A 72,089-nucleotide genomic window follows, 5' to 3' on the forward strand; every position below is an offset into this window, starting at 1 on the left:
TTTAAGGCTATCATGTCCCTTTCTGGATATCTTTCATTCAGTCATAAAAAGTTGAGTGATTTTGTCCTTTCCATTTCCATTTCTTCTCTACACCATGGAGAAAGTAGCTTGCCTCCTCCATTTAGCATACCAGCATTTGAAGATAAAAATAACCAGTATTCATGAATCCTTGATTGCTGCTATGAATATTACTAATAATTCTAATTTTCCCACAGCGCTTCATTCAATCAAAAATAAAATACAATTATTGGATTGGATTATTTAAAGCAGGAGCTAAGTACCCCTGGCAATGGCTGGATGGCACACATCTATCTCAGAGGGTGTAAGTTTCATTTCACAGTTTTCTCACTCCCTTTCCTCCTCAGGAACTGCCTGGTAGATTATAGGTCAAGAAGAAGAAAGGATTTTAGGGGACTTAGGGAATGAATATCTTGAATTCCACTTGATATCGCTTCTCAGATAGGCAATCAAATGCAAATCTCAGGCCTCAAAGAGACCTAAAGAGCATTATTTATTCTCATGTTCTTTAATGGAAGGTCCTTGCAAACACAGTAAAGTGATACTTTGTTTTTGTATCCTTCTCTTGTATGTTCTGTGATACTGGTATGTTCACTGGTATGGTTGCAGGAAATGGTAAAAATATAACAAGGAAAGAAAAGTAGTATCTAAACCCAGATGCCTCTGTCAGTGAAACTTGTACCTCTTTATTTGGTATAATTTAGGAACTAAAAAAAAAAAAAAGAAGAGCATTTTCCAATACATCCTTTAGTAATCTTATGTGGTCACTTAGTGTCTTTTATGCTATATTTCACACAAGTGCACATAATTTATGGCAGTCCTCTCTCCCATCAATTAAATCCCATCGATTTGTTGGTTGATGTCCAGGAAACTAGTTTATAAAATGAAGAAAATGATCTAACTAAATCTAGGTAACATGACGGGCAGTATGAGAGACATGGGCTAATTACCATGCTGTTTATTGATTGCCTGCAATGTGCCAGGCACTATTCTAGCCATTGAAGTTACATTGATGAATAAAACATGCAACAGTATTCTCCTCTTATAGATAATACATTCTTTTTTTAAAAAAATATTTTATTTATTTATTTATGAGAAAGAGAGAGAGAGGCAGAGACACAGGCAGAAGGAGAAGCAGGCTCCATGCGGGGAGCCAATGTGGGACTCAATTACGGGTCTCCACGATTGGGCCCTGGGCTGAAGGCAGTGCTAAACCACTGAGCCACCTGGGCTGCCCTAGATAATCCATCCTAATGCAGGCATGATAGTGCTGGTGGGGATGACTGAGGACAAACCAAATATGCCAAGTAAATTATGTGGCACATTAGAAGAAGATAAATACTATGGAGTGTCGGGAAGTTTCTTATGTTAGCTATATCATAGGGACTTTTGTATGTGAAAGCAAGAGGAAGAGATTTCACTCTTTTAAATGGAATGGTCAGAGACAGAGTCCTTGAGAAATTATGTTTGCACAGTATCTTGAATGAGCAAGCCCTGTGGATTACCTGATGGGAGAGCATCCTAGCAGTAGACACAGCTGTTGCAGACTCTGAGGTAGGAGTGTATTTAGCATGCTTGAGGGAATAGCAAGAGGGCCTGTGATGCTGGAGCAAAGTGAATAAAGAGGAAGAGATGTAGGTCAGAGAGACAATGATGGTGAGAGCGTGTAGGACATGAGAAAAGTCTAAGAACTTGGATTTTTTAAGGGGGCAATGCGAAGCTATTAGAGGGTTTTGAGCAGAGGAATGACAAAAGCGAAGGCTTCCTGGTTTAGAGACTCCCTCTGTACATTCTGTTGAGATTAGATGGTGTGTATTCTTTTGGGGAGGGTTCAGGGAGTATATGGGGACACAGGAGCCTACCTCAGAATGTGTGGGACTCATCCAGGTGAGATGTGGTGGCTTGATGAACATTGCTAGGATTGGTGCTAGTATAAAGTGGCCAGATTCCACACTTCTTTCAAAGATGTGTGAGAGAGACCAATCAGGGATGCCTCCAAGGTTTTTGGTCTAGAAATTGTAAGAATGATGCTGATATTAATGTTAATATGGCATATTTGGAATTCAGTTTTAGGTATAATTTAACAAATATATTAAACATTTAACTATATATGGGGTTTCACATAGGCCATTGTGATATATGATTATGAAATTTAAGTGAGAGGTCTATGCTGGGAATGCAGATGTTGCACAGAGTAGTGCATAGACAGTGTGTTAAATAAGAGAGTGGAAGTGATTCTCAGGAAATTGAAGGCCTGAACTTTGGACACCCAAATGTTTAAGATAATGATAAGATAGTGGGGAGATGAGGATAACCAGAAATCATTATAGAGTAAAGTGCTTCAAGATGCAGAAGGAAAACCATGAGGAGCAGGTAGGTTAATGGAATCCTTTAAAAAGAAGTACTACTCAAATAATAACAGATTTTAAAAGATTGGTGAGTTTTTCACTGACAATTTTACTACTTGAAATTACTACTTCCCATCAGAGATATTCATGAACATTTGGAGGGAAATTAAAACTTCTAACATTTTTTTTCTATGAACTGTAGCTTAGCCCCCAAATTTAAAATCCAATACTTTATTATCATTGCCCAATTTCTCAAAATTTTAATGATTTGTTTGTTGTGGAAGACATTAGGCTGAGTGGGGAAAAGTACATCCTGTTTTAAATGCATTTAATACTTTCTATGCCAAAGTGAGGCTAGTGTTGGAGATGCACACTCTGTGCACATTAATATGAGTCATAGAAACCTGAAAAAAATTTTATGTGCAGTTACAATTTGTCACATAATTATTTTATTGTATTTGGTTACTTCCTAGAAGTTTCAGGAATCTTAGAAGAAGAATTTTTCAAGTTTTACATGTCTCACTCATGTATACATCCCAGTCTGTACTACCCTTTCAACTTCTTCCCTTTCTCCAATTGTATTGGCAACATTTCCATTAGTTTTAGTTACAATAACTTTATAATCTTACAGCTATATGTCTCCCACAAGCATTGTATGTCATTCAAATAATGATACATGTTTTAAATTTGTGATAAATTTTGCCTGAGATGATTTTCTAAAATAAATATATTTTCTGATGCAGGAATTTCCAACAGAGTTTACTGGATGTAAAATGCGGACATCTCAAGTCATCAACTATTTTTACTGCTGATTGTAGTAAACAGTTTCCTTACATTTGTGAAAAGGAGTTCACTGACCCTTTCTTAAAATAATTACTATCATAGAAGTTGTAATATTTTCATTCTTTAACAGCTACTAGGGGGAAAGCTTAGAGTATTTACTCAAATTAGTCCTTTGTGCATGATTTATTAAGGGTTTTCAAACCTTCCTCAGCAAGGTTAAAACATGAAGGTTTTAGGAAATTACACATCCAAAAAATGTATTGTTTTGGAATTCAAGAACTATTAAATCAGAGAAAGTCAAATAAATTGATTTTGATTGAATATAAGATTCTACATTAAAAAAATAATGAGATGATCTTGATACAAATAGGTAATTAATACATTCACATTGTTCAAACTATAAGAGATACAAAATGAACAAATTCTCTTAACCCATTTTGTTCGTTATTCACCTAGTTCCCTTCTCAGAGGCAAACATGTAACTAGTTTAGATTGTATTCCAGAGATATTCTAGGAAAGCACAGCTATATGCATGCTATTTGCCAAACAAAAATGTTACATAACTGCAAACAATAGTATTACTCCTTTACATTTTTGTTTAAAAACATACCCTGCAGTTTGCTCCATATCAATACCAAAAGAGCTGTGTTGCTGTTTGTAAGCAGCTGAAAATGTTACATTAAAAGGATGGATCAAATTTATCTACCAGTTTTATTTCCGATAGATATTTAGGTTTGTCTTAGAATTTTAAAATTGTAGGAAAATGTTGTAACGAATAGCATTTAGTACAGGATCATTTACCACAAAGCATATATATATATACAGTGTAAGTCTCTAGCAGTGCAATTTCTGTGTCAAGGTGTGTATATTGAATTTTAATAAATATTTCAATAGAAGTTGTACATCTATCACCTCCACACAGTAACATTCAAGAATTCCTGGTTCTGTACTCTTTACCAACACAGTATGTTATCAATCTGTTTGATTTTGCCCATAAAATCATCACCAATACATAAGGGGTTATCTTGTGCCATTTAAATGGACAATTTCCTATTATTTGTGAGGCTAGCATCTCTTTCTGGTATTTTTTAAATTAAGCTATCTTCATGTCTTTGTGGATTGATATCACAAACCTAATTTTGAACAAAGAAATCAGACAAAATAATTCATCCTATAAAATTCTATTTATTTATAATATTAAATACCAAGTAAGTCTAATTTCTCCTATTAGAAATCAGGACAAAATTTCCTGCAGTGTGGATTTCTTCCTAAAAGGAATAATATTGGGGAATGAATAGTATTTACCATAGTGCACAGTTATCCTTGGAAAGAAACAACATCCAAGGGGGCATTTCTCAGATGCTGATAATAGTGGGTATAATAATCTGGGTGCTGGTTACATGAGTGGTATATTTATTCCTTCTGCTGTCATGACAAGTGCCATAACCTGAGTGCTTTGAACAACATACATTCATTTTTTTCATAGTTATGGAGGCTAGAAGCTTAAAATCAAGGTACCAGGAACATGATCCATTTGAGATTCTTTATTTCACTTGTTTGAGTAAATCCTTCCTTTCCTCTCCTTAGCTTCTGGTAGTTGTTGGCAGTCCTTGGCATTTCTTGGTTTGTCTCTGTTTACTCCCATCTTTGCTTCTGTTGCCAAGACCAATGTCAGTTGTTTTTACTCCATGTTTTCTTCACAGAGTTTTATGGTTTCAGGTCTTATGTTTATGTCTTTAATATAAAGCTATATTGAGCTAATTTTTGTGACTAGGATAAGATATGGTCCAATTTCACTGTCCTGCTTGTGGTTATTCAGTTTTCCCAATGCCACACATTGAAGAGACCATTCTCTTTCCAATGAGTTTCCTTAGCTTAGTTGTCAATATTAGTTGTCCATGTATGTATGGGTTTATTTCTAGGCTCTTGATTCTGTTCCATTTGTCTATTATTATGCCAGTACTATATTGTTTTAATTATTTTAGTTTTGTAGTATAGTTTAAAATCAGAAATTGAGATACCTTTAGTTTTGTTCTTCAGTCTTGATTGGTTTGTATATTTTAAGTTTTAGTGGTTTCATATAAATTTTGGGATTGCTTTCTCTATTTCTGTGAATAATGCTTTTGGAAGTTTGGATTGCATTGGCTCTATAGTTTTTTTTTTGTTGTTGTTGTTGTTATTGTTCCTATATGTTCCTTTGAAGGAACCCCTATTAGGCTATTGGTGGATTTTTCAGCAAAAACTTTATAGATCAGAAACAAACAGGAAGATATATTCAACATGATGCAGAGAAAATGCCAAATAAGAGCAATCTATCTAGCAAATGTATTCTTCAGAAATAAAAGAGAGATTTTTCCCATACAAACAAAAGCTAAGGGAGTTCATCACCACTATGCCTAACTTGCAGAGAAATAAGACAGAAGATCAGTTTAAAAAAAAAAGAAGTCTTGAACAACATTTTAGACCAATTATATCTAACAGACATATAGAGAACACTCTACCCACAACAGAATAGACATTTTTCTCAATTGCACATAAGACTTTCTCCAGATTAACAAATAAAATCTCAAGGGACTATCCATAGTTGAGAAAATCTTGAAAAAGTAGAACATAATTGAAGGCCTTACATCTCCTTATTTGAAAACTTGTAACAAAGTTACAATTATCAAAATACAGTCCTTCCTGAATTTATGATGTTTATGTCCCAATAAACTGATTGTAATTTGAAAATATTGTAAAACAAAGATATATATAACTACCTACTGAAATCAAAGCTTAGACTGGCTTACCTTAAACATGCTTAGAACATTTACATCAGGCTACAGTTAGGCAAAATCATCTAACACAAATCTTCTATTATAATAAAGTATTGAATAGCTTATGCAATTTATTAAATACTGTACTGAAAGTGAAAAGTAAAAATAGAATGATTGTATGGGTACTGAATAGTTTAAGTGCATCAGTTGTTTTGCCTTTGTGATCACACGTCTTTTTGGGAGATGCGTTCACTACCACTGCCTGGTATTGTGAGAGTATGATACCACATATTGTTAGATCCAAATTCAAAAGTCAAAATATGTTTTTTACTAAATGCATATCACTCTTTTGCCACCATAAAGTCAAAAATCATAATTTGACCCATCATAGGTCAATCTATTTTAAGTTTGGTTCTGTCTGTAGGATGTTACTGGCATACAGACATACAGGGCAATGGAACAGACTAGAGGGACCAGAAATAAACCTTTGCATATATGGTCAACTGATTTTTTTTTTTAAAGATTTTATTTTTTGACAAAGAGTGAGGAAGCAAGTAGGGGCAGAGGTAGGCAGAGGGAGAGAGAAAGAAGCAGGCTCCCCCAGAACAGGGAGCCCAATGCGGGGCTCAATCCCAGGACCCAGAGATCATGACCTGAGACAACTGCTTTGAAAAAACTATTTCCACACAGTTTTGGTAAAATCTTACAATCATTCTTGGGAAGAGTTTAGCAGTTTTGTAAAAAAAAAATATTTTGCACACAATTACCACATAATTCAGCAGTAGCACTCCTGGGAATTTATTGAAGAGAAATGAAAAATTATTTTCACAGAAAAAATATGCTCCTGTAGATAGCACTATCTACAATAGCCAAATTTTGGAAACAGCTCAGTGTCCATCAACTGCTGAATGCATAAGCAAGATGCGGTATACATTGTAATAGTCGACCTGGAAACATGCCCATATATATACATATATTTATTGTCCCAAAGGGACTTTCATTCCCTCAGAAATATGCAAATATGTAACATTTTAGTCAGATATAGTTTAAGCGATTATGTTTGTTTCTTAAACATGTTCTTGTCTAACGGTTCATATCCATCTCTGTGCAACCCATGAATTTAAGATGGCACTCATGACTTTTATCCCATGAGGACACTCTTATGATAATGTGCCAAACCTAAATTATTCAGCTGGGCTTAATCCAAACACATGAAACCTTTCAAAGCATAGAGTTTTCTCCAGGTGGAGGTAGAAGGTGGTTGTCAGAGGGACTGAAACTGCAAGAGGAACTCAATGCACTGCTATGAGGATGCAAGGGCCAGGTCGAAAGAATGCGGGTGGCAAGAATGTGAATAAGTATCTATGGGTAGAGGGTGCTCCCATCTGACAGCAAGGGAAACTGAACCGGACACCTATGGCCACAAGGACCTGGATTCTGCCAACATTCTGAAGGAGCTTGGAAGTACATTCTTCCCTAATCCTAATCCTCAGGCTGACACCCTGAGTCGAGCCTTGTAGGACACTAAGAATTCTGTTGAGCTCAATTGGACCTCTCATCTACAGAACTGTGAGCTAATCAGTGAGTATTGTTGAAACTTGCTAAGTTTGGGTAATACACCAAGAGTTGTTGAGAAAAAAAAAGGGCGGGAGAGATGTGATATATATGAATTGCTCAGCCATAAAAAAGAACAAATTCTTAGCATTTGCAAGGACATGGATGGAGCTAGAGTATCATGCTAAGTGAAATAAGTCAATCACAGAAAGACAAATACCGTATAATTTCACTCCCATGTAGAATTTAAGAAACAAAACAAATGAGCAAAGAGAGAAAGAAGAGAGAGAGAGGCAAACGAAGACAAAGACTCTTATCTATAAAGAACAAACTGATGATGACCAGAGGGTAGGTGCGGGTGATGGGGCGGTCGGGTGAAATAAGTGACAAGGATTACAGAGGACACCTGTTGTGATGAGCATGGGGTGTTACATGGAAGTGTTGAATCACTGTTTTATAGACCTGAATCTGATATTACACCGTATGTTAAGTAACTGGAATTTGAATTAAAACTTTAACAAAAAATAGACAACAAAAGAAAAGTAGAGGCATCTATTATGTGAACACAGACACAAAACCCTCAAGCTAATTCAATTAGCAAACTGAATCAAGCAATACATAATAAAGGGGGCCGAAACCATCACGATGAAGTTGGGTTCGCTCCTCTGAAGGACCAATGTCCTAAGTTGGATTCCGATGAAGCAGCCCCTACAGCACAGTCGCCAAAACCCTTCCACAAGGAAATTTCCAACAGGCCACCTGGGTGGCTAGGCAGTTGAGCGTCTGCGTTCAGTTCAGGTCGTGATCCAGGGGTCCTAGGATTGAGTCCCAGACCGGCTCCCCACATGGAGTGTGCCTCTCCCTCTGTCTCGGCCTCTCTCTTTGTGTCTCTTGATAGAAGCGCGAACTCTTCTCACTGTAGCATTCCAGCTGTTCTCTCTTTAAATCTCCGGCCGAATTCATAGGTTTTCAGGATGATTCAAAGGTTATCTAGGTAATTTGGTGGAGACAGGTGACTTGGGGACCCTACTCTCCTGCCATCTTGCCCCGCCTGCAACTGATTTTTAAGAAGAGTGCCAAGATCATTTGATGGAGGAAAGGGCAGTCTCTTCATCAAGTAGTGCTGTAAAAACTGGCTATTCACATGCAAAAAAAAAAAAAAAGAAAAGAAATTTGACCCTTATCTTCTACCACATAGGAAATGAACTCCAGGGCAGCCCCGGTGGCTTAGCGGTTTAGCACCACCTTCAGCCCAGGGCGTGATCCTGGAGACCTGGGATCAAGTCCCATGTCAGGTTCCCTGCATGGAGCCTGTTTCTCCCTCTGCCTGTGTCTCTGCCTCTCTCTCTCAATCTCTCTCTCCCTCTCTTTCTCTCTCTAATAAATAAATAAAATATTTAAAAAAAAGAAAATGAACTCAAAATGGATCATAGACCCAAATGTAAGACATACCAATATAAAAATCTTAGGAGAAAACATAGAGGAAAATATTCATGACACTGGATTTGGCCATGATTTCTTGTATATGACATCAAAGCATAGACAACAAGTGTTAAAACAAAATAATTGGATTAGATTAAAACTGAAAAATTCTTGCATCAAAAGATACCATCAACAGAATGAGAAGGAAACTTACAGAATGAAGAATGTGGCAGGTTATATACCTGAAAAGAGTTATATCCACATATATGGAGAATTCCTACAACTCAGCAAAAACATGGAAAAAATATCCTCATTAAAAAATGGACAGAGAACTTGAAGAGATATTTCTCAAGGAAATACATCCAAATGTTCAACAGGGATATAAAAAGATGCTCAACATCACTAATCATAGGGGGAAATGAAATTTAAATTCAGTAAAATATCACCTCACACTCATTAGGATGGCTTCAATGAAACAAAGAAAAAAACAAAAACAAAACAAAGAGGCCACAAGAGATGAGGTGGAGAAATGGGAAATTGCAAGAAGGTTGTCAGAAGGTACAAAATCCTATTTTAGGGCAAATAAGTACTAGGGATGTGATGTACAACATGATAACTACAGTAAACTCTGCTCTGTGGTATATTTGAAAGCTGTTAAGAGAGTAGATCTGAACAATTATCATCACAATAAAAAAAATTCATATTGGAGTGCCTGGGAGGTGCAGTTGATTACACATCTGACTCTTGGTTTTGGCTTAGGTGGTGATTGCAGGGTATGAATATTGAGCCCAGAATCGGACTCTGTGCTCGCCACAGAGTCTGCCTAGGTTTCTGTCTCTCCCTCTCCCTCCTCCCACTTCCCCCTGTACATATTTTTTTTCCTCTCTCTCTCAAATAAATAAACTTAAAAATATCCATATTTTAATTTTTCTTTTTTTTGGTATCTATATGAGATGATGGATGTTACCTAAACTTATTGTGGTAATCATTCCACAATATGTGTAATGAATTATTATTCTGTACACTCTAAACTTACAAACTTAAACTCAATTATATCTTAATAAAACTAGAAAATCAAATAAACAAAATGGTAAAATAGGAATAAATTATGTTGCTTCTACCAATGTCAACTTCTTGATTTTATGTCATACATATTTTTATGTAAGTTGTTATGCAAATATGTGAAAAATTATATAAGAGCTAACATTATGGAAACTTGGTGTAGTACACCTGAGATCTCTGTAGTATTTTTGCAAATTCTTGTCAGTCTGTAATTAATTCCAAACAAAAAGGGAAAAATTTAAAAAGACATTTGTAGTGCACATAACAATAACAGCAATAAAAAGATGCCATTAAAAAAAAGATGCCATTAAGATTTTTTTTAAAAAAACTTGTTCATTGGTATAAGAAAAAGGCAACCCAAATGTCCAGAAAATGCTGATTGTATGAATAGGCAATTTCATTGATATAGTGATGTTCACTGCAGCATTATTGATACTGAAAAATGAGACATCTGCGAAATACATGAGACATCTGAGAAAAAAGAAATAAGTGAGGTGTAGTATATTTAATACAGTGAAATTCTAGCCTGAAGTTAAAATGAAGTTCCAGATCCTTTTGTATCAATATTGGTAGAACTTGGAAGACATGGTGATGAATAAAATAACATTGTAGATCATGCACTGCAATACCTTCATTTAGGTATATTTCCATTCTGTATATTGTTCATTCATGATTATGTCATATATAAATATATAGTAGTATATATATAATTGCATTAAATATAAAAGTTGTCAATATGTAGGGAAATACAAAATCACAGACAAGGATACACGTAATGTTTAGGTTGTCCCTCTAGAGGGAATGGAATGGGTATGGGAAGGAATATAAAGTCTTTTCCATTAGATCTGGATCTAAAGTACACAGAAAAATACCAGACATTTTTTGCAAATTTCACAAAAAGAAAAAGGAAAAATAAAAAATTGTCAGAACACGTTTGAGAAAGGACAAAGTAGGAGAATTCATGTTACCTTGCTTGAAGGTGTATATAAAGACACAGTAATCAAGATATTGGTAGAAGAAGATAGATACTCAGATCAAGGGAACAGGGTAAAGAGTTTAGAAATAGATTCACATGTAAATGGTCAATTGATTTTTGACAATAAGTGCCACAATATTTCAACAGAAGAAAGGTGCTTTCAACAAGTGATGCTGGAATAATTAGGAATTCATATGCAAAAACTTAAAAAAAGGAACCTAATCCATACTTTTGGCCATATACAAAAAATAACTTGAAAAGGTGTCTACGGGGAGGGTTAAGGTGGTAGAAGAATAAGGCAACCCTAAGCTTATCTCCTCCCTTGAACATAGCTACATACACATCAAATGTGAACACCCCCCAAAATTGGTTGGAGGTCTTAGAGAGCAAAGCTGTGTGTCTATTTGAGCCAAAGGCAAAAATAATTATCCATGGAGGTAGGAGCTGAGAATTGATTTTGTGGGGAAAGGTACTGTAGAGTGGAGGAAGCCCTAATTAATCACAGAGAGAGGAGTGAGAGAGAATGAGAATGAGAGAGAGAGAGAGAGAGAAAGAGAATGGGGGAAAAAAGAGTGAAAAAAATTGCAGAGGACTGCATAAGAAAACTGTTGCCCAAAACCCTTGACTGGGAAAACTAGAGGGCTTAAATACCACTGGGTTTTGTTTTGTTTTGTTTTGTTTTGTTTTTATAAACAGCAGAACAGAGAGTCTGAAGTTTCAGTGCTCAGCACATTGCCAGGGTTCTCTCTGGTGGTGTTCGTGTGGGGAGGGAGGGTGGAACCCAGGAGCAGACAGCACAGTCGGAGGTTCCCCGGGGTGGCATGGGGTGAAGAAGTTCCCCTGCTTGGAGTGCATTTGGTATAGGTGATGGGCTGCAAACCCTGGTGCCAGCTGTGTGTTGCAATTTACCATAAAGTCTGAACCACTGCACCATCATGGAACTGTTTTTTGGGACAAGCCAGTACCGGTTACAGTTCAGTGAGACCCTCCCCCCCAGAGGATCAGTGAAGTCTGTACTTTGTGTGTGTGTGGGCTCTCTGAAGTATTAGGATTTGAAACTCAGCCGTCGGGATCCCTGGGTGGCGCAGCGGTTTAGCGCCTGCCTTTGGCCCAGGGCGCGATCCTGGAGACCCGGGATCGAATACCACGTCGGGCTCCCGGTGGATGGATCCTGCTTCTCCCTCTGCCTGTGTCTCTGCCTCTCTCTGTGTGACTATCATAAATTAAAAAAAAAAAGAAACTCAGCCATGCCTGAGATAAAACACAAGAGTGCTACCTGGCCCTGCAGCCAGATAGCTTGGGCAAAGACAAGGTAAAGACAGGGATCTGCGAGAAGCTAGGCACACAGGAGATGCGATTGGTTTTTCCTCTGTGAGGGCTTCCTAAAGAGTAGTGGGCATGTACTCCCAGCTCCAGAGAGGAGAGAGTGGGGGAAGTTTTCACCCCTCACCCACGAGCAGCAACTGACCTCAGTGAGAAAAAAACAGCATCACCAAGTGGACACTGGAGGTACTTACACCAAGCCCTGACCCACTGTGCCCGGCAGCCGCCGCTCCACTAGGGCAAGTTCACCTGAGAATCAGAGCAGCATGCACCTCCCTCAGAAGAACAGCACAAGCTTCTCACAAGCACCAGGTCTACTGATCATAGAGTGCGGCAAAGATTCAGCTCTAGGGGAAAGAGAATCTAGCTTCCTCTGTTTTGTTTTTGTTTTTGTTTTTTTTTTTTGTTTTTGTTTGTTTTAATTTTTGGATATAGAAAGTAATTTTTAAATTTTATTTTATTTTTTAAAGTACTTTCATCTTTTAATCTTTTTTCTTTCAAGCTTCTCTTGAAACATACCAATACATGCCTAAGATCTAGCTTCTTTTCTTTTATTATAAAAAAAACTTAATTTAATTTACTTTTACATTTTTTTTTTAACCATAATGACAAGACAAAGGAATTCAGACCAAAAGAAATAATAGGAAGAAATGACAGTCAAGGATCTAGTCAACACAGATATAACTAGAACTTAAAACAACAGTTATAAGGATAATAGCTGGGCTTGAAAAAAAGCATAGAAGACACTGGAGAATCCTTTACTACAGAGAAAAAAGAGCTGAAATCTAGTCAGACCAAATTTAGAAATGCTACAGCTGAAATGCAAACCCAAATGGATGCCATAATAATAAAGATGGATGAAGCAGAGGAACAAATTAGTGATATAGAAGATAAAATTATGGAAAATAATGATGCTGAAAAGAAGAGGGAAACAAAGATAATGGATCATGAAGGTAGATTTAGGAAACTCAGTGACTTATTAAAATGTAGTAACAGTCATATTGTAGGAGTCCCAGAAGATGAAGAGAGAGAAAATGAGCATGTTTACTTAAGCAAACTATAGCTGAAAACTTCTCTAGAGAAGACACAAGCATCAAAATCCAAGAAGTGCAGAGTACTCCCATTAAATTCAAAAAAAGCCAGTGATCATCGAAGCACATCATAGTCAAATTCACAAGATACAGAGACAAGAAAAAATCCTAGCAGCAAGGGAAGAAAAAAGCCCTTAACCTACAAGGGAAGTACATCTATCCTCAGAAACTTGGCAGCCAGAAGAGAATGGGAGGATATATTCAGCTGAATGGGAAAAATATGCAGCCAAGAATACTTTGTCTTGCAAGGCTATCATTCAGAATAGAAGAAGAGTTAAAGAGTTTCTCAGACAGACAAAAACTAAAGGGGTTCATGACAAAAACCAGCCCCAAAAGAAATGTCAAGGGGAACACTGTGAGGAGGGGAAAAATACCAAAAGCAACAAGCACTAGAAAGAAATAGAACATCAGCAGAATCACCAACTGTCTAGGTAACACAGTGGCAATAAATTAATATCTTTTATAATCACTCTAAATGTATATGGAATAAATGCTCTGATCAAAAGACATAGAGTATCATAAAGGATTTTTAAAAAAAGCAAGATAGATCCATCTATATGCTCCCTAAAAGAGACTTTTTAATTTAATTTAATTTTTAAAAAAATATTTATTTATTTGAGAGAGAGAGTGAAAGAGAAAGAGAGATCATGAGCAGGGAGAGGGGCAGAGGGAGAGGGAGTAGCAGACTCCCTGCCTAGGGAGGAGCCCGACATGGGCTCAATCCCAGGACCAGGAGATCAAGACCTGAGCCAAAGGCAGTTGCTTAGCTGACTGAGCCACCCAGGGGCCCTGAGACTCATTTTATTTTACTTTTTACATTTTGTAAAACATTGATTTATTTATTTCATAGAGAGAGAGAGAGAGAGAGAGAGAGAGAGAGGGAGGATGCACATGAGTGGGGGGAGGTGGGCAGAGAAAGAAGGAGATAAACAGCCTTCCTGCTGACTCGGAAGCTTCATGTGGGGTTCAATCCCAGGACCCTGAAATCATGACCTGAGCCAAAACCAAGATTTGGACACTTAACTGACTGGGTCACCCAGGTGTCCCATAAGAGACTCATGTTAGACCTGAACACACCTGCAGATTGAAAATGGGGGGATGGAGAGCCATCTATCATGATATGGATATCAAAAGAAAGCTAGAGTAGCCATACTTAGACAAATAGATTTTATTTTATTTTATTGTTTTTTAAAATTTTTAAAAAGATTTATTTATTTATCGAGAGAGAGAGAGAGAGAGAGAGAGAGGCAGAGACACAGGCAGAGAGAGAAGCAGGCTCCTCACAGGAGCCTGATGTGGGACTCGATCCCCGGACCTGGGATCATGCCTTGAGCCAAAGGCAGATGCTCAACCACTTAGCCACTCAGGTGTCCCCAGATAAATAGATTTTAAAACAAAGACTGTAACAAGAGGTGAAGAAGGGCATTCTATCCTAATTAAAGGTATATCTATTAAGAAGATCTAACAATTGTAAATATTTGTGCTCTCAACTTGGGAGCACCAAAATATATGAATCAATTATTAACAAAATTAAAGAAACTCATTGATAATAATACAACACTAGTAGGAGACTTTAATACTCCACTTACATCAAAGGACAGATAATCTAAGCAGAAAATCAACAAGGAACTATGGGTTTGAATGATGCATTAGACCAGATGGACTTAGCAGATATATTGAGACATTTTATCTTAAAGCAGCAGAATACACATTCTTTTTGGGTGCACAGAGAAAATTCTCCAGAATAGATCACATACTGTGTCATAAATCAGGCCTCAACAGGTCCAAAAACATTGAGATCACACCATGCATATTTTTAGACCACAATGCTCTAAAACTTGAAGACAGGGACACCTGGGTGGCTCAGTGGTTGAGCATCTGCCTTTGGCTCAGAGTGTGATCCTGGAGTTATGGGATCCAGTCCCACATCAGGCTTCCTGCAGGGAGCCTGCTTCTTCCTCTCCCTATGTCTCTGCCTCTCTTTATGTGTCACTCATGAATAAATAAATAAAATCTTAAAAAAACCAACTTGAAGTCAATCATAAGAAAAAATTTGGAAAGACCACAAATACATGGAGGTTAAAGAACATCCTACTAAAGAATGGATGAGTAAAACAGAAAATTAGAGATAAAATAAAAAAATACATGGAAGCAAATGAAAATGAAAACATGATAGTCCCAAACCTTTGAGATGCACCAAAGGCAGTCCTAAGAGGGAAGTATATTGCAATACAGAGGCCTACCTCAAGAAGTAGGAAAAATCTCAAATGCCAACCTAACCCTACACCTAAAGGAGCTAGAGAAAGAATAGCAAATAAACCCTAAAGCCTGCAGGAGAAGGGAAATAATAAAGATTACAGCTGAAATAAATAATAAGGAAACGTAAAAATCCATAGTGAACAAAACTAAGAGCTGGTTCTTTGAAAGAATTAATAAAATTGATAAACCCCTAGCCAGACTTATCAAAAAGAAAAGATAAAAGATCCAAATAAATAAAATCATGAATGAAAAGGAAAACTCAACCAACACCATGGAAATACAAGCAAATCCATTCTTGACAAAAACCCTCAACAGACTGCGGCGGGGGGGGGGGGGGGGGACTTGATGGGATGAGCACTGGGTGTTATGCTATATGTTGGGAAATTAAACTCCAATAAAAAAAAACTCAACAAAGTAGGGACAGATGGAACATAACTCAATATCAAAAAGGCCATATATGAGAGACCCACAGCTAATGTCATCATCAATGGAGGAATAACTGAGAGACTTTCTCCTGTGGTCAGGAACAAGACAGGATGTCCATTTTCACCCTTACTGTTTAACATAATACTGGAAGTTCTAGCATCAGCATCAGACAACAAAAGGAAATAGATGGCATCCAAATCAGCAAAGAAGAAGTCAGTTTGACTCTTTGCAGATGACATGATACTCTGTATAGAAAACCCAAAAGACTCCACTAAAAGATTGCTAGAACTGATACATGAATTCAGCTAAGTCACAGGTTATAAACATCAACATACAGAAATCTAGTGCATTTCTATACATTAGTAACAAAGCAGCAGAAAAATAAGTTGAGGAATTGATCCCATTTGCAATTACACCAAAACCCATAAGATACCTAGGAATAAACCTAACCAAAGTACAAAATAACTATAGTTTGAAAATTATGGAACACTTAAGAAAGAAATTGCAGAGGATACAAAAAAATGGCAAAGCATTCCATGCATATGGGTTGGAAAGACAAACATTGTTAAAATGTCTATACTACACAAAGCAATCTACACATTTAATGCAATCCCTATCAGAACACCATCAGCATTTTTTTACAGAGCTAGAACAAATAATCCTAAATTTGGAATCAGAAAAGACTCTGAATAGCCAAATCAATCCTCAAAACAAAACAAAACAAAACAAAACAAAACAAAACAAAACAAACAAACAAAAAACACAGATGGCATCACAAGTATGGACTTCAAACTATATTACAAAGTTATAGTCATCAAGACAATATGGTACTGGCACAAAAACAGATACAGAGATCAATGGAACAGAATATAAAACTGAGAAATGGGCCCACAACTCTATGGTCAATTAATCTTCCACAAAGCAGGAAAGAATATCCAATGGAAAAAAGGTCTCTGACAAAAGGTGTTTGGAAAACTGGACAGCAACATGCAGAAGAATGAAACTGGACCGCACTCCAAGATTGCTAGAACTCATACAGCAATTTGGCAGTGTGGCAGGATGCAAAATTAATGCCCAGAAGTCAGTGGCATTTCTATACACTAACAATAATACTGAAGAAAGAGAAATTAAGGAATCAATCCCATTCACAATTGCACCGAAAAGCATAAGATACCTAGGAATAAACCTAACCAAAGAGGTAAAGGATCTATACCCTGAAAACTATAGAACACTTCTGAAAGAAATTGAGGAAGACACAAAGAGATGGAAAAATATTCCATACTCATGGATTGGCAGAATTAATATTGTGAAAATGTCCATGTTACCCAGGACAATCTACACGTTTAATGCAATCCCTATAAAAAGACCATGGACTTTCTTCAGAGAGTTAGAACAAATTATTTTAATATTTGTGTGGAATCAGAAAAGACCCCGAATAGCCAGGGGAATTTTAAAAAAGAAAACCATATCTGGGGGCATCACAATGCCAGATTTCAGGTTGTACTACAAAGCTGTGGTCATCAAGACAGTGTGGTACTGGCACAAAAAGAGACACATAGATCAATGGAACAGAATAGAGAACCCAGAAGTGGACCCTGAACTTTATGGTCAACTAATATTCGATACAGGAGGAAAGACTATCTATTGGAAGAAAGACAGTCTCTTCAATAAATGGTGCTGGGGAAATTGGACATCCACATGCAGAAGAATGAAACTAGACCACTCTCTTTCACCATACACAAAGATAAACTCAAAATGGATGAAAGATGTAAATGTGAGACAAGATTCCATCAAAATCCTAGAGGAGAACACAGGCCACACCCTTTTTGAACTCAGCCACAGTAACTTCTTGCAAGATACATCCACAAAGGCAAAAGAAACAAAAGCAAAAATGAACTATTGGGACTTCATCAAGATAAGAAGCTTTTGCACAGCAAAGGATAACAGTCAACAAAACCTACAGAATGGGAGAAGATATTTGCAAATGACGTATCAGATAAAGGGCTAGTTTCCAAGATCTATAAAGAACTTATTAAACTCAACACCAAAGAAACAAACAATCCAATCATGAAATGGGCAAAAGACATGAAGAGAAATCTCACAGAGGAAGACATGGACATGGCCAACATGCACATGAGAAAATGTTCTGCATCACTTGCCATCAGGGAAATACAAATCAAAACCACAATGAGATACCACCTCACACCAGTGAGAATGGGGAAAATTAACAAGGCAGGAAACCACTAATGTTGGAGAGGATGCGGAGAAAAGGGAACCCTCTTACACTGTTGGTGGGAATGTGAACTGGTGCAGCCACTCTGGAAAACTGTGTGGAGGTTCCTCAAAGAGTTAAAAATAGACCTGCCCCACGACCCAACAATTGCACTGTTGGGGATTTACCCCAAAGATACAGATGCAATGAAACACCGGGACACCTGCACCCCGATGTTTCTAGCAGCAATGTCCACAATAGCCAAACTGTGGAAGGAGCCTCGGTGTCCATCGAAAGATGAATGGATAAAGAAGATGTGGTTTATGTATACAATGGAATATTAGTCAGCCATTAGAAACTACAAATACCCACCATTTGCTTCAACGTGGATGGAGCTGGAGGGTATTATGTTGAGTGAAGTAAGTCAATCGGAGAAGGACAAACATATGTTCTCATTATTTGGGGAATATAAATAATAGTGAAAGGGAATATAAGGGAAGGGAGAAGAAATGTGTGGGAAATATCAGAAAGGGAGACAGAACATGAAGACTCCTAACTCTGGGAAACGAACTAGGGGTGGTACAAGAGGACGAGGGCAGGGGGTGGGGGTGAATGGGTGACGGGCAGTGAGGGGGGCACTTGATGGATGAGCACTGGGTGTTATTCTGTATGTTGGCAAATTGAACACCAATAAAAAATAAATTTATTATAAAAAAAGAAACTGGACCACTTTGTTATACCATACACAAAAATAAATTCAAAATAAATGAAAGACCTAAATGTGAGATAAGAAACCATCAAAACATAGGCAGCAACCTTTTTGACCTCAGACTCAGTAACTTCTTGCCAGACACATCTCTAAAGTTAGTGGAAACAAAAGCAAAAACAAACAAACAAAAAACCATTGGAACTTCATTAAGATAAAAAGCTTCTTCACAGCAAAAGAAACAAACAACAAAACTAAAAAGCAGCCTAATGGAATGGGAGAAGATATTGACATATGACATTGAAACATGACATATCTGATAAAGTATTATTATCCAAATCTATACAGAAGTTATCAAAATCAACACCCAAAAAAAGAAAAAATCCAGGTAAAAAAATGGGCAAAAGACATGAATAGACATTTTTTTCACAGAAAAATACAGACATATGAAAAGATGCTCAACATCATTCATCATAAGGGAAACATAAGTAAAAGCCAAATGAGATACCACCTCACACCTATGAGAACGGCTAAAATTAACCACAAAAGAAAAAACAGGTGTTGGCAAGGATGTGAAGAAAGGGGAACTCTCTTGCACTGTTTCTTGGAATGAAAAGTGGTGCAGTCACTCTGGAAAGAGTATGGACCATTCCTCAAAAAGCTAAAAATAGAACTACTCTATAACCCAGCAATTGTACTGTTATGTATTTACCCAAAGAATACAAAAATACTGATTTGAAAGGATATATGCACCCCAATATTTACAGCAGCATTACAAAAATAATCAAATTATGGAAGGAACCCAAATGTCCATTGACTGATGATGGATAAAGATTTGGTATATATATATATATATATATATATATATATATATATATATATAATGGAGTATTATTCAGCCATCAAAAAGAATGAAATCTTGCCATTTGCAACACCATGGATGGAGCTAGAATGTACTACACTAAGCAAAATAAGCTAGTCAGAGAAAAACAAATACCATATGATTTCACTCATATGTGGAATTTAAGAAAAAAACAGATGAACATATAGGAAGGGGAAAGAAGAAACAAAAAGTAAGGAGAGAGGGAAACAACCATAAGAGGCTCTTTTTTTAAAAAAAATATTTCATTTATTCATGAGAGACACACACAGAGAGAGAGAGAGAGAGAGAATGAGAGAGAGGCAGAGACGTAGAGGGAGAAGCAGGCTCCATGCAGGGAGCCCGACATGGGACTGGATCCTGGGACTCCAGGATCACGACCTGGGCCGAAGGCAGGCACTAAACCACTAAGCCACCCAGGGATCCCCCTGTAAGAGACTCTTAATGATAGATGATAGAGAACAAACAGGGTGGATATGATGGACATATAAGTTTATGTTAGTTGCAGGTGTACAACATAATCATTCACTATTTGTATGTATTCAGAAGTGGTCACAGCAAGTCTAGTCAACCTCCTTCCCACACATGAAATTTTGTATTGGAGTAAAAAGGAAGTTAATTCAGACTACAAATATCTTCTTTCTGGATTCAAAGTTTGCTTGTTTTTATTGATCGTTTTCATGGTCATTTTTTTTTTTTTTTAATGATAGTCACAGAGAGAGAGAGAGAGGCAGAGACACAGGCCGAGGGAGAAGCAGGCTCCATGCACCGGGAGCCCGATGTGGGATTCGATCCCGGGTCTCCAGGATCGTGCCCTGCGCCAAAGGCCGGCGCTAAACCGCTGCGCCACCCAGGGATCCCCATGGTCATATTTAAAAAAAAAATTTTTTTTTTTAAATTTTTATTTACTTATGATAGTCACAGAGAGAGAGAGAGAGGCAGAGACACAGGCAGAGGGAGAAGCAGGCTCCATGCACCGGGAGCCCGATGTGGGATTCGATCCCGGGTCTCCAGGATCGCGCCCTGGGCCAAAGGCAAGCGCCAAACCGCTGCGCCACCCAGGGATCCCCCCATGGTCATATTTTTTAATAGTGATTTCATAGCTGATGAAAGTCAAGTATGTGGATAACTGGACTAATACAGAAAACTGAGAGATTCTTACTGTCTATTAATCTATCTATGGGAGGGTATTAAAAGATTACCCTGCACTAGAATGTTAATATATTAATTTTTATAGAAATAACAATGAATTATTTCTGTATTCAAAGCAAGACATAATGATAATAAGAATTATAAAACATTTAGTTCAGTTCTTTGGAAGCTAGCATGAATTGAAATGTAATATGAGTTGGAATTAACTGATCTTCAATTTAAACTAATTTAGAGATTTTTCTTTACTATAAGTTCAGTGTTGATGCTATGTTTCTTAATTTTGCTAGAGGTGTAATGATTTCTTTCAAGGAGGCTGAAACTAAATATATATGAAATTATTGAGGAAATAGAAAGGTATCTGTGAGAAAACAATATATTTTAAAGACAAATGTGTTCTAATTGCTTCAGGTTTAATTTACACTTGCTATACCTTGGAAATTCTAATAGTGGATGAATTAGAAAAGTTAAATGAAATTATAAACTCATTTCAATTGGTGTGTCTGACATTCATATGACTACTGTCTGATCTGAGTCAGCCTCTGATGTGCTCATTAAGATTTAGCCAACAACTACTGGCTAGACATTAATTAATGATAAGACATTTTACTAGACCTTGATAATATAGCAATGGGAAATGAGCTTCTGGCTTCTGGCTTCAAGGAATTCACTCTCTGTAATGCGGAAAGCATATTAGAGGACTAAATGCTGGGTGGTAGAACAAAGATAATGGAGAGCTGCTATTAGAACTCAGAAGAGGGATGATTGACTAAATATAGGTTCTAGAATAATGTGACATATCAGCAAGTCTTCACAAATTAGTGTTGATCTTAACATTGCTTTTGTCTATGAATGAGAGAGAAGAGAGGGAAAGGATGGTTAATAAAATTCTAGATTTGTGCACTCAATTTTCTGAAACCAAGGAATCAGACAACATGATGTATTAACTTGGTTCAAAGTTAGTACATGTGGAAGATACATAGTATATAAGGGATTTTAGGGGGATAAGTCTATGAAGGAAAACAAAAATCACATCATAAAAAAGATAAAACCTTATATATAATGAAGTTTTGGAATATAGGTGAGGTTTGATGGGGTGATGTCCAGAGCCAACGACCAAGAAAGAATTCTTGGGATGTCTTTGGTGCAAAATGGTGGTTTTATTAAAGCACTGGGACAGGACCTGTGGGCAGGAAAGGTTGCTGCTGATTATATACCTGGGAATTGGGAGGTGTTTGAGGATAGCATACTCTCTAAGGAATTTTGGAAGCAAGGTTTCCAGGAGGAGTCTAGCTATTGTTGGGAAAAGGTCATTTATTACCATTTAATAAAACCTGAGTCATGAGACCTTTCAGATATATATCGGTGGGCCAAGTGCTTGGGGGATGATTGCCAACATGTATCTTGGGGGGTTTAGAGATAAAAGAAGTTTCTAAAGGAATTTGTATAGGTTAAAGTACACTTAAAGGACCCTGGGGGTTGGGCTAAGATTGCCTTTTGCCCTTAGCAAAGTATTGACATCTAGGCAGTTGAGTCCCTAGGAAAATGTCCCCCTGCCTGTTTCAAGGACTTGTCAATATGCTGCCCCAAGCTTGTGCTTTATCCTCAGCTCGTCCTCTCTTCCCCCATCATATAGATGCTAAGTCATTAAGACAAGATCTCAGTCTAAAGAGTTTTAATTTCCACACCAATATGCTTGTGAAATATTGGTAATATTCAATATTATGCTAGTTAATCATTATAAAGACTGCTTCACTACCCCATTCATTGAGAATCATCGATACAGGGTTTGGTTAGCTTTTAAAAGCTACTTAACAGTAAAGCCAAATGATCAGATTTTAAAACAACACTTGATTGCCAAGCAAAGGATGAATACAAGTTCAAAGATTTGGGAATCATGAAAAATAATTTAGAGGCACAATTTCTCTCCTGAATCTTTTCTAAGCTGTAATCCTTCAACTGTAATACCTGTTTTATACTTCGTTGTTAGCAGTCACTTCAAAGTTTAAAGTTATTATATTACTCAATGTCTTTTGCAAAACAGTACAATACCCACAGAAGTTTTCTATTGCTTTTCATGTAAGTTACCACTGTTCACACAAAAGGACCCAATAATTTGGATTTCAAATTTGATTTATTTGTTTCCTTTATGTCCCACAACTAATGAGCCATAAAATGTAGTCTGAGTATTTATTTTTCCATAAATATTTGCCCTTTCCATTTATTCATTTATAATTCTTCTTTAGTTACTCAGTTTTACCTTTTGCATGAGAGAAACACTTTCTGAACAGTTCATTTCTGAATCTGAGGAATATCCTTACTATTCTCCTGTGGAAAATCTGTGATAAAAACTTCCCTAAATGGTTAGATGGTTTAGTTTTTATCGTTTTTGTGTTTGATTATAAAATGATAAAAGCAGTATTTGATTGTTTACTATGTGACAGAAATTATTCTTAATACTTCAATGTATGAAATCTTTAATATTTGTGACAAGATAGAATGTTGGTCCTGGATACATGATAAAAACTTCTTGATTAATTTATTAATTTTTTATTGAAATATAGTTGACACAATTTTACATCAGTTTCAGGTGTACAACATAATGATTTGACAATTCTATTCATTATGCTAGGCTCACCACATGTGTAGCTACCATCTGTCACCGTGTAATGCTATTATGATACCATTAACAATATTCCCTACTTTGCACCTTTCATTACCATGACTTATTTATTCTGTAATTAGGAGTACCTCCTACTCCCCTTCACTCATTTTACTCATCCCCCTACTGTCCTCTGTCAACTATCAGTTTGTTCTCTGTATTTATGGATCTGTTTCTTTTGTTTGTTTGTTTGTTTGTGTGTACCTCTTAAAAAAATCCCACATATAAGTGAAATAATTTGGTATTTGTCTTATTCCAGTTAGCATAGTACCCTCCAGGCCCATCTGTACTGTAGCAGAATGCAAGATCTCTTCAACTTTTATGGCTGCATAATACTCGAGAGAACCCTATGCACTGTTAGGGGTAATGCATATTGGTACAGTCACTGGGGAAAACAGTATGGAGAGTCCTCAAAAAATAAAAAAATAGGAATACCATACGTTCCAATGAATCAAATACTGGATATTTACTGAAAGAAAATGAAAACACTAGTTCAAAAAGATATATGCACCCTTATGTTTATTTCAGCCTTATTTAAAATAGGTAAGAAATGGAAGCGACCTAAGAATCCATTAATAGATAAATAGATAAAGAAGTGGTATGTGTGTAGAAAATGGAATATATCTTTAAATTAATATGTTTATCAGAAAGTGTCTTTTAAATGGTTTATATGTATTATTTTACTTCATTGAGAGAGAAGTAAATATATTTTAATGAGTATATACATTATTTTTAAAATAAAAAATACTCCTTTTAAAACTTAAACTCTTATTAAGCACTGCTTTTAAACCTCAGGTATGTATATATGCATTTATCTATTTATTTATATTGAAGTATAATTAACATAGAGTGTTATTTTAGTTTCAGATGCACAGTATAATGATTCAACAATTCTATAGATCAATCATGCTCATCAAGATAAGCATACTCTTAGTCCCATTCATCTGTTTCACTTCCTCCTCTCTGGCAACCAACAATTTATTTTATTTATTTATTTATTTATTTATTAATTTTAATTTTTTTTTTATTGGAGTTCAATTTGCCAACATATAGCATAACACCCAGTGCTCATCCCGCCAAGGGCCCCCCTCAGTTCCCATCACCCAGTCACCCCAACCCCCCGCCCACCTCCCTTTCCACTACCCCTTGTTCATTTCCCAGAGTTAGGTGTCTCTCATGTTTTGTCACTGATATTTTTACTCATTTTCTCTCCTTTCCCCTTTATTCCCTTTCACTAATTTTTATATTCCCCAAATGAATGAGACCATATAATGTTTGTCCTTCTCTGATTGACTTATTTCACTCAGCATAATACCCTCCAGTTCCATTTATTCTTTGCATTTAGAAGTCTTTTTGTTCATCTCTATTTTTGGTTGTTCTTCGTTTTGTTTCCTAAACTCTACATATGAGTAAAATCATATGGGATTTGTATTTCTTAGCATTATACCTTCTAGGTCTGTCTATGTTGTTGCAAATAGCAAGACTTCATTTTTTAAATAGCTGAGTATTCATCATTCCATTATATTATATACCACATCTTCTTTGTTCATTCATCTACAGATGGACACTTGAAATAACTGATATTCTTTTCCTTTAAAAATTTTTTAATTTCAATTCCAGTATATTTAAATACAGTGTTATATTCATTTCAGGTGTATAATATAGTGATGCAGCAATTTCATGTATTACTCACTGTTCATCAAGATAAGTGCCCTCCTGAATCCCCATCTCTTATTTCACTTGTACTTCCACCCTCCTTCCCTCTGCTATTAGTTTTTTCTCTATACTTAAGAATCTGTTTCTTGCTTCATTTCTCTAATTCTTTTCTTTTTTCTTTGATGATTTGTTTCTTAAGTTCCATAAATGAGTGAATCATATGGAATTTATCTTTCTCAGACTTATTTCGTTTAACATTTATACTCTCTCATTCCGCCCATGTGGTTGCAAGTGGTAAAAGTTCCTTTTTTTATATAGCTGAATAACATTTCCTTGAATATATATGCCACATCTTTATCTATTCATTGTTCAATGGACACTTGGCCTGTTTCTATTTCCTGGTGATTGTAAATAATGCTTATACATAAAGAGGTGCAAGTATTTATTTGAATTAGTGTTTTTGTATTTTTTCTAAACCCCAGGTATTTATATACCATGTAACAATTTTGTGCTCCATTTGCATTCAATCCATATAATTATATAAGCAGTAGTTTGTGTTAACTGTTTCTCAACTTAAATAAGTTTGCTTTAAAGGAAAAAATGTATACCATCACTACAAATGGAGCCCTGTATTTGTTGACACAATGAGTTACAAGTAACCTGTAACTACTAAAAAATAAATTACATCCATTGATCTCTTTAAATGTGCTATATTTTAAAATGATACTATGATCTATTTATTAAAATACATCTGTAAAAAAGAATTATATAGAAACAAATCCTGGCATAAAACTCATCTCTAGAGCCTGAGGAGAGAGAAAAATGGGGGGAAATATAGCTTGGAAATTCTTCTAGGTGTTCATTAATTAATAGAGAATAAAAAAACTTGAAATACAGCATTGTGAGGCACTCTGATTATATTACTTGCATCATCATTAAGGGTTTTCTCACCTTACTCTCTGTGAGGTAAGACCTAAATGAATCTTACACAAATATAGCAGAATTGCTTGTCTCAATGTTGCTATAATATGTTAGTTGCAGGATTGAAATGTAAACTATATTTCAATCCAGAAGATATTAAATTAGCATCCATTATATGTAAAATATCATGAAAAGTTTTGTGGCTAAGGAATATAGAAGTTTTAACTTCTAAGGAGTGTCATAAAAATACACATAGAGAAATCTTCCTGCCAGAATGATGGCATGATAATCTCTGTATCACTGCTCCTCAGCAGAACAACCATAACTAATGAAATGCATCGTAATTAAAAAAAAATCAACCATCTAAAATCTTTGGAACTTGTTTTAAACGTGTGTGTTAAAATAAGAAACATTTATTTAAGAAAATGCACTAAATCTTGGTAAGAATAGTGAGAGGCTGTAGACCTTGAGCCATGACTTGTGAACTTAAAATTGTTTGGTTGAAATATGATTATGACTCAGGAAAACAAATATGAATATGGGAACTTCAGCTTAATGCAAGATAGAATAAAAAATACATAAATGGTTTCTTGGCATTTGGTGAAATAATCAGAGATATGTTTGTAGAAGTTTATTTGGTAATTTCAATAGAAGTTTCAAAATCTGTTGACTTCAGGGTAAATTAGGAGGTGACGGGAATAGTACAGGAGAAAACTATTGATGACTGTATTAAGCATTTATGAGAATAAACACCTTAAAGACCAAATCTGTGCTGCAGAATGGAAACATGGAGGTAGAACCAAGAGAAACGGAGAGTTTATTGAAAGAAGTTGTCAGAGAGGAGGGAGAGATTTAAACACAGCATGATTTGATCATCAACAACCTCAAATACAAGGTTTCCTGGAAATCTCTGGAATATGATCCAGGCTTTTTAGGTAAAGGAGACATCAGAAGCTTCTGAGGAATTTTGTAAATGGCCAAGTAATGACATTAGCGGTGGGCTAAAAAATATTTGACAAGGAATAGAATATAATATCAAGATTCAGTAAGGATCAGGGAAAAACGCTCACTTTCTTTTTGCATCTGCTTCTTAGGATGAGAATGTTTCCTCTTAGCTGGAGGATGTTTGATCTCTGTATATATTACACACTTTTCATTCATCTCTGAGAAATTTTAAGACACAGTTTTAAAAGGTACAAAAATTCACAGTTTTTTTTAAGGTAAACTTTCAAGTTCTACCCTTCCTGGGTTTTCTGTGTAACACTGAAATTAGTATTTCATGTCATTTAACTGCTAATATATGATTTTACCTTTGCAGTTGTCTTCCAAGAAAGAGTTCTACCTCAGAATATTCACTTTTATTAGGGATGAGCATTTCTCTTTACACGCTTAGATATTGTCATTTCATTCATCATCTGAAGTTTTCCAATTGTGGTATTATACTAATTTTAAAAGAACAACCATGTTATAATATATGAAGTATTTACACTACACTTAAAAATTGTCCCTATCCTGAAAAATACCAAAAAATTTGTATGAGTCATTTTATTGCAAGAATAGTGTTATATGACAGGTTATTCTAAAATTTCTCCCTCATGATCTTTCCTGCTATAATTTTTTCTATTAATCTTTATTCTTTCTTTTTTATGTCAAAGAAAATTTGTTACCCCTAATCTCCTAAAGGATTATCACCTCTTCCAAAATGATGTTAGAAATGAACAACTGTATAGTTAGGACCAACTTGGCTTAGCTGTACTCCTATGGGGTTTGTTGTGTTATTTCTATAATATTTGAAATCACAGGATAAAAACAAACAATTTTCCTTGCAAATTTTTAAAAGTTAATTAATTTGTTTCAAGTATTTTAAATATTATCTTTAATCCAAGAAATTAATATGAAATAGAATTCTGATTCCATAAAATTTTTAAAAGTTCATAAGCTCACTGACTTGCCAGTGTACCCTCAAATTACACCCTTATTATTTATTTTAATTTTTCAGACAATTATACTCTATTGTTATCTTTTATATTATAATTGGAAATAAATAGGCTACTATATGTTCATAATATTCACTTTTTATATTTAATAGTTTCCCACAAAATAACTTCTCTTAAATATTGCCATCATATTCTCTGATCCCTGGGTGGCTCAGCAGTTTGGTGCCTGCCTTTGGCTCAGGGCATAATCCTGGAGACTCAGGATCGAGTCCCACAATCAGGTTCCCTTCATGGAGCCTGCTTCTTCCTCTGCCTGTGTCTCTGCACCCCTCTCTCTCTGCGTCTCTCATGAATAAATAAATAAAATCTTTTAAAAGAATCTTAAAAAATTTAATCATTGATTAAATAAGTACTTAATTACTCATATCATACCTTCATTGATGTGACTATTTACTCTGTTAACTCACATGGCTAATGCAAAGGATATGTTGAAATATTTGCTAGGAAAACTATAGTTATAGTCAATGGTAAACCATGAAAAATTACAGGAGATAGTTCATCCTGTAAATTAATTTTTAATTACTTAAGTTTACAGTATTACTTACAGTTTACAGAAAAAAAAAACAATCTGTGTTCACAAAAAAAGTGGCACTGGTACAAGCAAGATGTTCTGAGAGCAAAAGCTATAGATAGAGTTGGTAATACCTGTGTCCATGCAGTGCAGCTCCTGCATTGACTGAAGTCAATCCAAACAGAAGAGAGGAGCCCCAGAAGGCGATGGACTCTGTGTGGGAGCTGGGACCCGAGGTGATTCCTCAGGGTTCTATATGATCTCTGCTCTTGTTACCCAAGATGCTTCAGTATTTGTCAGGCATATGTGAACGTGTGAGAAAGCAGTTCATATTTGAACTTCTGGCTTCACATCTGCATCTTTCATTTTGGAAATAGGCAGTTTTTTCAACAGAGTAGATGAAAGGGCAATATAATTTAAAGGGCCATTTTGCATAGAATCCAAACACAGCATATTAAAAAAAAAAGACTACCATCACCACCAAATGCTAAGATCCTAAATATAATCCCTATAACAGACACAAAAATAGAAACTGTTCTTAATTAAATATTTAAATCCATCATCTAAACTAATGTAGTATCAGTTAAGTGAAAATCCATGAACAAGAATAGTCTATCATTCCCCAACATTTATCTGAAAGCGATTTTGAGCAATGAATTCTCAAGTCTTAAGTTTATTAGATTGAGAGCCATTCAATCCCTGGTTTCTTTAAAATACATCTAAACTTAATTGCTTTATCTTTTGAAATATTTTTTTTTCTGTAACATGTTCTCTTTGCAGTCTGCTTTTCAGTTCCTTCCAGCATAAATTGCCTTTCAGTGTGTAATCATAAAGAACAGAAATATGTTCAATTCCTCCTTCGTAGTCTGAGGAAGCATTTCCTACTGTGTAATGGATAAACAGTCACAGCGCAAGTGAAATGTATGGATTCTATCTTACTAGAAAGTTGAAAAAGCTTTATCTCTTTTCACAGTCAATAATCACAGAATAACACAGTAAAGTGGCTTTTAGTTATAGATTTCATGCATATAGAAAAACATTTGAAAGGGGCACATTTGCAGACATCTTCCACTGAGTTCTAATCTGGAGAACTCATGTAAAGGGAAATGTATTTCGTTACTCAAAATAAAGGTTTACAGAAATGTTCAAACAGAATGCAATCGAGGATACCATAGGAAGCCTGTAAAAGGGTAATCCTATTTCTGTTCTGACTCTATGCTCTTTTTGGTTTTCTAATTGCCATCCCTTATTTTTGTCCTGCTATCTCCAACTTCTAAAGACTTCACCACAACAGGCATCTGGCAAGGTCAGCACTCAACATCATTGTGATGGGAATATTAGACCCTGAAATTATTTGCTTATGCCTTGGTTTCCCACATTTGCAAGTCCATCAAATGTTTATAATCTTCTTAGTTACTACTTTCCTCCACTTAGCAAAAGTCAGTTCTCTGCCTGACTTTTTGATCATTTTCTTTTCACTATTATACTGTTTTACAGTACTTTATCTTTCTTAGCCAATGATGTTCTGTAATTACTTTCATCACAAAGCATATGCTAAAAATTTCACTAATTCTTTAATATTCCATAGTCATCATAGTTCTTCCAGTCTTCACTTTGATTATGCTTCCCCTACAAATTACTTTCTCTAATTTTTTAGATATTAATTTACCCGGATTACTGAATACTTTATAAGAATTCAGCACTATGCTACAAACTTAGTGGCTATTATCTTAATCCTGAAATAATTTGAAATATCTAAAAAAAATCATTTTTTTATTACTAGGTAATAATAAAACTAATAGACTTATTGTTACAATTTTGTTGGTTTTCCTTTCTGTCTTCATTTCAAGAATATACACATGTAGATAAACATAAAACCATCCTAAATTCACAGTCCTCTCAAGAAACTATTACATCAGACTGGAGTTATGGGTTTCTAGAATGATGGTTCTAAAGGTGAAATAAAATCTCATCAGGGATACATGTAATCCGCGTGACAACACTGGGGGTATTAACTTTATAGCTTGATTAATATAGCATTTGCTAGGTATTGCTCTTGTAAAGTTACCATTTCCTGCCTTCCATTCTGTGTTCTTTGTAGAAAGTCACCAAGTCCTGCCCACTGTAGGTGGTAGTAAACCTCCTGGAAAGGGAGTAGTTGAAATTTTTATGTGACGTTTGTCTTTAGGGGAGCCTGGGTGGCTCAGCTGTTTAGCGCCGCCTTCAGCCCAGGGCGTGATCCTGGAGACCCGGGACTGAGTCCCACGGCGGGCTCCCTGCATGGAGCCTGCTTCTCCCTCTGCCTGTGTCTGTGCTTCTCTCTCCCTGTGTCTCTCATGAATAAATAAACATATTAAAAAAGAAAAAAAATTGTCTTTGGCTTTCCCATTTATTTCTTTCTCAATTATTAAATCATTTATGATTTAATGGGCTCATGAATATTAATTTTATACTTTAGTTATGGTCAAATGGTACCTTATCTACTGTTGCTTAAATTTTTCCATTTTTTGGCCATTGGGAGGTTTTTCAGGTTAGCTGCTGCAGATGCTGTAAATGCCCTAATCTTTATTTTTTTTAGCACTTTCTTACTTTCTGGCATTGTAAGATACTCTGAGCTTACCTTGTATTTCCTTTGTTCCAACCTTAAAATCAGTCATTTCTCCAAGGATCTGTAGTTCCTTTTACCAATAAATAGTATTTAATATCTGGTACTGGATCTGTGCCTTCTTTGTGGAATTTCATTGTTTGTAGGTTCTTCTTTTTAAAATATATTTTATTTATTTATTCATGAGAGACACAGAGAGAGAGAGAGAGAGAGAGGCAGAGACACAGGCAGAGGGAGAAGCAGGCCCCATGCGGGGTACCCTACGTTGGACTCCATCCCGAGTCTCTAGGATCACACCCTAGGCTGAAGGCAACCCTAAACCGCTGAGCCACCGGGGCTGTTCCATTGTTTGTAGGTTCTTAAGTGGACAGAGCTCCATGATATGCTAATTCAGGTATATGCACATATGAATATTTGTTTATGTATCGAACTATCTGTATATATACTAAGCTAAACATGAGCACACACTGATGTCTGTGACTCTCTCTGCTTTCATGGCTAGGATTCACTTTCACCTTCCCTTACACCTTCCCTTACTGCTAAATGTGCCTCTGAAAGTGTGGAATTTTTTTTCTACCAGACGCAATTTACATATTTGTTGAAACTTAATCTGGTGTCAATACCACATTCTCTTGAATATAGCTTATATAATAAATCTGAAATTAGGTAATGTGTACTTCCCAACATTATTCTTTTTCTTCCAAAATTAATTTGGCTATTCTATTTCCTTTTCATTTCCATGTGAACTTTAGAATCAGTTTGTCAATTCTACAAAAAATGTTGCTAGTATTTTTACTAGGATTGTGTTGAGTTTATTTATTTATTTATTTTTTTAATTTTTTTTTTTAATTTTTTATTTATTTACGATAGTCACAGAGAGATAGAGAGAGAGGCAGAGACACAGGCAGAGGGAGAAGCAGGCTCCATGCACCGGGAGCCCGACGTGGGATTCGATCCCGGGTCTCCAGGATCGCGCCCTGGGCCAAAGGCAGGCGCCAAACCGCTGCGCCACCCAGGGATCCCTGAGTTTAGATTAAATTGGAGAAAATTGACATTTTACTATCTTGAGTCTTTTAATTCATCATCACTCTCTTAAAATTGCATTTGAACAGTGTATATCTCTTCAGTTTCTTTCTCATTTCTTAAAGTGCATAGTAGAGATCAGGTATAGTGTAATTGTAGTAAATTACACAGTTGTGATTCAAAGTAAAATTTTCCCTTATCTTTTCTAATTCTCTTCCTTTCCAGATCCATCTCATACTTTCAGGTCACAGATGGAGAAAATCCACTCAGTGGCACATTCTAGAATCCCAACCACTACATTTAGTTGAAAATATGTAGCACATACAAATTTTGTATTGCATATCAGGTTTTAGGTCTAGTTGATACACATTGCACAGATGCTTGTTTTGTAGGCATTACAAGGGAAAAAAATATTTTTAAAAGTTGTATTCTCCAGAGTTAGTTGCAGTTTGCCTTTTGAGTCAGAATTTCACCAGTCTGCATCTTAATAATAAATTATATATCTGGAGATTTGTATGTATAAATCCTTTAAGAATACAAAATGAGAGAAGAACAATAGCTGGGAAATGTAGCCTATTAATTAGATATTTGAGAATAATGTTCTAAGCAGTGAAACTTGACTAATAGTAATATCAAAAATATGTTCAAAGTAGTTTTGATATGTATGTGTAATATGAATAGGAGGAATAGCAACTCTAGTGTGTTGCATGTAACCTCAATGATACTTATTTGTTTGTAGTATTTGTTTAACAAATCATACTTTTTAAGTTTTAATGAAACCAACAAAAAAGGATATGTTATATCTATATAATTTTAAGATTAAATTTACTGTTAAAATTTAAATAATAAGTGGAACAAATCCATAGACACTTTGTAATTTGTATTATATTATATTTATCTAATACATTATAATGTTTTGTAGAAATAAAAAAAATCAGAATTATATATTTTAATATACTCATACCTAGTTAGCATCTTATTTTGTATATTTTGTGAATTAAACTTTGCAGGGTATTTCAGAGAATGATTTACCAAAGTAATTTAGTTTCTTCTCTCCAGAAAGAGGAATCCACAAATTGCTTTGAATTTGTTTTCACCAGAAATATAATTCTGAAGTTGAAAGCTCATGTATATCTCTTTACCAAAATGACTTTATGTTCTACTATTTTTCTCTTCAAAGCATTGATGCACTACTTTATTAAAGGCACTGTCTTCTTATGGTTTCACTGGCAAAAATAGGTAAAATCTTTTTATCGGGTAAAATCTTTTAATTTTGGAAAGCTGAATTGTTTGTCTCATACGTTAACCCAATAGAAGCAAACCAAAAATATAATAGTAAAAATATCTAATTAGATGTTTATTTTGCTGATAAAGCAAAGAAAAAAATAGCCTTAGATGCTCAAACATTTTAGTTATTTTTATAGTACAATAATTTCAAACATAGCCTTGACATGTTTTTATCTAACTCATTCAAAGTTAAAGGATTGAGCTGCCTTTTTCTGGTCATTCTACAAAAAAGTCAGTGAAAATGGCCTAAGCAAATTAATTTCACATATTTTTTATACTTACTGTTATTAAATATGTATTAAGTGCTTCAAAAAGAGAGAGCATACACATGCAAACTAAGAGTGCATTTGTAATTTATTAAAGTAGATTTGAAATGGAGCATTGTCTTGAAATGCATTCAACTTCAAAGTTTTAAATGGGTGAAGGAGATTAAGTTGAATTGACTTTAATACTGTATAAAAGTGGCTGTTTAACTGAGGAATCATTTCTTCTGATAACTCCTTTTCTATCTTGAAAATTTGTTTTGTTCTACATGGGAGCTAGTAATCATTTGAATGCAATTGAATTATCTCTGTATTGGTGGTTTGAGAATCTGGTTATTGTGATTTCATTTCTTTTTTCTCTAAGTCCATCACTCCTCTTGATTTTCCATCTCCAAGGATATGTTCTATGAATTGGTCTATAATTCATCCCTCTTCCTTTTGTTTGTGTTTTTTAGACCTCTGTAAAATATGCCTGCCAGTTAACTAATTTACAAAACAGAATCCTTTTTTCATGGTACAATCAAGATGTAGATGGCAATCTAAGTGAGACACATTGGTTGATCACAGGAGGGTGTTAATATAGAACTACTCTTAGCTATGGTAACATCTAAGACAAAGCAAGTTTGAAGCCATTTTCCCCTTTGTTTACTTTGTAAAGTGGTGAAGGTTATAGAATTGTGTGATGTTAGCTTCTCAATAAAATCTAAAATTAAATAGTAATTTGTTTAAAATCTAGGATAATGTAGTAATAAAAGATTACAAGAAGAAAAAATTATTCTATATATCCAAAAGAAAAAAGTAACATTTATTTGATATTTATTAGTAATTTATTTGAAATAATTTCTGTTAAACTATCCTTAGATATTAACTTTTAGTATTAAAACCCTTGGGAAAAAAAAAACCTTCTCTGGTATATTCATAGGAGAATTTGACTAGCTTCCTAGGTCACTTTATGGACAATGGAAAATTATATCTTATTTTCTTAATAATGACATTAAATAAAACCTATAGGCCAAATGTCCTTTTATTATGTCAGTATGTAAAATATCTAATAAAGTGTGATGTGAAACATTGAATATGCTTTTATCTCTTTCCTATGTATTTTTCTTCCTTGAATGCAAACTCTCTGTTTTGGAATTAACCCCAGTTATGTTTCATAGACTAAAGTTCTCTGTGGCAAAACATGAATAAGTCAGGGGATCTCTGGGTGGCTCAGTGGTTTAGTGCCTGCCTTTGGCCCAGGGCATGATCCTGGAGTCCCGGAATCAAGTCACACATCAGGCTCCCTACATGGAGCTTGCTTCTCCCTCTGCCTGTGTCTTTGCCTCTCTCTTTCTCTCTGTCTCTCATGAATAAACAAATAAAATCTTTAAAAAAACCATGAATAAGTGATTAAAAGATAATGGTCAGGTACAAAAATAGTAATAGAACATTGGCATCAGAATTGTTGCCAGGAAGGGAGCTTGACCTTGGGCGAGGTACTTTTCAGAGGTGGCCATTTCCTGAAAGAGTGACACCATGTGCATCCACCTTTCAGATTACTTTGCAGCTTCTTGAATAATCTCCAGTCCTGAAAGGGAGAACAGAGCCAGATGGTGCAGTACAAAAATCTATGGCAGACAGCAAGCCTATTCCTTCTGTGACCTTAGCAAAAGGTCAACCTTTTGCTAAATTTTATGGTTAAATGTTTAAAGTGAAAAAAGCTGTTTCCCCAAGAATCTGAAAATCTGGGAGAAAAAACCAATTAGAAATCAGATAATCATAGGTAATGTAATGAGTTTCATTATCTATATTTATCCACGTCATATAGATGCAGTACTTTCCCATAAATGCTTACATTAATTTAATGTGCTCTGAATTTCCTTCTAGATTTCATCTTCTATAGATCATTATCATAGGGATTGGATTGCCACATGAAATAGCTGGAAATTCTTGTGCTCGGCATTTTTATTAAGTGAATTTTGAGAAAAATATGCACAGAATCTTCCCTGGGTTTCCAATTTTAGACAGAGAAATCATGATGGTGTAACTGAAGTGAATGAGTTTGCTCCTTGGTGAGTCTTAAGTATAGACTAATCCAGGTGGGAGTGGCTCACAAAGGAATCTATTTGCAGCAAATAAGATCACAGGGAAAACCTTCCAAAACTGTGACTCCCCAAGTGTGAGTGAGTGGGTTACTTTTAAAATAAAGAGTTAGGATGAATATTGAGGGAAGGAAGTTTTGTCATTGCATATTAAGACTGACATAGGGTTGCCCAGGTGTACGTAGAAAACATGCCTACACATGCATCCTATATTGTGTTAATGAAGCTTGTGCTCTTCTTTGGGTAGAACTTCTAACATAATGAGGTAAAAGTAATTGTTGACACTAATGGTCTATCTACGTAGCTGTAAGTTAGTGGTCAAGCTCAAACTGGTTTAAGCCAGCTAGAGCTCTTCTTGTTGTTTGTCTCTAAAAGATAAGGTTGAGTCTTGTGAAGAAAAGGGGTTAGTGAGCATCTTGCTGGTGATGCTTTTAACCTCATTAACCCTATGGGTAGGTTTCAGTGGTAAGAGAGGGTGGAGATTAGGAAGTAGGCAAGAGAAACAGCTTAATATGTATTCCAAAATGACATCTTTTGTAAAGCATAAATCATTTAATTGTATGTGTTCAGAAGCAACAGATTCTGTTAAAGAAAGTATTTCAAAATTTGTCCTGTGCTTAATTTCTTCATTTTCTTTGTTTCCAATCTATTCTTGGTTATTTATACATTCCTAAGCTATATATGAAGCCTTTGTTGTATTTTATTGAGCATGATAGAAAGAAAATATAAATTAGAAGACAGACAAATATAAAATTTCTGACCCAGTAGAATTTTAGGTATCACTAATAGATAATATAGTAGATTTTTCTGGAACAATAAGGCACCAGTCACAGCATGGGGAGGCTCTCCTCTAGAGGATGGGAGCAAATTTTTGCTGTTCTCGATCCTTTAAGATTTTGAATCCCAGCTGCACCCTGGGATTAAATACAGACCTGTGGTGTGGGGCATGCCCAAGGCCTGGGCACAGACAAAGTGAGGATAGGGATCTGATGAAAGCCTGAGACACAAGAGGGAAGACTGTTTGTTTTTCTGTGAAAGCTTCCTAAATGACAGTGGGCCTTAGTTCCCTTCTCTGGGGATGAGAGAGCAGGGTGATGCCATGCTCCTCCCCTCTGCCTTCCTCTCCAGCCCATGGCTTCAGTTAGCAACACAGGACCCCTAGTAGAGGCTGGAGATGCTTACACCAAACCCCAACATCCTGTACTCTGCAGGCACATCTTTTTTTTAAAATACTTATCTATTTATTGTTTGTTTTGCATGAGTATGTTTATTTTTTAAAATATTGTATTTAAATTCAATTTGCCAATAAATAGCATAACACCCAGTGCTCATCTTACCACTGGCCCTCCTTGGTGCCCTCCCCCACTTACACTAACCCCCCACTCTCCTCCCCTTCTGCAACCCTTTGTTTGTTTCCCAGAGTTAGGAGTCTCTCATGGTTTGTCTTCCTCTCTAATTTTTCCCTTATGGGAAAAAATCAATTTCCCTCCTTTCCCTTATGGTCCCTTTCATTATTTTTTATATGCCATGTATGAGTGAAACTATATGATGATGGTCCTTCTCTGATTGACTTACTTCACTCAGCATAATACCCTCCAGTTTTACCCACATCAAAGCAAATGGTGGGTATTCATCCTTTCTGATGGCTGAGTAATATTCCATTGTGTGTGTGTGTGTATATATATATAACATATATATATCATCATATATATATATCACATATATACCACATATATATCACATATATATCATATATATATCACATATATCTATATCTATATATAGATATATGTATCTATATCACATCTTCTTTATCCATTAATCTGTCAAAAGACATCATGGCTTCTTCCACAATTTGTCTATTGTGGACATTGCTGCTATAAACATTAGGGCAGGCACATCTTTACTAGGGCAGATCTGACTGTGAACCAGTGTAGTGATCCTCTCTCCCAGAAGACAGCATAGGCCCCTCACACGCACCAAGTGTACTGATCATAGAATGTTCCAAAGCATCAGTTTCCTGGTGGAACTAGAACCAGGCTTTCTCTCTCTCTTTTTCCCTCTTTTGGAATCAGGCTTATAATTATTTGTTTGTCTGTTTGTTTGCTTTGTGAAAACTTTCATTTTCTCTTTCTTTGGATCAGGGTTTTTTTTTTTTTAAATTTGTTTTGTTTAGTTTTGGTTGGGGTTATTTTAATAAATAAAACAAAGCACACCTGGTTGGGGTTATTTTAATAAACAAATCAAAGCACACATGGTTTAATAAACAAATCAAAGCACACCTGTAAAGATGCAAACACTCCCCACTACAAGCAAGGAAGAACTGTATGAGGACTGATCTGTGAGAAAGAGCAGCCAAAACACAACAGCAGAGTATACACAGAATATACCAGAAACACTTCCTGAAGCACCAGACCCTGGACAGTGCATGACACCTTCTTAATGTAACATTACTCTCAGGAGCAGGAAACATAGCATTATAAGCTTTCGTAACATGCAAAAGACAAAAACCTAGACAAAATGACAAGATGGAGGCATTCTCCCCAAAAGAAATATCAAGAAGAAATCACAACCAGGGATTTGCTCAAAACAAATATAAACAATAAATGTGAACAAGAATTTAGAACAACAGTCTTTAAGAATCCTAGCTGGGCTTGAAAGAAACATTGAAAACACAAGAAAAATCCCTTGCTGCAGAGATAAAAGACCTAAAAACTAGTCAGGCCGAAATAAGAAATTTCATAACAGAGATGCAAAATTGACTGGATATAATCACAGCAAGGATGGAACAAGCAGAGGAATGAATAGAATGAATAGGTTATATAGAAAGATAAAACTACAGAAAATAGAGAAACCAAAAAGAAGAGGGAAAGAAGACTGTTAGATCATGAATATAGACTTAAGGAAATTAGTGATTCCATGAAATGCAATAAAACCAAATCACAGGAGTCCCAGAAAGAGAAAGAGTGAGAAAAATGGGAGAAGATTTATTTGAACAAATTATAGCTGAGAACTTCTGTAATTGGGGAAGGAAATAGGCATTCAAGTTCAGGAGACACAGAGAACTCCCAAAAAAATCAACAAAGATAGGTCAAAATCATGACATATCGTAGTATAACAACTTGAAACATACAAAGATAAAAATAATTCTGAAAGCATCTAGGGACAAACTGTCAATCTACAAGGGTAGATGCATAAGATTAGCACAGACTTGTCCAGAGAAATTTGGCAGGCTAGAAGAGAGTGACTTGATATATTCAGTGTGCTATATGGAAAAAAATATGCATCCAAGAATACTTTATCCAGCAAGGTTGTCCTTCAGAAGATAAAGAGTTGAGATAGAGTTTCCAAGACAAGCAAAAAACTAAAGGAGTTCATAAACACTAAACCACCTCTGTAAGAAAAATTAAAGTGGACCGTTGAACGGGAAAGAGACCAAAAGCAACAAAGACTAGTAAGGAACAGAGACAGTGACTTTACTGGTAATAAAATGGCACTAAATTCATATCCTTCAATAATTACTCTGAATGAAAATGGACTAAATGCTCCAAACAAATGACATAGAGTATCAGAATGGATTGGAAATAAAAAGACCCATCAATATATTTCTTAGAAGAGACTCATTTTAGACCCAAAGACACCTCTGGATTGAAAGTGAGGGGATGGAAAACCATTTATCATGCTAAAGGACATCAAAAGAAAACCAGAATAGCCATACGTATATCAAACTAGATTTTAAGCCAAAGACTATAAGAATTGAAGAAGGACACTATATGATAATAAAATAGTCTATCCCACAAGAAAATCTAAAGTTGTAAATATTTATGTCTCCAGCTTGCAAGCACCCAAATATATAAAACAATGACAAACTTAAAGAAACTTATTGATAATAATACAAAAATACAGGAGGACTTTAACACCCCACTTACAGCAATGGATAGATTATCTAAGCAGAAGATCAACAAGGAAACAATGGCTTTGAATAACACACCGGACCAGATGGACTTAACAGATATATTCATAACATTTCATTCTAAAGCAGCAGAATACACATTCTTTTTGAATGCACATGGAATATTCTCCAAAATAGAATATATACTGGGTCACAAATCAGCCCTCAGCAAATACCAAAAGACTGAGATCATATCATACCTATTTTCAGACCACAGTGCTATGAAACTAGAGCTCAACCGCAAGAAAAATTTTGGAAATACACAGATGTATGGAGGTTAAAGAATATCCTACTAGGAAATGAATGAGTTAACCATGAAATTAAAGAAGAAATAAAAAAATTACATGGAAGCAAATGAAAGTGAAAATATCATAGTCCAAAATATTTGGATGCAGCAAAGGCAGACATAAGAGGGAGGTATATAGCAACACAGGTCTTTCTAGAAAAGCAAGAAAAGTCTCAAGTATACAACCTAACCTTACACATAAAGGAGCTGGAAAAAGAACAGCAAAATAAAGCTGACAGCCAAGAGAGGAAGGGAAATAGTTAAGATTAGAGCAGAAGTCAATGATATAAAAATAAAAAGGAACCAGTAGAACAGATCAATGAAACTAAGAGCTGATTCTTTGAAAGAATTAACTAAACTGATAAACTTCTAGCTAGATTTATCAGAAAGAAAAAAGAAAGGACCTAAATAAATGGAATCATAAATGAAAGAGGAGAGATCAAAACCAACACAGAAGAACTACAATTATAAGAAACTGTTATGATCAATTATATGCCAACAAATTTGACAATCTAGAAGAAATGGATAAATTTCTAGGAACATATAAACTACCAAAACTGAAGCAGGAAGAAAAAGAAAATTTGGGCAGACCCATGACCAACAAGGAAATTGAATCAGTAATTAAAATTCTCCAAAAAATAAGAGTCCAAGCCCAGGTGCCATCCCAGGGGAATTTTACTGAACATTTAAAGGACAATTAATGCCTATTATGGAACTGTTCCAAAAAGAACTAGGAACAGAAGGAAAACTTCCAGACTCATTCTATGAAGCCAGAATTACCTTGATTCCAAAACCAGACAGACACCCCACTAAGAAAAGGAGAATTATAGACTATTATCCCAGAAGAAAATGGATGCAAAAATTATCAATAAAATACAGGGAAAATTAAATCCAACATAACATTAAAATTATTCACTGTGGTCAAGTGGGATTTATTTTTGGGCTGCTGGAGTGGTTCAATATTTGCAAATCAACCAATGTGATACATCACATTAATAAAAGAAGCAATAAGAACTATATAATCCTCTAAATAGATGAAGAAAAACATTTGACAAAATACAGCATCCTTTCTTGATAAAAATTCTCCACCATGTAGGGATAAAGGGAATATACCTCAACATAATGAATGTCATATATGAAAGACCTACAGCTAATATCATCCTCAGTGGGGAAAAAACTGAGAGCTTTTCTCCTAAGATCAGGAACATTATAGGGATGTCCACTCTCACCACTGTTATTGAACATAGTACTAGAAGTCCTAGCCTCAGTAATCAGACAACAAAAAGAAATAGAAGGTATCTAGATTGGCAAAGAAGAAGTCTTTCCAGATGACATGATATTCTATCATGGAAAACCTGAAGACTCTACCAAAAAATTGCTAGAACTGATACATGAATTCAGCAAAGCCACGGGATGTAAAAATCAACATACAAAAATCTGTTGCACTTCTATATGCCACTAATGAAGCAGCAGAAAGAGAAATCAAGGAATCTATGCCATTTAGAATTGCACCCAAACCCATAAGATACCTAGGAATAAACCTAACTGAAGAGCTAAAAGATCTGTACTCTGAAAACTATAGAACACTTATGAAAGAAATTGAGGAAGACACAAAGAAACAGAAAAACATTCCAGGCTCATGGATTGAAGAACAAATATTGTTAGGAGAAAGGGGAACCCTCTTATACCATTGATAGGAATCCAAACTAGTGCAGCCACTCGGGAAACAGTATAGAGGTTCCTAAAGAAGTTCCTCAAAAAGAGAATCCAGCAATTGTGCTATAAAGTATTTACCCAAAGGATATAAAAATACTTACTTGAAGGGGCATATGCACCCCAATGTTTATAGCAGCACCACCAACAGTAGCCAAACTATAGAAAGAGCCCAATGTCCATTAATTGATCAATGGATAAGGAAGAAGTGATATATATATATATATATATATATATATATATATATATATATATATATATATCTCCATACAATGGAATACTATTCAGCCAAAAAAAGAAAAAGAATGAAATCTTGCCATTTGCAGCAATGTGGATAAAGCTAGAAAGTATTATGCTAAGTGGATTAAGTGGATTAAGTATTATGCTAAGTGGATTAAGTCAGTTAGAGAAAGGAAAATACAAGATTTCACTCATATGAAGTTTAAGAAACAAAACAGATGAACATAGGAGAAGGTAAGGAAAAGTAAGATAAGATAAAACCATATGGGGAGGCAAATCATGTGAGACTCTTAATTATAGAGAATAAACTGAGGGTTGCTGGAAAGGAGGTAGATGGGGAAATTGGCTAAACAGGTGCTGGGCTTAAGAAGGGCACTTATTGTGATGAGCACTGTATATAAGTGGTGAATCACTACTTTCTACTCCTGAAACTAATGCCACACTAAATTAATTAACTTGAATTTAAATAACCACTTGGAAGAAGAAATGAATAAAACAGTTACAATTGTTCCAGAAAAAAAAAAGCCGAACTAATTGAAATGGTAAGGAGAATGGTGGCTACCAGGGGCTATGGGATGGAGTAGATGGATAGATGTTAGTCAAAGGGCACAAACTTCCAGTTTTAAGAAATAAATTCTATAAAGCTAATGGAATAGCATGGTGATTACAGTTAATACTACTATAGTGTAATACAATTATTATATACTTAAAAGTTGCTATGATAGTAGATCTTAAATGTTCTTACCAAAATAGATGTGGTAATGATATGATGGGATGAAGTATTAACTAACTTCATAGTGGGAATCATCTTGCAATATATAAACATATCAAATTAACATGTTGTTCACCTTAAACTCACACAATGATATATATGTCAATTATACCTTGATAAAGCTGAAAAAAAAAGCAAAAACCTCAGATATACTTCCATTCCCTTTCTATTCTTGTATGATTTTAGGTTTCGTATCTTTTTTTTCAGCTTTAATGAAACATAGTCTTTGTGGTGAAAGCATTGAAATTCTACTCCTTTAGCAAATTTCAATTATATAATATGGTGTTATCATATTCATTTTACTAAAAGTTTATATCCTTTTACCAACCTCTCCCTGTTTCCTCCACTCCCCAACCCTTGACAATCAATCTTCTGTATCCATGAGTTTGATTTTCTTTTCCAGATTCTATTTGTTGTTCTCTGTTTAGCTTATTTCACTTAGCGTAATGTTCTCAAGGTTCATCATGTTGTGGCAAATGGCAGGATTTCTTTCTTTCTCATGTCAAGAGTAATATTTCTGTGTGCATGTATGTGGCTTATTCGTTAAAGTGTTTTCTTTTTAAAATGCATGGATATATAATTACTCAGGTGTAGAGGTGATTAATCATATCAAAAGGGTACACTACAGCAAGTTTATTTCATTCTAATAGAATGAATGGATCCATGAATGAAATACCATATATGTCCATATGTATATTTTTCATATTTGTTTATTATAAGTTATATTCAAACATTAGATATCAATATTTTTTTTGTCACTTATACCTATCTGAATTCTTACCCAATGCAATACAATCAGATTTTTAAATTTAGATTCCGAAAGCAAATAAAATAAAAATGAATTACAATATAGGCAAAAAGTCAACGTATGATATTTTTTTAAGTCTCAGTTCTCTCCATCCCTAAATTTACTGAGATTTTTAAGTGAACAGTAGTGTTATTATTCTTTTTAGCCAACCAACCTTGTATTTCATATATTAAAAGATAAAATGCAATATATATTTAGGATTATTTGTACGATTGATCTGAACTGGATACAGAAGAGTGGAAAACATGACAACTGCCTGTCTAAAGTATCTTGTGTGGTTTCAACCAGACTGGCCTAAATATACATTCATTTCTATGAGGTTATAACCCCAATGATGAGAGTCATATCTATTTTTGTTTATATACAATATCTATTTTTACTCACTACAAATATTGAGCCACGGGAGACCAATAAATAGTAAATGGTAGATTGTTGGTGGCTACCCAATTTTATTTATTTAAATAGAACTTGTATTTACTTGAAAAAAAAGTTGGTGGAGGGGGGATGGTACCAAAAAAGCTTAAGCCAAACTGTCAATATCTAGATCTATAGATTTTATTATGTGGTTTATATCTTCAATAGCCATTTGTTATAGGCTGTCATTTAAATCTACCTTTAACAGGTATCTGTTATTTCCAGTATTGCTCCTTTTCTTATTCCTCTGGTTGTCTAGACTAGGTTCCATGTACCTACATCTTCCTTCAGTACATATCCAATTCTCACGAAAATTTTCATTATGGACTATTAATTACAATTGTTTTATGAGAGTGGCTTTTCCTAATTTATTTCCAGATTATGATTTACATAAGCCAGATACTATTAAAAGGCTTGTTTTACATAATTTAATTAAATAGGAATAATTTTAGTTTTGAAAAACTATTAGAAATATATCCAGCTGCTTTCACATTTCCTCTGTGGTTTCTTACCAAAGTTAGTCTCATACAACTGTAAGTAGCTGACCCACTTAGGCTAGGTCTGGACTTTTCACCAACTCTAGGAGGATAGTAGCAGAACAAATCTTTTCAGTCACCTGCCAACATCTTTGTGGGCTCTTCTTCACCATTGAGGAAAGAAATCATCTAGAAGGCTTCACAATGTCCAATGCTGAAAACTCTGAGCAGCCTCCAGGTATTTTTTTTAATTCAAAATCCTATATCATTTTAATGAAAATAAAATTTTAATTCTTTGTCTATCATAACTGCTGGTTATGATTATAACAGAGACATAAAAGCCTTTAATTTCTTTAATATTTTTCAGATATACTGATAGGATACTTTTAAATAAAATTAACAGAAATAATAATCTGTTTCCTGGCTGAACCCAAAGTGTAATCAATCATTTAAATAGTTTTAGCTGAGTGGGCTGTTGGATGGAAATGTGATTTGAATGTCTTTGATTTCACTACTACTATAATATTGTCTAGCAATTTTTGAAAATAGTAATGAATCTTTTAAATTAAGTTCTAATATCATTTGCTTTACAAGATTATAAATTAATTGTGCATTTTCTTTATGCTAAAAGAAATCACAGAGGAGACAGAGACAATTCCTATTGTAGACTTGGAACCACCACTTGGCCTTCCTCCTCCCCTTCCTTCACCTCCTCCTTCTCCTCCTCCTCCTCCTCCTCCTCCAGAAGGTGAATGGAGAACAATCTCTGAGCCCACTAGGATGAATGGTACAGTATATATACACTAGATTTTATGCATTTATGTTCTCTCTTTGTTATCTTAAGGTACTTTACTTGATTTTACTTTTCTCTAGCTGTTACTATTTGGGAATTTTACAATTTAGAGAAAATATAGAGATTAAAAAATTTTCAAAATGTATATAGAAGTAAAACAAAAACACATTGTCTAACAAAGACATACACTAAAGAAAATACTCAAAGGTAAAAGAAGCCATTTGTCCAAATTTAGAAATGTTTCCTGATGTGAAATTGAGAGACTTAAACATGATCAAAATTCAAAATTTAAAATATGATCATGATTTAAATCTGCACTCCAATGTTTATAGCTGCAATGTCCACAATAGCCAAACGGTGGAAGGAGCCTCGGTGTCCATCGAAAGATGAATGGATAAAGAAGATGTAGTATATGTATACAATGGAATATTACTCAGCCATTAAGTTTCAGCAAACTTGTAAAAAAAAAAAAAAAAGAAAGGTAGAACCCAACTGTATGATTTCCTCCTTTTGATCATAATGAAACATTTAGTAGAGCAGAATTTCTCAACTTCAGCACCACTGACATTTTGGGCTAGATAACTGTTGTGGGGGATGGTCCAATGACTATAGGACATTTAGCAGCATCTGTGGCTACTACTCACTAGACACCAGTAGCACTTACCCCTCAACTGTTACACCAAGAATGTCTCTACACACTTAAGAATGCCCCTTGGGGACAAAATTGCCTCTGGTTGATAACCACCATTACATTATTCAGAAAGTTGAGGAAATTATTTGGACATTACTTATTAATATTATAACCATTCTATATGATGGCGACATTTCACCTTATTTCGGAAGTGTAATTCTTCAGAAGTATAAAGACTTTTTTTTAAAAATTTTTATTTATTTATGATAGTCACAGAGAGAGAGAGAGAGAGGCAGAGACACAGGCGGAGGAAGAAGCAGGCTCCATGCACCGGGAGCCCGATGTGGGATTCGATCCCGGGTCTCCAGGATCGCGCCCTGGGCCAAAGGCAGGCGCCAAACCGCTGCGCCACCCAGGGATCCCATAAAGACTTTTTTTTACACTAGAGTCTATAAGTTTATTTCAGAAGGAAATCAAGGAAAGGCTATAAACAATGATGACTGAAAGTTTGTTTTCTAGAATGACAATGTAACATATTATTGTAGTGAAACTGAGGAAATTATAGATGATGTTTGGCCTGAAACCAATTATCACCCAGTTAAATATTCCATAATATTTATAGTAATTCTTTAGTGGAAGGATATACCACTAATAAGCAAATTCAAATAAAGAATTCTATCTTAACAATAACAGAGGTTTAAAATAAACAGGGATGCCTGGGTGGCTCAGCGGTTTAGCGCCTGCCTTTGGCCCAGGGCGTGATCCTGGAGTCCCGGAATTGAGTTCTGCATCGGGATCCATGCATGGAACCTGCTTCTCCCTCTGCCTGTGTCTCTGCCTCTCTCTCTCTCTCTCTCTCTCTCTGTGTCTCTCATGAATGAATAAATAAAATCTTAAAAATAAAATAAAATAATTAAACACTTCCCCATCTGATTATATTAGTGAGGATAAGATAATCTGAACTGAAATATTATAGTTGGCATTTAAGGATATTTAATACCTGTATGTAAAATTTTCATCTGTGGTGGAAATCCCCAAGACCATGCTCAGGTTTGATGATTGGCTAGGAGAATTCATGTGGATACATGTACTTACAGCTAAGGTTTATGACAATGCAAGGATACCAAACACAGGAAGCACAGGGAAAAAGTACAGGGAGTGAAGAATAGTGGAGAGGAGGCTCAAGCTTCCAAGTGTCTTTTCCCAGTACAGTCACATGGGTCACACAAATTCCTTCAGTAAGTTGTGACAATGTGCCCTCCCAGGAAACTCATTAGAGGATTGGTGTTTAGGATCTTTATTGGAGCTGATTATAGAGGCAATCTGTGGCTGGCATATAACAAAATTCCAGACAGAATTCCAGAAGGAAAATAGGTCTTCATCATATATTATGTGGTGTGCACAAACAGTTCAGGAATAAAGACCCCTCTTATCAATAACTGTGGTGGGAATCCTCCTGATATCTAGGTTTCCAGATGCCAGTCAAGGCCAACCTTACAAGCAGACCTTTCAAATAATGGTAATCAGGTCTGCTATGCTAACCATTTCTGCACATCCTGTTAAGTAGGTTTTTTTTTTTCTTCCTTCTCAGTCAGCCTAAAAGTTCACAGTAATTCACATGTTGGATAATATCAGAAAATTTGAGACATTTTAGAGCAGTAACAAATGGAAAATAATGGTATTAATCTTTCAAATGACAGAAGCTCACAGTATCTCTAATTATCCCTCACTCTGTTTCTCAGCTTCTTCTTTTCCTTTTCTCTGTAAGGAATCACTCCTGTGATCCTGGGAATCTTCAGCCTGCTGCTCTTGATATTTTGTGGATTCTTTGGTTATCAATGTAAGTCTGATTAATTAGGGGAAATTTTTTCTCATATTTCTTTAAACCGTTTTCAGATAATAGTTTTAGGTAAACATTTGGTTACCACAGTGAAAAAAGAACAGGCAAAAAATGACACGAAATTATCACAGCTTTTTACTACATGAATGAATTTAACCTTGTGAACTCTCAATAACTGCAATATTTTTCCAGAAAGGCAATTTTATTGCAATTACTGTAGAGATATTGATAGTAATGATTATTATTATTTGAAAATTATAATTTTCTAAGAAATAAGCTCAATGAATTTACAACAGTACTTAGAAATCAGAAAATAACTTCTTTTATGATTTGTTTAAATTTTCAATGTCTCTAGCATCCTAAATTAGATCAATAGAATGTTTTTATTATTACTAAAGTTATTTCCAACTGGTGATTTAAAAGTAAATGTTCTTCTTTGATATCACTAGTTTGATACTCAAAATTCTATAATTTTGATCCAGAGGTGAAATTCTAAACATTAAATCAACCAGTCATGATGCTAAAAGATTTATTCAAGACACTGTTGTTTTTGCTGTTTGTTTTATTGGGTTGGACCATTTTTATATTAGTAGAAACATGCATTCAAATTTATAAGGAAATTATGTTGATATTTTAGATTTAAGCATAGACTTCAGAAGTAATAGTGGATAAATGAAAGAGTATTTGGCCAACTATCTTTTCACAGCTTTTGAAAACATTTATGGAGAACTTTTGTAAGGAGAAAAATAAAAAAAAATGTACTTTATAATTGAATACACTGCTGTTTTGTAATTAAGCATGTGTTTTATATGTATCGGGAATTCTTGTTCTTAGACTTTCAAACTGTTGAGGTAACAACAACCAATATGAAGAGCCTTCATGAATGGATGGAGCTTTTCCAAAACAGAACCGAAAAATGTCTAAAGATCCAAAAAGTTCTTGCCCAAAATAAAGGTAATATGAGAGTTAGAACAAACTCTCTATACAGAATGCTAGTTTCTTTTTGCAGCCCTAAAATGGTTGGTTGCATAATGTAAATGGTTGGTTGCTCTCTGACACAGCAGCATGGTGGTTTTGATGGCTTCTTGCCCCTTCTCCCCATCATCTTCTGAAACTGAGTGAGTCAAACATTTATGAGACACAGCCTCCTACATTAACTATCTCATTCCCTCATTTATTCATTCATATTTGTTCTGTGCACACTAAATGATAGCCATTAGGCTGGTGATCAGTATGAACATCGCTTTTAGGAAGTTAACGAGAAGGCATATAAACCAAAAAAAAAAAAAAAAAAAAAAATCAAAGTGTCCAGATGTGTAGTAGAGATATGTACAAGATATTTAGGGAGCATGGAAATGGGAGAATTTAAATATATGAAAAATCATAGTGTTTTCATAGTTGCTAAACGCCTCCTAAGGAGAGAAGTTTAAAATACTAGAGTCATCATAAAGCTTATTTTATGCTAAATAATTATAATATAAAATAGTCTGTTTATGATAAAGAGATTTTTTTTACAAAGGCCTTGCATTACAATATTATTTCCTGTGAAGTATCAAATTTATATCGAATAATTAAATCAACCCATCTGAGAGTCCTTTAGTGATATATTGTGTTAAAAGACAGGTTTCTTTCTTTTTCTTTTTTTTTTAAGATTTTATTTATTTATCATGAGAGAGACAGAGGCAGAGACATAGGCAGAGGGTGAAGCAGGGTCCATGCAGGGAGGCCAACATGGGACTCGATCCCGGGTCTCCAGGATCATGCCCTGGGCCTAAGGCGGCACTAAACCGCTGAGCCACCTGGGCTGCCCTCTTTTTCTTTTTCTTTTTTAATTGATATATGCTTAACATATAACATTGTGTAAGTTTGGGGTGTATGACATGTTGGTTTAATTCATTTACATATTGCAATGATTACTGGAGTAGTGTATCATGTCACATAATTATCATTTAAATTTTGTATGAGAGCAATTAAAATCTAGTCTCTTAGGAAGTTTGAATTTATAATACAGTATTGCTGACCATGACCACGATGTGTGCATTTTAAAAGGCTGGTTTCTAAGCAATTGATTGTTTCAGCTAGAGATGAAACTAATTCAGAAGAGAAGGGAATTGAACCAAAAATATCTGTATATTTGCCACTTGATAATTTCATTATTATGACTCTTAAAATCGCAAAAAATAATCCAATGTAATGTGTATTCTCATCTATTAAGTCCTATTGTCCTATGTAGAAACACTAGAGTGGGTCCAAAGCCAGAAGGAGTATCTCATTGAGGCTTTACAAGAACTAAAGGAGAAACAAGGTAATGTGAAAGAAATTGAGAAAATTCTGAGTTGACGATAATTATTTTTTAAAAATAATAAGTCTTAATATCAGTCATATTTATCTTAAAAGGGAAACATATGAAGCAATAGGCCTTGTTTGTGGGCTCTGAGGATCTATGGGCTCTAAGCTATAAATATCTTTTTCTTCCTAGGAGACAGGTGTGGACCTCCTCTGAATCACTGGGTTCAATACAAAGACTACTGCTACCATCAAACTATGGAAATGGTTTCTTGGTTAAACTGTTCTGATCTTTGTATCTCTTTGAATGCTACATTTTTAAAGACGGAAAGGAGTGTATTGAAGGTGAGATTGTATTTTATTCTTTGCTTCTGGGATATGAATATGTAACAGGACCACTCAAAGGAAGTAGTGTTCACTGTGGCTGTAAGAGCAGAGAAAGGAATACTCTCTTGCTTCATTTTTCACTCATCTTTTCTTGGTGTGCTGTGCTTCAGCACACCTTTCTTTTCCCAACACACCAGGCATAACTTCCCTGTAAAAACATTGCATTTGCTGCTCCCACCGCATGCAATATTCTTCTCTCATATAGCCATGACTAACCACTTCAAGTGTGCATTCATTCAGTTATCACCTCAATGAGCCTGCCCTGGGAACCCATTTTACTTTGCAACGTGTGCACCATTGCCCACCTTCCATCATCCGCAGTTGCCCTCCTCTGTACTCCTAGTCCTTCTGGCCCTGCTCTAATTTTTTTTTCTTTTCCTTTCTATTTTTCCTTTCCTTTCCTTTCCTTTCCTTTCCTTTCCTTTCCTTTCCTTTCCTTTCCTTTCCTTTCCTTTTTCCTTTTTCCTTTCCTTTCCTTTCTTTCCTTTCCTTTCTTATTTTATTATTTTAATTGCAGTATGGTTAACATACAGTGTTATAATAGTTTTGAGTATACAACATAGTGATTCAATAACTCTATATGTTATTCAGTGCTTATCATGATGTGTACTCTTTTTTAAAAAAAGTTAACTCATTCTATTTAATTCCAAGATAATGAAGTTATTCTTTATTTTTTGTTAAGTGTACTCTAATCCCCATAACCTAATTCACCCATCCCTCCCCTCCTCTCTGGTAACCATCAGTTTGTTCTCTCTAGTCAAGAGTCTGATTTTGATTTATCTCTTTGTTCTTTTGTTTTGTTTCTTAAATTCCACATATATGTGAAATCATATGGTATTTGTCTTTCTCTGACTAGCTTATTTTGAATGGCATTATACCCTTTAGATCCACCCATGTTGCAAATGTCAAGACTTTCTTCTTTTTAAGGTCGGGTAATATTCCATCATATATGTATATATGTGTGTGTGTGTATATATATATATATATATATATATATATATATATATATATACACAACATCTTATTTATTCATCTCTTGATGAGTCCTTGAGCTGTTTCCATTTCTTGACTGTTGTTAATAATGCTGCAATAAAAATAGGTATACATATATCTTTTCAAATTAACGTTTAGTATTCTTTGGGTAAATATCCCTTAGTGCAGTTACTAGATGATTGGGTAGCCCTTTTAAGATTTTGCAGAACCTCCATACTATGTTCCACATTGGCTGTGCCAGTTGCATTCCCACCAACAGTGCATGAGGATTCCTTTTCCTTTTTTTCCACATCCTGGCCAACAAGTGTTGTTTCTTTGTTGTTGACATTAGCCATTATGACAGGTGTGAGATGATATCTCATTGTGGTTCATTGCTTTAATTTCTTTTATAGGATTTGTCATCTTCTTACATATCATTTGTATATATGATGTTTACTTCTATCTGGACTCAATACCCCCAAGCTGGGGTTTTCCTCCTTTTTGTTCAGTTGTATAGTTTGATCTAGAAGACTAAGCACAGCATTGAATAAGTGATAAAATGAGTTAAGCAAGGTAATTCATTTTTAGTGTGCAGTGTCCTCCTGAATATGCAATTTTATGTTGGCTATCTTTTCTTTTTTTCTTTGCAGTTAATTCCTAGTTTGAGAAAAGCACAGATGCTACAGAACTGAATTTTTTTTTGATATTTCCTTTATCAGTGGACATATATATATACTGCAGTATTTTTATTTTTGTTTCTTTTACTTCTCACCTGACACAAATTCCATATTTTTCATCTCTAATGTGCTTTTAGTATTAATACTTTTGTACTTGTTGGTTCCATGCAGACTATCATGAAATTAATTGCAGTAAATCGTACTTGGCTTGGCCTGTCTTACAAGAAGGAGGACAATGAATGGAAGTGGGAGGATGGCTCCTCTCCTTCTCCTCGGCTGTAAGTTTCCAATATATAACCCAATTCCTAATTCCTTTCTTAATGTCTTTTGCTTAAAGAACTTGAGGAAATAGAGATTACCAGGGACAGAATTGAGACAAGTCATTTAGATATTTCATAATTAGTGTAACTATGCCTCTATGATTAGATGATCTGATTAATTACAATTTTGGATAAGGAATGTAATGTGGAGAAGATATTATTATATAAAGTTTGGGACATCTCTGTTGTTCTTAGGGGAAGAATTATAAAATTGTCACTCCTTGGCCAAGGAATTCGGGTCCTTTTTATGGTTTCAAGCACATATTGGTTAATTGTGATCCAGAAACACTGCATTAGACAACTAGGCAAAATATATATATACATATATCTGTTTATATATTTATATATATATGTATATATATATAAATCTGTTTCATCACTATGTGACAAACTTAGATTTTGTTTATTTTGATAATTTTGATAGTGGATTATTTTTATTTTGTCCTTTTAGGTTATGTTTGTCTAATGTTTAGTGAGACTTTTTTCCTATAAATTAATAACACTTTTGACCTTTTTATCCTATTTATTTTAATTTTTTTGGAATGGTTTCTTATATATTAAGTTTCTAAGACATGGATATTTTTCTGGACTTGCCTATACTGTTGTGTCAAATTATTTGTCTATGCTTATGTTCATGGTTGATAATTTTATTTATTACTTTTTTGGGTTTTAAATATGAATTTTATTCTTCTTCCTTTGCCAAATGAAATATCATATTTGCTTTGAAGTAACATTCTTTCATTTTAAATTATTCAGAAACGCAAGATATATCTTTGGCATATTTTCATTATAAGTGTCCAAATAAGTTTGTCTTGTAGGAAATATAATTTTCAAATTAATAGTTATAAAGGATAAAGGGGTTTAATATTATCATCTCAAAATTGGTTTAAATATGCTGGGTTTTTTTAATGAAGACTTTGATATTATTATATCAGGTTTCTTATGTGATCATGATCTCTTTATATAGGTTAATCACATTCCCACAATCACAATAAATTTCATCAATCTTCTAGAAAAGGAGGAATGTTATAAATACTACGACAATAAAAATATCTCTTAATTTTAGTAACCAGACTCAAGATGAAGTTGTATAACATGGTTGATCATTTTTGTTATTAGAATTTTGTGACTTGAATGTTTTCTTCTACTTCAAACCCTGTACAATGTTTGATACACAGAATACTCAGTAGGTATGTTGAATTAATGAATGGAAGAATGCATAAAATATAGTGGAAATTTATTTTTCCTACCCAGTTCAAAATTCTCTTTTTCCTAATTTCTTTGGCATTTTGAAAAGGAATGTATTATGCACTTAATAATTGAGTAGATAAACTTCACCTTTTCCCAGAAGTACTAGATAATCAATTTTGCTGTGGAGTTGATGAAAGGTAGTTTTATTGACAATGACCTAAAAAACTCTAGATCTCTAGTCAAGGACTAAATTCAATCAGAGTATTTGATAACATCTGCTGTATGGCATTTATGTCAGTAGTGATTTTTTAGATTGAAGAACACATCAGATCAGCGGGAAGAGTTCTGACATACTACACACACACACATATGTACATATATATATACATTTTAAATTTCATTGCTAATATTGGCTATCTGATATAATGTATTTACAAGCAAAATACTCCTCCATCTGCAGCTGTACATGCATAGTTGAATGGTTTCTATTATGCCAATTTATACTTAAAACATAATTTTATATCTCAGGCCATATGTCCTTTCATGCTATTGCCATAATTTTCTAGCCAGAGCATTCTCTTTCTCACTAGGCTGGTGTATATTTTCCCACTTGTAAATAATTATCATATTTTGTGAAACTTATTTATGGGTTCTATACTCATCTCTTCTATCAATGTGTGAGTTCTTTATTAAAAAGAGGGAGAGTGTCTTTACTGCATTGTTTGACAGCACTAGGCATAATGAATTTCACACAGTAGTTTTTAAATAACACTAGTTTGAACATAGTGAGTTTGACCAGTGACTTGTGTTTTCTACATTTCCCCAGGGGTTTGCCAGAGCGAAATCTGGATTTCCAAGGGAATTGTGTATATGTAAATTCACACACTGTTGGTACTGATAACTGCACTAAGTCCTCTTCATGCTTGTGTGAGAAGGCTGCCCACTAAAAATCAGACGAAGAAAGTTAAGAGAAAAGCTATGAAGCTCACATCTCAGACTCAAGATCTGCCGGTCTTTATTCTATTGTTTTTTTTTTCATATTATTTGTAACTTTTTTTCATGGCAGAAACTGATAATGACATTATGATAGAAGAAGGCAACGTCTAAAGTTGTAGCAGGAATACCACAGTAACCCAGAAAAGTTAGAAATTCAGAACCTGTTTGATTTTGTGAGAGTTATATAAATGAACTAATAAACATGTCATTTATTGTGACCACTTAGTCTTTTTGGATCTGTTTTATATTTCAAAGTCTATTTATTCATTTATAGTTATGATCCTATGGAAACAAACCTTCAGAAGAAATATAATGGGAAATATAAGCAATAAACGATTTAACACATACAAAGGATGTAAAAAATACAGAATATCACAGCAACAAAAAGCATAACATTAAAAAAATAAAACAAATTTCTGAAGTCATCTATTTTCAAAATTGCTTGCCGAAGTCTTCCTAGCATATTTTAAATATATGTTTCACTTTTATCTTCAATTCCTTACTTCCCCTTTTAGGTAGTGGAAAAAATATATTTCCTGTCAAAGGCTACTTTTAAATAGACTTGGATCAACTCTCAATTATCTCCCCACACTGTTTCAAGCTTTATGTCATTAATTTTCCCATCACGTACATGCAACCACTTCCATTTAAAGTACATTACTTCCAAGAACATACCCATGCATTTGTACCCATCCGGTTCTACGCATATCCCCTTCAATTTGCCTCTTATGTAGGCTTCTTTTCAAAGTAAATGCACTCAAAGGAAGAATCCACCCAGATTATATACTTTTTCACTTTCCGATAATTACCCAGAACATTGTTATTTGTCTTTTCTTTTTCTCCTCTTTATTGAGACTGCTTTTGTTTAAAATGCTAATGGTCTATTTGTTAGTCATTCATTCATTTCAAATTTTTTTATTTGTCTTTCTGGTTTAGGCAGTGTGTTTAATTCACAAATCCAATTTATTTCAATGCTCATACTATTTACTTACAGAATTTTACTGGATTACTTATTTCATTCTTCTTGACACTTTGTCATCATCATCATCTTTGGATATAGTATTATTTTACTTTGAACAGTTCTGCCCCTTCTTGGTTTTCTTCCTTCCACTCTGGTCCTATACTTATAGTTTCCTTAATAGTTCTTTCTCTAATTGCTCCCTAATGTTTTTTAACTTGAAGTTTTCATTAGGGAACATTCATTTCTTTAGGATGATATTTGATTTATTGACAGGTGTGGTAAAGAAACCTTTGCTGTAAGAAATTTCAGGCCTGGACTCAAATATTTTCTATTACAATACTTATATATTTGCCATCTGGCACATTATTCACCTATGACTCTCAATTTCCTAGGTCACAAGATTGGGATGATAATAGCTATACCTCCTAGCTGTTTGAGGATTAAAGAGCATCATTGTTTGAAGCATTTAGAAGAATGATTAGATTAGAGGAAGTGTTTGGGGTTAGCTATTGTTTTAGATGAGAAGAAAATTTTTATGCTCCTTGTAAACTGTGGAACATAATATGACTTAAAAGTTTTCTTGTTAGAAATTTTGGTGATTAAAAAAAAAAGAAATTTTGGTGATTAAATACTCTTCATACATATGAGACTAATCTTTTTACCTCCTTAATCTACCTTCCATTTTCTTTCATTCCTTCCTATTCCCTTTTTCATTCAATAGTCTGCACAGGTGTTTCTTTTTTTTTTTTTTTTTCCTATCTTCTTTTCCTTTTACCTGTTCTACAAGTCATGTTGACTTTATTAATTACAGGTAACAGAATTCAATCTAGCTTTGGAAATATACTTGGTTACTATGTATAATTGAGGAAAAAAAAGTTTGAGTGAACAAACCAAAGGAAAGGTAGCAAAACAGCTTGGCCACAGGAAAATGAGCTAGGAATCTTAAGTCTACCAGCCACTTGTGCTGATTTTCTCTGCCTTTCTCTTTCCATGTGGGTTTTATTTATTTATTTTTTCATGAAGACACATTCCTTTCTTGTAATTGAAAACATAGACAATAACTACTTTCAGACATTCATGTTATATCTTTTCTTATGAGAGAGTTTCCTGTTTAATTTTACTAGAAAAAAATATTTACCATGTTAAGGGAGGGCTAAGCCATCAAAATATGGCCACCTCAGCTATAGGCATATGTATGGAAGGGGGAGAAGTTCTCAGAAAAAGCCTATAGTCTGACTAACAATAGCATGAATTTCCCTACAATCATACACTGATTTTTCCTGTGTAAATAAAAGTTCCTACAAATCAAATATATTCCTCAGGAAAGTCTAGATATTTTAAGAAAAATAAAATAAAATAATAGCAAGCATATATTTAAATTTTACTCTGTGTCAAGTGCTATTACAAGTGATTTATATATGTAAATCAAATTTATCCTCAAATAAAGTAGATTGCAATATTTTATAGAAAAAAGAAGTGGCTAATTTAAACTTTCTAAGGTTATAGAACTTGTTAGTGGCAGAGCTGGAATTTGAACTCTAATATCTTAATGTAAAAGTCTGTGCCCTGAAACACATTAGCATATACATCTTCTCATATACCTATTCAAAGAGGCGTCTAACATAAACATACTATACCACTTAATGGCAGATAAGATTATATTAGAAACGTGGGAAAATAGTGAATAAAAAATTTAATGACTCCATATTAAATACAAAATAGTGGGGAATTCAGAAGACTTTATGGGCTTTTCAGTTTTGCAGTAGAATTGAAGTGACAGTTAAAGAGCATATTCTTTGGAGAGTATATGTGAGAGACACAACTCAGATTTAAGGGTGAATCGGAAGAGGCATCTTACTAGATTTCTAGAACTATATCTTGATATGTAGCAGAAGTCTCAAATTGCTTTTTGAATATATTGTAAGTCAGTTTCCAAGGGAAACAGTATCTGAGACAGGTTATTGTATCAAAAATGCTCTTGTGACCAGCACTTTGTGGGAAAGGACAGTATTGGACAGAATGAACTGCAATGAACTGACAACCAACTTAGAGCTTCAGCCAACTGAATGGGAATCTCTGAAGCTGGGAAGGTCCGAAATTGAAGTGAAGGCCAGGTCGTTATCTCTCTCGTATCACTCAGACATGGATGTAGGTGTCCAGTAGGAAAGTGAGGCAGATGACTTTAGCTGATGGCAAAACCTCTGGGCTGAGATCTCAGAGGTGTCATGCCTCAGTGTCCCTGGCATCTGTGGAAATTACTATTCTGAAGGGGGAAACAGGGCACAGCACGGCATTCACTATGGAATAAAGAACTGAAACCTAAAGGATTGAGTCAGAATTAGTCAAAAGTCAATGTTATGCATAAGAAGTTTTCTATAGAGAAAATAGCACAGAGAAAGTTTTACTTAGTGACCACTCGACCTCTAATTGAAAGGAGATGGAATAAAAAGGAGCTCTTTTTTTTCTTTTTTTACCCATTTGAATCAGATACTTGGAATCATGGATTAAATCCAGTGATATCATTGGATATTTGGTTAGCTGATGGCTCCACTCAGTGGAGAACGCAGAATAAAGAAAAGACTTCTGGAAGTCCAGAATTGTAAGTTTCAGTTGTAATAAATTTGGTATATCTGTGAAATATCCAGCTGATTACATGCTCCTCAAAACAGAGCCCTGTTGTTTTAATGAGAATAGAAACCCTCAAAAAAAAAAAAAAAGAAACCCTCCTGCTTTATAAACTTTTCTTTTTAACTCATATATACACAATCAACAATGGAACAAGTGTAGCTAAAACAAAAATTCTCATTCAATTAGTTCTGCATTTAAACTCCATTTTTAGAAATAAAAATAGTTTTTAAAAAATATTTCCAAATGAAATAGAGGCAAATGAGAAATAAAGCACTTTTGAAAAGTCCTCTCATGCAAATTCATGAATCACCTTGTCCTTAACGCCTCTCAGCCTGTGAATGGACCACAGCGAAAGTAAATAAACACATGCGTAACCTATAGAGTGGAAGTAAGAGAACACATGATGGTGCAGTTCATCCTATGCTCTGGCAGGTAGTCTCACTGTTCCAGAAATGTCTGCAGAATATATAGAAGGAAGTTGGGGGCTTGTGAGGGACTTACACAAACTCACACATTGTTAGCAGTAAATCAAAAGACATTTTCTCTTCCACATTTCATTTCTCCAGTGCCAGCAAGAGTTATATTAAACTTTTTGGTAAAGAAAATTGCAGTCTAGGGATGTCTGGTTGGTGCAGTCAGCTGAGCATGTGACTCTTGGTTTCAGCTCAGGTTATGATTCAGGGTCATGTGATTGACCTTGTGTTGGGCTCTACACTCAGTGCAGACTCTGCTTGGGATTCTCTCTGCCTCTCCTTCTGCCCCCTCCCCCCTCTAAAATAAATAAATAAAAAAATCTTTAAAGAAAGAGAAAACTGTAATCTATTCCTTTTACCACAGTAAAAGAACTACATTCAATAATGCTTTACTAAAGACAGGAAACAGCAACAAGTGGAAGAGGGCAGGCTCGAACATTTTGTGGGCATAGAAACATCACCTTTGACTGTATTTACATAGTTTGCATGTTTGGAAAGGAGTGAAAAACAACCATGTTTTCATCAGTTGGACACTAATATAAAAGCCACTATAACTACACTCTATCCCTTTCATTTCTCTGTGACAAGATGTCAAGTTCATACCCAGCTGTGTTTGCAAGTAGCATAGCTATTTTGCTGACATGTTGTGGAGGTATAATACAATTTATATGCAACACAAAAATACAAAGTCAGCAAAATATAACTGCCAGTCATCTTTTATTAATAAAGATTATTAAAGTAGGACCATGCTGGAGAAGGAGATCTAGCACCATATCTGAGCAGCATCAATATTGAAATGATGCATAGGGGTAAATGGAACCACAGGAGGATGCATTGTTACATAGTCTTGTAAAAGAAAAGAATGTCGAAAATTAGTATCTTAGAAACTTCTGGACTATAATATTTCAAGAATGAGTGATAAACATGGTGAATACTAAAGAATATCCATTAGGTTTAGCTATAGAGATTATATCATTTGAGATCTTGTAACAGCTTTAATGGGATAGAAGGACAAAAGTTAGATTCACTCATTTGTCACAAATGGCATAATCTCATTTTTTGTAATGCCTTCTAAAGAATGCAAATCAGACTGAGGAAGATGAGTACCTTATAATTTCATTCATATGTAGAATCTAAACACACACAAAGCAAAAAAAAAAAAAAAGAAAGAAAAAGCAGAAAAAGATCCGTAAATACAGAGAACAAACTGATGGTTGACAGAGGAGAGGGAGATGGAGGGATAAGCAAAAAGGGGGAAAGGGAGGGGAAGACACACGCCTCCAGTTATGGAATGAATAAGTCACAGAGATGAGAGGCACAGCATAGGGAATATAGTCAATTGTATTGTAATAGTATCATATGGTGACAGATGGTGGCTACACTTGTGAGCATAGCATACCGTATAGACTTGTGGAATGACTTTTTTTTACACCTGCAATGAATGTAGCCTTGTGTGTCAACTATACTCAAAAAATTGCTTTTAGAAGAATAAAAGTTAGGTTGCAGTGGCTTATGAGATGGAGAAAGGAAGTTTAGATTTTCTTTTCAAGATGTATAACTTAAGGAGATTGGGCAATAACTGGAGAAGGTGATGGGTTGGGGGAAGGTTGATTTATTGGTTACCCAACATCCTCTCTAGTCAGCAGAACTTCTAAACCAGTATGGTCACAGTGGTCTTTATTTTTCTATTGTGAGATGGTTCAGGACTTAGTTTTAATGCTTTAGTAAAGAGGTAATACTGACGTGGTGAAGTACATGAACAATAGTGGCTATTTTAAATGGAAATTGCAGTTTGCATGCCAATATGGATGAGTAAATATTTTAACTGAAAACCGTCTGCAACATTTAATAGTTTGTTTCCCCCTGGGAATTTAGAGAAAGAAATAGTTGTAACAGAATGGTCACTTTAATAAAAAATTCTGGACTTGTGTTTGCTTTTGTTTAATTGAAGAAATATTAAAAGAATATGTTTGAGACTTTGGTTTAACTCAATGCCTGTAATTGTATCTTGTAGATGACACAAACCATCTTATTTACTCCTATGTTATTAAGCTAAATATATAGTTCATTACTGCTTCTCATTTTTCTCTTACAGCAAAGATCATAGCTGCAATTCACACAGTAAAATTATTTCTTTTGTGTATGAAAGAGGGAAAGCCAAAAATTATTTAAATGCATAAGTGGCATGAAACTAAGACATAGTCAAATTGCCCAAGGATTTTTTATATTGTCCTGGTTATATGCAGATAAACTACAGAAAGAATTTTATAACTCAAGTTACATGTTTGGCTTCTGCTTTTAATAATCTATGAAAAAAATATATGTGAATAGTAAGTTTTCTCTTCTCTATGTATTTTAGTTATATAGAAGGTAAATTAATGGAAACTAGAAAATTTTAATTTCAAAATGAAGGACTGAGTCAGTAAGTGAATCCTCTCAGCCTCCATCTTGCTTACGTTTATTTTATAAGGAAATATGGAGGATGTGTCCAGAAATTGAAACTATCAGACTGAACTAGTGGATTATCACTCAAGTAAGAAAACTTCAGAGATCTTCTCAGTTACTTCCTCTAAAAATATGGATTGAGGGATCTCAGTCAGGAAGAAGGGAGTAGAGAAAAGCCTAGTGCTGTGAGGAGTATACATACTTGAAATTAAAAAAAAAAAACCCAAAACAAAAAACTTTTATGGACATAGAAGATTCTTCAAAAATGGTCAATGTCAGTGTGAAATTGAAGTTAAAATGGTAGCAGTGGGCTCTGTGGAAGAGTAAAAGTCTCAGTATTTCAGCATATCATTTTACAAGGAAAACTCATACCATTCAATCTATCATCTATCATCTCTCTATCTCTCTATCTATCTGTCTACCTATCTATCTATCATCTATCTAACTACTTACCTACCTATCACCTACTTATCTATCATATATCACGTATCCAGCATTATCATCATCTAAGCGCTCAAAACCTGTCTGACATTAAATGCTAAGTAAATGGTGGCTGAAATTAAATTTATTATCTCCTATATTATTATGCTTTCCCTACTATATTTCTTCTATTTAATACTTATTGTAAGGTAAGCATAACAACTATACTTTATAACTCCATATAATGACAAAAAATGTATTTGCACCTAGATTATTTCCTCTTTGTTTTGGACAAATTGAACAAATTAGTATAAATCAGTTAGGAGTTTGGTTTAGAGTCCATCTGGATGAAACTGAAATAAGTAAAAATAAAATTATAATAATTGAAATTTGTCTGATAAAGTTAAGATCTTCTACTGTCATATTTAAAAATGAAACATTTATAAAAAGACGAATATGATTATTTGCAATCAAGTGGCATTTCAAATAATTTAAGAAATGATAGTTTATTTCATAACAGATATATAATTTGAAAATTATAGATCTCACGTATTCTCTCCATACTGTATACCAAAATATACTCAAAAGTTGAAAGTAGAATGAGATATATAAAGTGAAAAAAATAGTGAAAATGTAGTAACTAATCAGAATGGGAAGTCCTTTTTAAAGCAAAAATTACAGAAGATTTTCCAGGAAATTTGTGATGGTTTATAATTAAACTGGTGAAAGTTAATTTTTAAAAAAGGAATATAACAATAAACTGAAAAATTTATTTATAAGCTGCATGATAGAAATGAGTTAATATTCTTAACATCTAAATATGTCTTGTATATCTGTAAAAAAAATAATGAATATCTTAGTCATGTATAGTTCCCCCTTATCTGCAGGGAGGATAAGTATCAAATCCTATATATACTGCTTTTCTTGTATATAGTACCTGTAATTAAGTTCAATTTATAAATTAGGCACAGTAAGAGATTAATAGCAATAATAATAAAATAGAAAAAATTATAGTAATATGCAATAATAAAAGCTGTGTGAATGTGTCTCAAAATGTATTGTACTCGTCCTTCTTGTGCTAATTTGAGATGGAAAATGTTGAGATGAAGTGAGGGGATTGTTGTAGGCACTGTGACTTAGTTTTAGGCTACTATCGACCTTCTGACATTGTCCTTCTGAGGATCATCAGCTTCCAGACTACAGTTGAAACCTAGGTAATTAAAACCACATTTGGTGGGGGGACTACTGTATACACTTTGTGAGGCATTGGAGAAATACTCTGAAGGAACAGACAGTGGCATAGGATGATATTCTAACAATGATAAGAATCTTGATAAGAATCTCACAATAGTGTAGTTTTTAACCTTTCTTTAAACATTTAAAAGGACTACATAACAATAGATATAGAGAAATAATGGAGAGCTAAATATTGGATAGGATACCTATTACCAGAATGATACTTTCTGGTCAAGACTGAAGAAGTTAAAAAAAAAAAAAGAGAGAGAGAGAGAAGGCAATTAATGTGTACATTTAATTAAAACCCTCTGCTTGGTAATACTGAAGGTGTTTTTGCTATTCTGTAGCTAAAATAAATGCTGGACAGAAGTTTTTAGATTTATTTTTCTTTCAGTTGGCAACAGTGGAGGAATAATACGTGTTTTAATCAGGGTATTTGAGTTCAGATAAGATGTGATTCCAGCAAATGTATAAAAGTAAAATGAATTCTTTATTATCTCCTAGAATCAATGCCCCTTGTAGTGACAGAAAATGAACTGACTTTATACATAAAAACATTGAATTTGCATGCTTTTTTGGGTAAAGAGAGAAATCATCCATGGTTATTGGTAATAAAAATACATTTCATAATCCAAGTAAGCTTAGTCAAAAAAAGAAGCAGAAATATGCTTGTCAAGTGGGGAGAGTGTTAGGATATGTTAGACAAAATGACATTAAGAAAAAAATGACACCTCTTCTCTCTCCAAAATCCATTCATTGAAGGTGCTGCATTGCATTCTCATGACAGAAGAGGCCACTCTTGACCTAAGTAAATCTAATAAAGCACCCACTTTACCACACCAACTCCATAAAAATGATATTTCACATATTTTAAGCTATTACAGGAAGAACATAGAAAATGATGATCACATTTCAGCTGATGAAAATTCTCCCATAAAAACCAAACATGAAACATGAGAACCATACTATAACACTCTAAATGGATTTAAACATCTAAAACCAAAAATTGGACACTTGACCAAAAACTTATAAGGTAAGGAGCAAACTAAAGTAGAAAAAAAGTACAATTCTTCTTTCTTCCTCATTTATTATAGGGAATGTTATCACCTAAATTATTAGGTCTCATATCAGTTAACTAAGCTTCCAACTAAGTAAGTATAATAAGGAATTAAAAATTAAACACAAAACAATGTAAAATGAAAATAATTAAGATGAGAGAAGGAATAGAAAATAAATCAGAAATATACTCGGTAAACCAAAAGCAGGATTTAAAAAAATTAATAAGATTGATAAATCTATAGGTAGATTGATCAAAAGGGAAAAAAGAAAAGTCAGAAATGAGAGAGAAGACATGGCTACAGACACTACAGAGGTTAAAACAAAATAACATCTGTCAAAATAAACAATCCTAAGTCTTGTGTTTTTTCCTCCACTCTAACCTGTTTTATTTATCTCTTACAACTACCCTTATGTTAATACTGCATTGTTTTAATGCAGTCTGCAATGACACCTCTTCTGTTTTTAACGTTAATAATTTGTATCTTCTCTCTCTCTCTCTCTCTCTCTCTCTCTCTCTTTTTTTTGGTTAGCCTGACTGAATTTTATCAGTCTTGTTGATAGTTTTAAAGAATCAGCCTTGGTTTCATGGACTTTTCCCCTTTGCTTTCTGTTTTCAATTTCATTGATTTTTTGCTCTAATTTTTATGACTTTCTTTCTTCTCTTATCTTTAAGCTTAGATTACTCTTCTTTCTTTAGTTTCTTAAGATAGAAGCATTTTTTTTTAAAAAAAAATTTCTATTCTATGTATTTAATGCTAGAAGTTTCCCCTGTAAGCATTGCTTTTACTGTATCTCACAAATTTTGGTAGGTTGTATTTTCATTTAATTTAAAATTATACTCTAATTTCCCTTCAGACTTCTTCTTTTGCCATTTTAGTACCTCTTAGCTCAATTCACTAATCTGACTGTAATTTTAAATAAGCAGTTTTTTGTTTTTTATAAGGATGTTGTTTAAGCTCCAATTGTTTGAATGTTTCCTTTACCTTTTATTATTAATTTCTATATTAATGCAGTGGTGGTCTTGTGAAGATACTTTGTATAATTTCTATTCTTTTAAACTTGCTAAGTTATGTTTCATATAGTTGATCTTGGGGAATGTTCCATGAAGTTTGAGAAGAGCATGCATTCTACCGTTGTTGGATAAATCATTCTGTAAATGTCAACCACGCCAAGTTGATTGATAATGTTGCCAGGTCATGTATATCTTTACTGATTTTCTGCTTGCTGGATCTGTCAGTTACTGATAGAGATGTATTGAAGTCTCCACCTAAAATAGTTAACTTGTTTATTTCTTCATATAGTTCTATCAGTTTTGTCTCATGTATTTTATACTCTATCATTAGGTGCATTTACACTAAGGATTTTTGTGTTTTTGAATGCTTGACACTTTTATCATTTTAGATTGTTCTTCTTTATCTGTTATAATAGTCCGTCCTTGTTCTGATAGTATATATAATTGTAGAGCTATGTCTATAGTGAAAGCAAATTTTGTAAAATTTATTAATTTTATTGTAAAGTGTATTAATAATATGCCGAAATTTTATCAAACATTTGCTAATTAAAAACAGAAATAAAGGAACAAAAAATTAAACAGAAACAAATGGATCATTTTTGCAGACTCTTTACTTTTAAGTCACACTTGCAATTTTAGTACTTCTTAACTGAATTCACTAATTGGACTGTAATTTAAAATAAGCAGTTTTTTGTTTGAATTGCAGGTGGTTGAGTCTAGTGTTGAGGGGAGCTGCCTATAAAATAGAAAAGGTGGACATTCAACCACTTAAATTTTTCCAATAGTTTTATTTTAAAAATATTGGATTCTAATTGTTTATATTTTATGTCTTTCACAAACATTTCTCTCTCTTTCTAAAATTTTTATTTAAATTCCAGTTAGCTAACATACAGTGTAATATTAGTTTCAGGTATACAATCTAGTGACTCAACACTTCTGTACTTCATCCAGTGCTATCTTTCTTTATTCACTTTAAACATTATGACTGTCAGAAAAGTAAAAGAAAAAAGAAAGAAAGAAAGACAAAAAAAGACAGATACTTACCTGAGTTATATCCTAAACATTATTTTGTGTTTTCTACATGTGATACGGAATGAACAGAAATTCTAGGGCATAGCATAAATTCCACCCCACTTATTTATTACTGAACTCACATGTATTGAATTAACATATGCGTCCCGTTACGGTGATAGTCCTACATTGCAAAGATCAGCAAACATAGTCCATCAAGATACTTGTGGTCTATAGGAGATTAAGACACAGACATCATAGTGTAAAACAATAAGTGATTAAAGTGAGCCTAGGCTGTGTTAGCAGTATGTAAAGTGGGTCTCACACAAATGTAGGCTGTGGAAAATATCCTACACTACTTTTCTGTGATATTTGAGATTTAGCCAAATGCAAGGGAGTAAAGGATATTTCAGACAAGACACAGTATGCTCAAAGGTAACACCTTTCTGTCTCAATGTTTTTCATATGCTCTATCATGCAGTAACAACAAAAAGATAAAATATTCGTTGATTCTCAGGGGATATAAGAAATTGAAAAGAAGTGTAATGCCTCTACTCAGGAAGCACTTAGAAGTGCAATATAGCCAACAAAATTGAATGTGGACAGAAACTGAATATATGTATAACAGAAGAGTAAGTAGAACAAACACTATGAGTGTGAGCTGGTGAGTGTGTGCCACGGTATCTCTGCTCATGCTTATAGATATAGAGCAAGCACTAGCACTGCCAAAGCTGCAGTGGGACCTCTGTGGCTTTCAGGGGATGTGTAGCTCAGACTATGAGGTCAACATTGTCAGAGGTGATGTTTACTGACTATGTGGCTGAAATAATGACCTGAATTATGTGTGAATTGCTTAATGGAAAGGTTTCAAATGAAGCTATTTTTGTAAATATATTTCTTGACAACAGAAATACTATAAAGAATAAAATGAGGACAATTTCAGGCAATAAAGTAAATAAGACACAAGCAGAGAGAATGAGATTGATTTAAAGATATTCACAAACATATTAGAAAAAGGAAGACTAATATTCCATACTTATGAGCATACAAAATTTAACCATGCATACATAGGTGGAGAGGATTTGGAAGCCTAGGATTGTGCTAATATGGCTTGTGTCAAAATCCAATCACCTTTTATTATAAATAATATTAACACCCATGAATTAATGAATTATGATTGCATTTATAAGGACAATAAAATAAATATGAAATTTGGAGTTATAAAATGGATTGGCATAAAGAAATTTAAATATACTATGTGAGTCAGTGACTAAAGGTGACTACAAATCTATTGAAAACATTGAATATCTTATTCTTCTGAGGAATTTTTAAAATTATTTAATTATACATATGAAGTCTATGTGTACATACATTGTAGGTTTTCCTGTATGTGTAAGATTTTATGTTTTAATACTGGTTTTGAAAATACTAAAATAAAGATATATAGGCCTTACAACCTGAAACTTTCTATACAAAGATAAAATATATGAGGGGTTAATATATAATAGCTATTTACTTTACTAAATTTTTGTATTTATTACCGTGTTTAATGTTGAGTTCTTTACTTTTTGTTCTTTACTTTTCATTTTTGGAAAATAGATTTATCAAAATCCTCTAGCCTACCAGAAATGAAAGTCTTTGGTGTACCAGATACAAGATCAACTACAGATTCACTGAGAAAGGAAGGGGAGAAACAAGACTAAGGTCTGAAAAGCTCTCACTGGCAAAGTTTTCTTGAATATGGAGTTTATAATCTAGTTAATTCTGGAAAATTCTGACTCAGGATTATAAAAATTGGCATTTCAATTCTGAGCTGTGTGTAAACTTGGGAAGTTGGGGAAAGTCTTTGCTACTTTAAAGGACAAATAAAAGGATGAGACACATAAAGGAGTGGTATGTGCCATTATAAACTGGCACTCCGTAATGGCAAAGCACTCTATTCTCTTGTAACAAAGGGTAAATTTTTGCTTACCTTTGAATGATTGTGTTGGGATCTAGTAGAGTGAGAAATTTAATTCATGATATACAATTAAATTTAAGCTTTACTGATATTTCAATTGAATATAGTCTTATAGGGAAATTTATTTCCTGATGCTTATTTGAAAAAGAAAATTGTAATTATTGAAATACATTTTATAATATGGCTTAGAATTTACAGACCTAACTACATATTTATATTTATTGAATGCTCAGATTTCAAAGAGCTTTTGTGGAATTTTCTGTTGGTCATTTTTCCTTATAAAATATTCCAGGGAACTTAGAGCAGAGTTTAAAATAGAGTTTAAATTAAGATCATGTGAAAACTGATGTATTTAATTAAACTAATACTGATGTATTTAAAAGGAGTGTTAACTTTGAGCCTTTATTTCTGTTGTAAGATAGGCTTAGGAAACAAGAAACGTTACAGGTGTGTCTTTTTTCTTTAAAAGCAGGCCTTCTTTTTTTAATTTTTTAATTTATTTTATTTTTTTAATGGTGTTCAATTTGCCAACATATAGCATATCACCCAGCACTCATCCCATCATGTGCCCCCCTCAGTGCCCATCATCCAGTCATCCTCACCCCCTGCCCACCCCCTGCCCATTTCCACCACCCCTTGTTTGTTTCCAGAGTTAGGAGTCTCTCATGTTCTGTCTCCCTTTCTGATATTTCCCACTCATTTTTTCTCCTTTCCTCTTTATTCCCTTTCACTATATTTTATATTCTCCAAATGAATGACACCATTTAATGTTTGTCCTTCTCCGATTGACTTACTTCACTCAGCATAATACCCTCCAGTTCCATCCACGTCGAAGCAAATGGTGGGTATTTGTCGTTTCTAATGGCTGAGTAATATTCCGTTGCATACATAGACCACATCTTCTTTATCCATTCATCTTTCAATGGACACCGAGGCTCCTTCCACAGTTTGGCTCTTGTGGACATTGCTGCTATTAACATCGAGGTGCAGGTGTCCCGGTGTTTCATTGCATCTATATCTTTGGTGTAAATCCCAGCAGTGTAATTGCTGGGTCGTAGGGCAGGTCTATTTTTCACTCTTTGAGGAACCTCCACACAGTTTTCCAGAGTGGCTGCATCAGTTCCCATTCCCACCAACAGTGCAAGAGGGTTCCTCTTTCTCCACATCCTCTCCAACATTTGTTATTTCCTGCCTTGTTAATTTTCACCATTCTCACTGGTGTGAGGTGGTATCTCATTGTGGTTTTGATTTGTATTTCCCTGATGGCCAGTGATGTGGAGCATTTTCTCATGTGCCTTCTGAACAGAGAGATTCCAGCTGGAGTCAAGACTTTGAAATCGTTATCTACAGATTTCAATAAGTTTATTTATTTTTATTTTTTTATTTTTTAAATGACAATTTAAAAAGGGAAAGAGAAGCTTAGGTGCCCTTCCTCTAAATTCCGTACATCAACTTTTAATTAAGGGCCAGAGAATATACATCTTTATTTTTCTTTGAGTGGGGTCCAGGGCCCTTGCTGTGATACAGTGTTAACTCTAAACTGCTTACAAAGACACCAGCCCTCACCCAAATCAGCATCTTGCCTTGGGATTGAGAAAGGTTTTTCAATAGATGCAGAGAAAGCATTTGACAAAATACAGCATCTGTTCCTGATCAAAACTCTTCAGAGTGTAGGGATAGACAGAACATTCCTCAGCATCTTAAAAGCCATCTATGAAAAGCCCACAGCAAATATCATTCTCAATGGGGAAACACTGCGAGCCTTTCCCCTAAGATCAGAAACACGACAGGGATGTCCACTCTCACCACTGTTATTCAACATAGTACTAGAAGTCCAAGCCTCAGCAATCAGACAACAACAAGAAATAAAAGGCATTCAAATTGACAAAGAAGAAGTCAAACTCTCCCTCTTTGCAGATGACATGATACTCTACATAGAAAACCCAATAGACTCTACCCCAAGATTGCTAGAACTCATACAGCAATTCAGCAGTGTGGCAGGATACAAAATCAATGCCCAGAGGTCAGTGGCATTTCTATACACTAACAATGAGACTGAAGAAAGAGAAATGAAAGAGTCAATCCCATTTACAAGTGCACCCAAAAGCATAAGATACCTAGGAATAAACCTAACCAAAGAGGTAAAGGACCTATATCCTAAAAACTACAGAACACTTCTGAAACAAATTGAGGAAGACACAAAGAGATGGAAAAATATTCCATGCTCATGGAGTGGCAGAATTAATATTGTGAAAATGTCAACGTTACCCAGGGCAATCTACACATTTAATACAATCCCTATCAAAATACCATGGACTTTCTTCAGAGAGTTGGAGCAAATCATCTTAAGATTTGTGTGGAATCAGAAAAGGCCCCAAATAGCTAGGGGGATATTAAAAAAGAAAACCATAGCTGGGGGCATCACAATGCCAGATTTCAGGTTGTACTACAAAGCTGTGGTCATCAAGACAGTGTGGTACTGGCACAAAAACAGACACATAGATCAATGGAACAGAATAGAGAACCCAGAAGTGGACCCTCAATTTTATGGTCAACTAATATTCGATAAAGGAGGAAAGACTATGCACTGGAAGAAAGACAGTCTCTTCAATAAATGGTGCTGGGAAAATTGGACATCCACATGTAGAAGAATGAAACTAGACCATTCTCTTTCACCATACACAAAGATAAACTCAAAATGGATGAAAGATCTAAATGTGAGACAAGATTTCATCAAAATCCTAGAGGAGAACACCAGCAACACCCTTTTTGAACTCAGCCACAGTAACTTCTTGCAAGATACACCCACGAAGGCAAAAGAAACAAAAACAAAAATGAACTATTGGGACTTCATCAACATAAGAAGCTTTTGCACAGCAAAGGATACAGTCAACAAAACTAAAAGACAACCTACAGAATGGGAGAAGATATTTGCAAATGACGTACCAGATAAAGGGCTAGTTTCCAAGATCTATAAAGAACTTATTAAACTCTACACCAAAGAAACAAACAATCCAATCATGAAATGGGCAAAAGACATGAAGAGAAATCTCACAGAGGAAGACATAGACATGGCCAACAAGCACATGAGAAAATGCTCTGCATCCCTTGCCATCAGGGAAATACAAATCAAAACCACAATGAGATACCACCTCACACCAGTGAGAATGGTGAAAATTAACAAGGCAGGAAACCACAAATGTTGGAGAGGATGTGGAGAAAAGGGAACCCTCTTACACTGTTGGTGGGAATGAGAACTGGTGCAGCCACTCTGGAAAACTGTGTGGAGGTTCCTCAAAGAGTTAAAAACAGACCTGCCCTACGACCCAATAATTGCACTGTTGGGATTTACCCCAAAGATACAGATGCAATGAAACGCCAGGACGCCTGCACCCCGATGTTTCTAGCAGCAATATCCACAATAGCCAAAAGGTGGAAGGAGCTTCGCTGTCCATCGAAAGATGAGTGGATTGAGAAGATGTGGTTTATGTATACAATGGAATATTATTCAGCCATTAGAAACGACAAATACCCACCATTTGCTTCGACGTGGATGGAACTAGAGGGTATTATGCTGAGTGAAGTAAGTCGATCGGAGAAGGACAAACATTATATGGTCTCATTCATTTGGGGAATATAAATAATATTAAAGGGAATAGAAGGGAAGGGAGAAGAAGTGTGTGGGAAATATCAGAAAGGGAGACAGAACATAAAGACCCCTAACTCTGGGAAATGAACTAGGGGTGGTGAAAGGGGAGGAGGGGCGGGGTGGGGTGGGGGTGAATGGGTGACGGGCACTGAGGGTGGCACTTGACGGGATGAGCACTGGGTGTTATTCTGTATGTTGGTAAATTGAACACCAATAAAAAATAAATTTATTAAAAAAAATAAATGTGAGACAAGAATCCATATAAATCCTAAAGGAGAACACAGGAAACACCCTTTTTGAACTTTACCACAGTAACTTCTTGCAAGATACATCCATGAAGGCAACAGAAACAAAAGCATAAATGAATTATTGGGACTTAATCAAGATAAAAAGTTTCTGCACTGTAAAAGAAACAGTCAACAAAACTAAAAGACAACCTACAGAATGGGAGAAGATATTTGCAAATGACGTATCAGATAAAGGGCTTTTTTCCAAGATCTATAAAGA

The 72,089-nt window shown here is 34.7% G+C and overlaps 1 pseudogene; it reads left to right on the top strand.

Annotated features, from left to right (window-relative positions):
- The first annotated feature begins 7,269 nt into the window (after positions 1-7,269).
- Positions 7,270-54,679, top strand: LOC140593729 (oxidized low-density lipoprotein receptor 1-like; annotated as a pseudogene).
- The last annotated feature ends 17,410 nt before the right edge of the window (positions 54,680-72,089 follow it).

The sequence above is a fragment of the Vulpes vulpes genome, chromosome 8 (genome assembly GCF_048418805.1).
Source record: "Vulpes vulpes isolate BD-2025 chromosome 8, VulVul3, whole genome shotgun sequence".
NCBI lineage: Eukaryota > Metazoa > Chordata > Mammalia > Carnivora > Canidae > Vulpes > Vulpes vulpes.